Below are 70,685 nucleotides of genomic sequence, written 5' to 3'. Positions count from 1 at the left end.
AAGTCTGTCTTGTCACTGCAGCGTGCAGTGATTCAGATGGCTTTCATTAAGACTTGCAAAGAGAAAGCAGGTTTTTCAGATACAAAATATAGCCATAATTTTTGTCTTTTGTTTATAGTTCTTGGAAGACTGGCTTGCAAGTGTTGCCATCCAGCCTGCTGGTATCTTGTCAGGTCAACACTGCAAAAACAAGGTCCTTTCACAGAAGCCATATGAGTTGCCTCTCCCAGCTACAAAGAGGTCTGACTGTTGCTGTCTTTTTGCCTGTAGATCTTCTGTGTACAAATCATTTACTGAAACAATGCAGAGCAACACATGTGTGGGATAGTGGGAATATCAGAAACACGTGTGGCTTTTTCAGTTGATGGCACACCACAATACTACATGGGGTCTAAGGAAGAGTCTGATGCCCCAGTCCTTCATCTAGTAAAGGTTTGCCAAATCCAGGAGAGCAGCCTGAGATCCAGCTGAGATTGGTTGCTCTGGTGAAGATCCAACTGCAGCTGCTTCAGTATAGAAAGGAAATATTGCCTTAAATTCACTGTCCTAGTCTATTTTCAAAGCCAGCTTTTCAGCTTGGACCTGTGTAAAGAATAGAGAGAAGCTAAGAGGACGTGATCAATGTCTTGATCAAACAGGGACAGGAAAGGATGAATATGAACAGTGAGTTGCATACCCCCTTGCTAGAAGTATTAAAACCTGCCATTTTCAGTTTAATCTCCCCAGGATTAAATTGCACTTGGTGAATCATCTGGAGGATGTCCTGCAGCTTTCCCGAAGTCTGCAAGCATGGGGCTGGGTGTGCTCCTCACAGCAGCAGGGCTTGCTCCAGGCTGCAGGCATCAGTTTGCAGGCACAGGGGGAAGGGAGAGCTCACAACATCCAGTAAACTTGCCTTGTCCCGACTCCTGGCTATAACTGTGCTTCATTTCTGCTAAACAGGATTGCAATTCTGCAAACTCCAGTCTGCCTGGAGCCAGGAACAGAATATTTTGTGGATGTGTATTTTTCTCAGCTCTCTGCTTCTGACAAAAAGGCAAAATCATTCATCTTGATTGACTCAGTGAGTAGTTCTGTCACAAGTCCCTTGAGGTTGTATTTATACACAGTGATTTTTTTACAGACTTATTAGAAATATTTTAAATAATGTATAGTGTGTTTAAAAAGAAATTCAGCTTCTGTTTTTCTCCATTGGCATTGTTTGCATATTTTTATATGGAAAGGCAGAATTGGATCTGGTTAAATTTTCATGGAGCAATGCAAGTCATACTTGTTGCATATGTTGCATGTATCACTATCTGTTGCTCATTAATTATGAACACAGTCCATATATATATGCTGATAAGATTCTGTGGCTATGAATATGAATTTATACAGCTCCTCATCACTTACGTTTTGTTAAATATCTCAAATTTGTTGAGATCATGGATATTTTTAATGATTATATTGGAAAAGTAAAATTAATTGTGTACTTCCTAGAAATCAGGTCCAGATATTTCCCAAGTTTCCATCAAGTTAGGAACTGGGTGTTAGTTTTGGGTCCTTCTCTTGAGAAAAATATTTTTAGGTCTATTTCTCTAATTATTCCTGTAGAACTGGACCTAGCAAGGGCTGGCTATACTTGGATATAGAACCTTCAGTGGTATCATGGTAGTGATTTTTCTCTATCACAGTAATACAAGTAAAAATTTTGCCCAGACACTGCTTTTGGAGTCTCTAACACAGCACAGCAAGACCAGTTCTGAGCATATATCAGAGGTCTTATTATAATTTTATTTTTTTAAACACAGTCTCTCTTATTTGAACAACTCAGGGAATGTTTAGACCTTCAGAATAAATGTGAATATAGATGGCAGAATGGCACAACTGCAGATTTGGAAACCCAGGCCTCTGTAGTTGCAATGGAAAGCACATTAAGAGAATGTGGAAAATTCTGGTTTTCAATATATCTAAGCAAAAATATTTTCTTTTCTCTCTTAACGGCAAAGCTTGGACTAATTCCCAGAATCAGCTCTGTGGAGAACTTATGCAGTGAAAAGGATTTAGATGAGTACCAGAAGTATCACTGTATTGAAATTGCATCCGAAGTTGGGCCTCATGTCCTGCCCGAAGTGTGCACACGGCTCATAGTGAGCTTGTCAGCCCGAATTCACAACGGTGCCGTCGGTAAGGACCAGCTGCACAGGCAGCTCTTCTGGGCAGTTGCTGGTTTTCCCTTGAGTTTGTAGGATATGTTGACTGTAGAGCTCTGAGCCTGCAGTGATGTAGAAGTGAAGCTGGTCAGCATGTGACATCCATGGATGTGAACCTGCAAACAGGGTGCTGCAAACACCTCTTGGTGGCATGAATCTCAGAATCCATCACTCCTGATGGGCTTCATGGACCAGCATGAGAGGGACCATGGAAGATGGAAGTGATTTTGTGTCTTTTGAAAAGCATTTGAATCAGATGCTTTAACCATATGGCCAAGGCAGTAACTTTCCTTCTTTTCTGGATGCTGTTAAATGACAGAGAAGTTCCTAAGCCCTCTCTCTAGATGCTGTAGGCTAGCTGAATGCCTTGGTAAGATTCCAGACATGATGGTAGATAAGTTAGTGTACTGGAAGAGGTTCATCAAGAAAACCTTGATGATATTCTAGCAAGAAGGCAGTGGCAGATGGGGTTTGAAATTCCTAGGCAGCCTCCTCGACCCACCACTAGCTGGGCTCAGTAGCTCAGGAAATTTCCCAAGTATTTGGCCCAGAGAAATGGAACTCCTCTGCACCTCCAGCAAGAGGAGGGGCCTTTCTGGGCAACTTTGGTGGCCAGCTTCTTTCAGGGAGCCTAGCAGCAATGCCTCCAAAGTGATAGCATCTGCTTGGATTGGGCAATTTTTAGAAGGATTGATGCCTCACTCTAATATCAGGCGATGAGGTCACAGTGTGCAACCAGTGAACCCCTCATTTAGGCTTGGGCTGTCCTAACTCCCTATTGGCCTGGTTCCTAAAGTGACAAGACCCTCCCAATGAAGTGCGGCACTTTGGTTTTCTAGTGATTTCCAGAGCATCTTGGGCAAACATCCTCTGTGGGTTAGCAGAGCATCTTCACTCAAGTTAGTCCAAGGTGTCCAGAAGGAAACAAACAGTACACAGACACAGAATAAATACAGCTTGCAGGTTATGTCCAGTGCTTCAGCTAGATACAGATTTATAGTAAACCTTTCTAGACTTCAGGATGTCTCTATTTGGATCTATACTTTGCTACTCCCTTTCTGTCCTACCCCAAATGTGTGCTGAAGGCAGTGCCTTGAATGTGGCAACTGCAACACCAAAACTTGTACTGGTGCCTGATATACCATCACCGTTGATGGTACACCATCGAATGATCTAAACTATGGCCATTGTCAGGTTAGTGAACCCCTGAGAAGAATAATCAAGCTCTTTTCTACCTATTTTAAATTGTGAAACCTGCAAGCTGATGAGAGCACTAGAACTCCTTGACAACCAAACCTGTTTTAATTTCCTTTCCCCTTGCCAGCATGCAAGTGCAATCCCCAGGGGTCGCAGAATGCCAGCTGTAGTAAACTGGGGGGCCAGTGTCAGTGCAAAGCCAACGTCGTGGGACGCTGCTGTGACACCTGCTCTGCAGGCAGCTATGGCTTTGGCTTCCATGGCTGCTACGGTGAGTGCCTTGCAGCCAGCACCGCTACCAGTACCACTAGCATACCCCAATTTTTTAGGGCTTTGAATCCCAGCTTATGTGTCAAGCAATATAAAAAATGTTCCCATGAAAAACAAATCATCCTTGCTGCCTTTGAGCAGTGTCAGGGATGAGATGGGTTGGCAGGAGTTCTTTAAGGACACAGCTTTGCTTTTGGTGTTTTCCAGCGTGCGAGTGCCACCCGCAAGGCTCGCTGAGCACGCTGTGTGACCAGGTGACGGGACAGTGCTCCTGCCGCCAGGAGGTGGGTGGCCAGCGCTGCAGCCGCTGCCTGGCTGGGTACTTTGGGTTTCCCCACTGCCGTCCCTGCCCTTGTAATGGCCACGCGGAGCTGTGCGACCCTCTGACCGGAGAGTGCCTCAACTGCCGCGGGTTTACCGCTGGGAGCCGCTGTGAGAGGTCAGTTCATGGGCAGTGCTGCAACGCTTCACCAGACACTGGTGGTCTCCAGTAGCTGGGGGCCTACAAATGCGTCAATGACCTTAACAGGTCATTGTCATGTTGACATGAAACTGGGCCTGGCTGCTGAATGTCAAGTACCTATTTCATTGCTATTACCTATTGCATGTGGAAACATGCATGCAATGCCTGTGGGTGGACTGCAGGCAGGGCATGCACCCAGCATTGCAGCGGGCTTCCTGCAAGAAGGCATTTGAGACATGGACGCCATGGCACCATGTACTTGGAGACACACACAAAGCACTGTGGGTGGGATAAAATGACTCCTGCCACGTTCCAAATTGCCAGCTTTCAAATTTAAAATTCAGCACGAGGCTAGCCAAGAGGCTGAATATTGTGCTGAATACTCATTTTAATACCTGCAATTACCTTCGAGGATTTTAAGTAAATGTGCCCTCTTTGCTGGTCGTATTAGTTCCGTGTCACCAGCAAATGACTTTTCCCACACCTTCCAGCTCCATTCAGAGCACCGCTCCTTTTTTTTTTTATTTTGTACACTGGCAGCAGTATCACAGTTCAACATGGACATCAAAATTAAGTTTGTTTAGTTTGGTTTAGCTGGACTGTACCTTGTCATTAATTTTTAAGAGGTTTTCCTCATGAAACCTGTTCAGCTTTTCCTGCAGTGCTTTTTGACAAGACAGTCTTTGGCTGTTCTACTTGTAGATGGTAAACAGATTAAAAATGGGAGACTGAAGCACTTTTTGTCCTATGGCTGTGCAGGATCTCCAGACCCCAGGGGGAGGATAATCAGATAGCCAAGTCTTTTAGCCTTGCCTGAATACATACGGAGAGCTGTGCTCCCATTTGTCACAGCAAAACAGATAAAAGACTGAGGATGCTCCAGAAGCCTCTGTGTTGCTGTTGCTACCGCTGCAGGACTGTGGGAGGTTGGGATGTGGAGGCAGCAGTGGTGTGCAGGGTGAGTCAGCCCCCAGGGAGCCCTGAAAGCCCCCACCAGTTCAGGTAACAGCACAGCCACCAGCACCTTGAAAGAGCCAATACCCCAAGTTTGCAGAACATGTCAGACAGAACATGGCTCAATACCTATATTGCATCTAAAATATGCAGTATTCTCTGAGTACTCTTGAGGAATCATTGCTTTTTTTCCTGTGCCAGCACTTTTTACTGTCATGCCAACCACTCGGTGTGTGTGTCTAGATGGAAATAGATTAATATATGTGCTGATAGGTAAATATACAGAATTTTTATATGGCAGCTTTTAGCTGCCTATGCATGGCATGTGTGATATGCCATATCAAAATCATTCAGATTAAAATTGTTCCAGAGTAGGTGAAAGTCTTCACAAACATTTATTGAAAGGAAAACATATGTATTTTTCTTTTTGCTTCAGATTTTGAGAATGCAGCTGTGATTTTCCATTTTAGAATACATTTGAAGCTTGATGTATCTCTACCAATTGATGGAGATAGCATTACAATGACCTGGAATACTAATTTCAATATATACATGTAAATTGATTCACCTGCATGAAGCACTTGACAATTTGTCTGCTTTGTGTTGACTGCTTTGGCAGGTGCATGGATGGCTATTATGGAAACCCTCTGGATGGAGAACCCTGCCACCCATGCATGTGCCCAGGGGCACCTACAAGCAATAGGTATTTTGCACATTCCTGTTACCAGGACTCCCAATCTGCACAGCTTATCTGTAATTGTCTCGAGGGATATTCAGGTATGAAGCAAAATAAGGACTGGTTTTGATACTACTTAAATTAATATAAGAGAAAAAAAATTATCATGTGTTCAGAAATAACAATGAGATAATACTAATAAAACAGCTAAGAAGAGTTAGCACTCAAGTTTACTGAAATTATGTGCCTAAGTTCTGACTAGGAAGAATGGGAATTGTGCAGTTAGTGTTTTAAAAAGGGATTCACCTATGCAGATATAGTGAAGTCATTAATTATTCTGATGTCACTCTCTGGAAATCTCCTCCTTTCCAGAGGCATTACATTAATCTCATGAAGAGAGTTGGGGGGAGAACTGTATTTGCTTGTTACCTCTGAAAAAGAAGCATTGCAAGCCCAAACGGGAATGATTAGGGCATCAAAAAGAGCTGATAAGATTTCCTAATCAGAGAAAGTCTTTCTCCATATAGAGGAAACTTTTTGACATTAAGCCTTAAAGTGACTGCTTCATGGTTAAAACTTCAGAAATGGGGTTTCTACTCTCAGCTGTCTAAAATGCAGATCTTTTTGCAACAAACTGATTCTGCATTTCCTAAGATCTTGTTGACTTAGGTTGAATTCCTCAAGGGAAAGCAAAAGATATTTCCCTTCCCATGGGCATTAGAAAGAGCTCCTCTGGTGGAAGTAAAGCTTAATGGGATCACTGCTGAAAATTAAACCAATGCTGTCATCTTTACTTAGGCAAGGTTCCTTTATAAGTCAAGAGTGGTTTTGCCTGAGTAATTGCTGTAGGGTCAAAATTACTCATGTTGGTGCTCACTCAGGGGACTTCTGTCCTCACAAATCACTGCACTCTTCAGCTTTGGACTTTATTGCTCCTGCTCCTTTCCAGCAAGACTCTTGGTCACTTTTGTAGCAGTGGTCTCACTTTCTCAGAGATTGAGAAAGGCTCTGGGTCCTGAGGAGCACAGTGAAGGAAGAGAGTCCTTGGCTGAGGATGAACCAGTGGATGTGGTTCCAGAAACACCAGTCTGCCCAGAATGGTTTCTGAGATGCTGAGGTAGTACCCAAATCAGGGCAGGCATTGAGTTGAAATGCAGTACTAGTTGTAATGCCAGCAAGAAAGGACAGAGCATTAGAGTTCATCTGAACTCCTGGGTACCCCCTACCCTCCAATGCTGCTGTTGGAGTGAAGGGCCAAGGAAAATCCTGCAAATATGTCTAACCCTGACTACTGCCATTGAATGGACTTGGATGGAAAAAGGTGTTTGGAGGTGTTGTATGATAGGGCACCTAATTGGCCTTACTGAAAAGACTTCCTTGTTATAAACAGCTTGGGATGAGGAAGGTGTCTTTCCATCAGGTTTCAGTGGGGAAGATATAATTTAAACTGTTCAGAGGATTAAAGGGCAATGGTCTCAAACAGGTGGATATTTTCCATTGAAATATGCATTTGAACAGACAGTCTGAATCTTTTCATAATATTACTAGAAATTACATGTTTCACTTGAATTCCTATCAGCCAGCAATATTCTTACCTTCCTCTGACAGGCAATCAGTGTGACAAGTGTCCTAGTGGGTTCTACAAAAACCCCAGCAGCCCTGGGCTTGACTGTGCACCATGTCCCTGCAACAACAACATTGATTTGACAGACCCAGAGTCCTGTAACAGGGTCACCGGGGAATGCACCAAGTGTTTACACAACACCCATGGAGCAAACTGCCAGTTCTGCAAACCAGGTTATTTTGGCTCAGCCCTCAATCAAAGCTGTCAAAGTAAGTAACAGCACTGCAACTGTGTTTTACTACCAATAAAATGTTTTTAAAAAATAGGCTATGAAGAAAGGCTAGACATTGGAGCGAGGACAAAACTAAAGCAGATAAATAGAGCAAAATATAAGAATCACAAATATATTTCTCTATTTAATAAATATAAATATATCAATGATACAAATAAATTAACATGGAATCTATTAAATTCTTTGTGATCCAAGTCTCTCTAAATCTCATACTGAATGTCACTCCTAGGAAATACTCATTTGTGAAATAAAAGCAGTACTCTCTCTGTTAGAAAAATGTGTATTCAGCTTATTCAGGAAGGAATCAAAAGTAAAGGAATCAGTGATAATTGTTTATCCATGTTGCTGGCTGATGCCAGCTAAGCTCAGTTAGAGCTCAGTTAACCAGATGATCCCTTGCTGAACTTCCTGCCTTACCAGTTGTTTTCATTAAGTGGCTAGAGTGCGAGCGTTCAGGCAATTTAATAGATTCCATGAGGACAGTCAGTAACTCAGCACTTTGAACAGAAGAGTAAGAGTGTAAGGAAAGGCACAAGCTTCTTCCCAATTTTTCTCTAAACTCATTTTCACAGATATGCCTGATTGAGGATTTAATTTTTATGGCCAAGATAGCTATAAGTATCGTTAAGAAACTATTTTTCTGGGAATCTCTAAAATACAGTCCAAGTCCATCCCTCATTCATACTTGGAAGATGTCTGTTAGAAATTGTTAAGCAAGAACTTTTGGCTCCTCACAAGGAAGGCTTCTTATCTTACTTAGCTTACTGGGGATTCCCACGCTGGATAATGCCTACTGTAAATCAACTTATCCTTACCCAACATATTTAACATTGCATTCTAATAAGATTCAAAATTCACTGAGCCTTCATTTTCTGTGCCTGTATTAAAAGTGTTGAATATTCACAGTAAGTTTTCTCAAAGCCATATATAAGTTATTACAGAAAGACTGGCAATGTGTATGAGATGTGCATGCTCAAGGTCACTAGAAGTAAACCTACAGTGTGGGCTTTATATCCAGCTCTGATTATCCATCAGCTGTCTGTATTACTGTCTGCTGTAGTAATTGTCCTTCTTTTTCCAGGCTGCATGTGCAATATGGCAGGTGTTCACCCTGCCCTGTGCCCAGGGGGGGACGCAGCCTGCCTGTGTGACCCAGCCACAGGAGCTTGTCCTTGCCTGCCCAATGTGCTGGGTGCCACGTGTGACCAGTGTGCCTCTGGCTACTGGGACCTGGCTAGTGGAAAAGGATGTCAGACCTGTGACTGTGATCCAAAAAACTCCCAAAGCAACCAGTGCAACCAGGCAAGAAAATTATTCTGTTTTCCAGAAACCAGGGTGCTGATGTTTTGACATGGCAAAGTGGGACCCTCTTATAAATGAAGATTGCTTTTTTTGTCATATTCCCTGAAAACAAAAAAATTCATTGGAAGTTTATGGTTGGTGCAATCACACTGTGAGTCATTAAATCAATCAGAAGTATTGCTCTGATAATGTGGCTTTGCAGTTTGGTCAGCAATTTCTCTTTGCATGTTGTTTCTTTGTCAAGTGGATCTTAGAAATACATTATAAAAAGATGTCACAGGAAAAAGCTGCCTCATAAATATGCATATAGGGAAGAAGGAAATCCAAGCTTGGACCCTGATACTCTGATGAGTATTTTTTAAGTGTTTATTTTCATAAAATAGCAGCTGTGGCCATTACATTAATGAAGCCTCATCTATCTATACTACTAGAGTACCTTTTCTCATCTTTAATTCCTGTGCACATGTTAGGGCTGGAATGTAGAAAAAATTAAACAGCATTTCAGAATAGAGAGGTGAAATTGTGGTCCCATGGAGTCAACAGCAATTTTGCCATTGACTTCAGAGCACGAGGAGCTTATCCTAAAATCTTGCTGCTGTGTTTGCACATTTTTTCTTTCAATATGCTCTCTGTTTGTTCCAATTTATTCAGTAGATTTATTATTTTTATAGCAAATTTAGTTCTTGACTTCAAAGAACTACTAGCAGTTATTAAAGTTTTAATTTCCTGGAGATAAATTTAATAGCTGAATTAAAAAATATTTTTTCTAGGACAATGTGCATAATATACCCTCAAGCTTTTCAGTTACAATTGATATATTGTGTAGTTTAAGTTGAAATGTTGAGTTCTTAGATCTAGCAAAAATAAAAAATAATTCTGTTTTGCAAAGGAAAAGAATCCTCTCATATCATTGTCAGAGGATGAGTTCTCAAACAGCATCAGTAGATTGGATCATATAAAATCTCTGACATTAGTAAAGTAAAGCAGTTTCTCAGAGTGCATTTTGTTTTCAGGACCTTCAGGAGGAAGATAGGAAAGCTAGGCCAATACTGTGTAAACCATGGTATTCAAAGACTGTGGGCAAGCAGTGTTGCTGCAGCTCTTGTAGAGCTGAAATAATGTCTATCCAGCCCTATGGCTCTGCTGGGAGTTATTTAACCCCATCTGTCATTACAGCTTACAGGCCAGTGTCCATGTAAGCCAGGTTACAGTGGAAGATGCTGTAATGAATGTGAGGAAAACTACTTTGGCAATCCCCAGATGCGTTGCGTTTGTAAGTATTATTACATGGGACAACTGGATTAGGAACTGCCTCAACATAAATGGTTACCTTTTATATTCACAGGGGAGACATGGCATACATGTAGAGAAACAGCTTTTCATATGTTTGTGTTTATGAGAGGGACAAGTGTTCATATTATTTATCTTTATTGTTATTTCAATGGTTAAGATGGAAGTCAGAGATGAAGAAGAGCCACTACTGTGCAGTCCACCTTGCTCTAACTCAAACACTGGTTTGCTTTTATTATCTTGAAATGCGCCTTTTTCATGCATTAATCCCACATAAAAGGAACAACTGGATGTAACCTGCTGTTTCTTTCTTGCAGCATGTGAGTGTAACCTGGAGGGGACCCGCCAGCCCATGTGTGACAAAGCCACCGGCGCATGTAACTGCCGTGCTGGTGTCACCGGCCGGCTCTGCGACCAGTGCGGCCGCAGCTTTGAGAAGGACTTTCCCTCCTGCCCTCGGTGTCATCTTTGTTTTGATCAGTGGGACACTGAAATTGCTGCTCTTGCTCAGAGCGTGCAGGGGTTAATGAGGTTTGCAGCAAAGCTGGAAGATAAAGGAGGACGAATGCCCAGCTGTGACATGCGCTTCAAAGCCTTTGAAGATGCCATTTCTGAAACGGAACGCATTTTGAGACATCCTGTCCTTTCACTGGAGGCCCTTTCAGGCATCAGGGATTTTCAGGGCTACCTTCAGTAAGGGTTAGGTTGAACCTGGAAAAGTCCCTTAGCTGAGAAACTGTCTTCCCCCAGACTCCACCAGCCATCCCTCATATCAAAGTCCCACTTCTGATCAGCACACAGACACTGATCTACTAAGTCACTGTTTTCAATAGATCTACAAACAAAATAATCCTTAATATATGCCTAACCCATACATAAATGCTGGAATTTTCCAGTTCATACTAAGGGTTTTATAAATAAGCCATACAATTAAATGTTTTTGCTTATTTATAAATGTATCTCTTGCCCTCTAAAATATTGTGTAACTCAGTTCTAGTTTAAGAACAATCTGGTCTGACTTCTGCATAACTGTCTTATCCCCTTCAGACAAAAAGTTGCACTGATGGATCCCCTTCACAGCTTGCCCTTTGAGTTTCCTGACCTTAACAAGAGCATAGAAGATATTGTAGAAGAAGCCAACCTAGTGTTTGAACTTCTACAGCAAAAAATACATCTGCATCAAAGTTTTCAGTACTTGAACTTCAAAGGTAAGTCAGCAATGAATTAAAATGGGCTGACATTTTCCCCGTAATTTTGGAATGCTTTCTCATCATTGAACCATACAATATTTCAAGGATCCCTAGATTTTAGCTTGCTATGGTAGCACAAAAATGTTGACACTAACAACATTTTATACTGACTTTCCAAATTCCCTTTTATCTTAAAATGCTGTGATTTCTAGCATCCCAAATTTCAGATGCATGTGCCAGGGTCACATCAGTCAGAAGTCTAATAAATCCAAATGCTTACATCAGGATATAAAAGAAACCCAGTTTCACAGTACAGACTCACATGCAGTAAAACAGCAAAGGATTCCACCACCACGTTTGACTCCTCTTGCTCGTAGGAATACTTAAAGAAACTTGTACAGGAACTGTTTAATTAAAGCATACTGTCATAGTGCAGCTTCTTAGTGTTCCCATGTGAAAATAGTTGACTTTATGTGGGACAGAAGGAGCTCTCCATCATCAAAAAATGTGAAAGCAGAACTGAGTTCCTGGGCATTTTTGAAAGAATTACACCCTCTGTGCTTGAGCTAAGTATAGTTTCCATCAGCTGCTAATAGCTGTAATGATGATGTCCCACACTGGTTTCTGGAGAAAAATGGGGATGTATCAGGCAGGGATCTTGAACAGATGCTACAGCACCAACAATGGCAGGAGATGGTCAGCAGACTACTCTCCAAAGAGATGGCTGCCAAGATATGAACCCCCAGAAGATAGGGTGCTCACCACAGAAGACACAAACTACAAACAATACACTCCCACTTACAGTTCCTCTGCGTTTCATTCAGGAAAGAAAAACTTGGCCCAGGCAATTTGGGTTTTTTTTATTTTGGTTTTGGGGTGGTTTTTTTGGTTGTTGTTGTTGTTGTTGTTGTTGTTATTTTGGTGTTTCTTTTTTTAAAAAACCAAAGAAAAAAAAAGAAGGAAAAGTCAACAAAATGCAAAGTGGGACAAATGGGAGAGAGGAAAAGAAGTATTAACTAAGATTTAGGGCTCCCGTGCCCTGTTTTACTTGGCAGTCCCCTGGGGCAGCTCCTCGGCTCAGGTCCCTCTGCAAGCAGCCAGCACAGCTCCCCCAGGCTCCACTTCTCAATTCAACTGAGCCTTGCACAGACAGAAGGCAGAAAGGCAAAGAAACAATAAATCCCAGAGAGGTCAGTGGACACAAAGTTGAAGCATCCATGGTGCTCTCTGGTCACATTCCAAACCCACTTCATCTTTTGGCCTCTGGAGACAGATAAACAGCCCTATAAAAAGCACATGGGAGTGTGGGGAGGGGAAGACCTTGAATTTAAGATGAATTTCCTACCAAGGCCACAAATATTCATTGGTTCCGCTACCAAGCATATAATAGCACAAAAATAACATTTCCCTCAAGATAAACAGCTTTTCTGATACCCAGGGAGAGACTGGCTCCTCAGTCCATCTCCCTTTTGGACCAGCATATCCTATATATGGCTCTGTCTGTTTTTTCCTCTCCTTTTTGCTGGCGTATATACACCATCTGGGGCACGTCTGGCACTTGTGCCCTAGACACACACGGAGAATGAGCTCCTGCCTATATCTCTGTGCAGGGAATCAGGAGCTGGAGTCTTCCTCACAGGCATACCTTCAGCTAGATGACCTGGAAACACCAATATCTAATGATAAATTACAACCACTGGAAAAACCAAGATGCAAGTGCCCTTAAAAGAATGTTTGGAGTCTATGAGATCTCATTAAATTATGGTTTTCCAGCACTGGCCCCTGGCTTTGCAGCCACTGAGGTGCAGTAATGCAGTAAGAGAAGCTTCCTAGGCTGTAAATCAAGCCTGTGCTAAGACACTGTGTTTAATATAAAGGAACTTGGAATCTCTACAGCTGCATCAAAAACCAAACGTGGAAAATGCATTTAGGCCATTTAATGGAGAGCTGAACCACTGTGAAATATTCCTGCAATGGAATTGCTGCACAGAAAAAGTCTCTGGCTTAGATGAGGAGTTATAGCAGTCTCTTGCCAGGTATTTTGTACTAAGAGCTAACTTTAAACTGTATATTGTTTCCAAGAATTACAAGATAAATAAATAGCCCTGATTCCGCATGATAACTAAACATTGTTCAGCTTCAATCAAAGCACAGCCAAGGACTTTAGAGCCTGAATCAAAGCACACAGGACTTGAGTGTCTTGTCTTTGACTTCAACTAGTAACTGAGTCAGTTACCAGCACAAAGAGAGATGTTAATCAGACACCTCCAATGCTTTTCACCGCTAACACATCACTTCTGGCTCTGGACATATTTCTGCCTAGGAATGTGGGCACAAATCTTGGCTCTCCTGAGATCTGGGAAACCTCAACAGCAGCAGTAACAGCTTTAAATTATGTGTGTTGCAAAGAGCCTGATCCTTTTCTCAGGCTATTAATCTGCAAAAAATATAATATTCTCCAACCCTTTTGAGTCTACTTAAGGAAAAGCTTTCACTAACCAAACATGACTCTTGCTGGAAAGCATTTTTAGCCTGGCCTAATAGCTTATCACAGAAGTGCTTTTTTTTTAAATTCATCAGTCCTGAAACTCGATTTTCCAGAGACAAAAAAGCCCTCATATAGTCCCATTTGTAATATAAATTTTTGGTCTCACTCTAGCAGACTACTTAACTATTGGGTGCTATGCTGAACAGAAAGGAGAGCTGCTTTCCTGACTCACAATCAGGCAGCAGATCATTCCATGACCACTGGCAGAAACAGTTTTCCTGCTAAAACATAATAAATATCAGGAGCTTTTATCCAATCAACAATGGCAGCAATGCATGAGCTAAGGATGAATGCAGATCAGTAGCAGTTAGTGTCAATAATGAGATGTCCTTCATACTTCTGTCTGTTCTGTTGCCTTCTCAAACACCTTGACATCCATAGGATCCACCATATTTTCATCTAGTTTAGCAGGTTTTATGAACATCAATAACTATTTCTATTGGCAACTGGATAAGTAAAGGATTAAGAAGCTTGGCTGAGGAAAAGACAGAGTTCCTGCCCTTCCCTGCTTCCCAAATCAAACCCAGTGAATCACCTGTCACTCAGCAATTGTCCAGAATTCAAGTAAATGCACAAACTGAACACAACCAAATGCAGTTGGTACTAAACCCTATTTCTGTTGGTACAGAGGCCATCAGCAACATTAGGAAACACTCTGAAGTATCCTTGCTGGCAGAACAGAAGACCAGGGGGACAACCCCTGTGGTAAGACACTCAGAGTACACCAGGAACGACGCACTCGCTATGTTGGACCGTCAGGTCTTAAACGCAAGCAGTGTGCTACAACAGCTCAGAATGATCAAAAGCCCTGACATCCAAAACTTAAATGAAAAGGTAGGTGCTGTGGATTTTGAATGAAAACTAAAAAAAAACCAAAAACAAAAAACCCCTTTTTTTGATGTTGTAGTAGGTTTTATTTTAAAAGGGTGCTTACATGCATTTTTAAGCATTTTACATGCATGCATTGGAAAATGGCACTTCCTTGCCACAGCCAATCACATAAAAAACAACTACACTTCTCAGCTGTAGTTATTTCCAACCTTCTGGAAGCCATTGCTCCCAGCACAAGGAACTGTTTAAGCACTCTCTAGTCTCAAGAGGTCATCAAAGTAATTTCAGAAAGATTAAGGCAAACCTCCTCCATGAGTAAGTTAAACTAACCAGAGTGACTTTGTCCTGGAGTGGATGGGGACATACCCTTTGTGTTACTTCTGAGAAGGAAGGGGATTTCTGTTCTTCTGCAGGGCAGCAGTAAATACCTGATAGTGCCAATTCATGACAGATCTGGAAGACTATAGGTTCCATATCTGTGTCAAAATACATGGAGGACTAGACATGGCACCTTGTTCTGTTAGAGGTTACCTGGATCCTTTAGAAGAAGCCATTGACCCATGGGCTGATATAGTTAGGGAATGGTTTCAGCCCTTTTGCTAAAGAAGAGTGAAGCAAAGGTCTTAGTGCAACACATGGAGCCTAACAAATGGCTCCTGCAAGGATGCTCAGAGCCATGGGCTGCCATTGCATCCTTCAAATCAGGGGAGAGGGACCTGTAACTGGCAGTGATACCCATCTTTACAAAGACCAGATGCTGTGTCTTAGGGAATATCCTATCCTATCCTATCCATCTTCAATGTTCATATGATGTCAAACATCTTCCTTCCTTTAGGAGTGTATCTCAGGCCCTCAGAGGAGTCCTGACATAAGCATCTTCCCTATTTCAGATCTGTGGTGTTCCAGGAGACCAGCCATGTGCCACAGCAGCCTGTGGGGGAGCTTTGTGCCAGGACAGTCGTGGACTAAGGAAGTGTGGTGGCCCAGACTGCACTGGAGCTCTTCCTCTCTCCTCTGAGGCCTTCAGGAAAGCTGAGGAAACTGCTGTGGTGCTAAAGAACTTGACTACTCAGCTACAGGAACCTGGGAATCAGGTGCTGTATATCAGACCTACATTTGTTCAGTGAAATGGATGGAGGATGAGATTTGGGAGGTCACAAATCAACAAAAACTCACCTGTTCTTTGGACAAAGAGCAGTGACATAGTAATGGACTCTGTCCCAGCATCATAGACCTATCGTGATTCAGTACCAGGTGCCAGCCCCACCAAGGATTGGCTTTATCTAGATCTTCCTCACAGCTGCTAAGAATTCAAAAGTCATGGTGCCTTGTGTCTATGTTTCAGGCTAGAATTGTCTGAATTTTTACTGGGAAAGATTCAAATGGCACCATTTGTCAGTAGCCTGACAAGCTTATTGCAATGGGATTACTGCTGCGCAAGGCGTTAAGCTCTATTTATACAACTTCATACTACTCTAGTGTTTGCCAATAAATTACTTTTGAAAATAATTTCAAGATGAAGCTTTTCTGCCTCCAGTAATTTTTAGGAGGGCATAAATTAGTCGACTATACTGCACAGTAGCAGTGAAAAATAATTCAAGCAAAGTGTGGCCAATGCAACATATACCAAGGAAACAAAACAGACAAATCCCAAAGCACCAGCAAGGAGTTTGCTCTTATTAAGTCAGAGATGATGCCTGTAACAGTTATAGGCAAAGCACATTTTCCAGCAGAAATTACATTCTGCTGTGGCTTTGTCCTGTCCCTGCAGGATGCCTGGGCATCCATTTCCTCTTTTTAAAATGCGCTCGACGCTGCATCCCAGCCAGCCGGCTTGGAAATGAGCAACCGGGGCACCGCCCTGCGGCCCCAGGACACGGAGAGGCGGCGGCAGCCAAAGGCAGCCTCCGAGCCGGGGAGCGCCAGCCAGGCTGCCGGGACATAGCCTTTGGGGCGCACAAGCCTCAGGCACCTCCGTGATAATGTGAGTGACCTATTTTGAGACATTTCAGAAATAAAAACATCAGCATTTTTCTCGTTGCATGGGAAAAAACCAAATCACTTCCCTCTGCAGACCACAGTTGTACCTGGGCCATTCTTGAAGGCAAAGCCCCTACCAAAGTAAAATACTGTTGGAATTTGGAAATTAATCTAAAGTTCTCCTTTAAATTATCAAGAATACTAATTTAGTGGTGAAACGTAACTTTTAAAGACGAGCCTTGAACTCTACATTCCTTGTGTCCTCTTTAACTGGTTTTTTTAACAGCAAGTCCAATATGAAATGACAAATGAAATTACATTTTCTCTAATCTGATCAGAATCTGATAAGATCTGCTTAGACCTGAATCTGATCACTGACAAGCTACAGTACTGCAATAACTGTCAGTACTCTTTTTTAGAAACAGAATGGGGCTGTGGTTTAGCAGTCGTTGCAGAGAGAAAAAAAATGCTTGATTTAGGCGTTTTCTGAGGCCAGATGAAGACCAGGATGTAGCAGCTTCTGGAGTTCCTCAAAGAGGTCTCCTGCTGCTTTTCAAAGCCACATCAAATTATTCCAGCTGAGGCTTGGATCAAAATTACCTTTGTGTCAGAGCCCAACTTGCAAAGCAGTGACAGATAACCTCCAGAAAATAGCACTGCTGTTTCTAATAATATTTCCAGGTTAAAAGCATTAGAAAAATGGCAGAAGACAGCAAACTGAAAGGCTCACGATTTAACAGGCAACTGGAAACAGCTATGGATCAAATTGAAGTTGATGGAGAGATCACTAAAGAGTTAATACAAAAAGTGAAAGACTTCTTGTTAGGTAAATATGCAATGTTCTTTTTGACTATTTTTTCATAAATATGTTCCAATAGAATACAGCATAATGGACAGCCAGGAGATGATCTAGCTGTGTATGCATGAAATTTCTCATCTACATCCTGAGCTGTGCAAACTATTTCAATCCCTTTTTTCTAGTGCTTCTTTCTCCCAGGTGACAGTACTTTGTATCAATTTTACAATATATCTGTTACATTCTGATTATCATCTTTTATTACTGTGTTTAATTTCAAGTAACTCTGTTCCTGGTTTATCTGAGTAAAGGACTACTAAAATAATTTCATACAATATATAATGGCCAGGCATGTCCAATGCATCCTCAAATTGTTATTCCACCCCCTTCTTCCAGGCCCATAAATAGAGGCTCTCAGTAGGGAGCGTGGGAATTAGGACACATCCCACTCCATCGTCTCCATAAAGCTGTAACTCAAGGAATCAAAGGATTCTGGTAGAACTTCACAGCTCTCATGAAAGAATAACAAAACAACCATATATACCCTAAAAATTTCCACTCTTTGGATTGCAGAAAAATTCTGTAGGAAAGAGATCCGAAATTTTTTTACCAGATGCACATCAAAGGGCTCAAATGTGGCAGGATTTTCTTTAATCACTTCAATGTAGCTGATCTCATGAATTTCTATGGATTGTAGTCTTTTGGCATTCATACCTCTATGTCCAAATGGGAGCAAGAGCAGAGGATAGAGGACTTCTTCTGTTCAGAAAAATTTACATTATTTTATTGAATTGGAAGATTAGGTTCATTTAATTCCTTATGAGTCTCAGATTATTTATTGATAGCCACTGAAAATTCCATCTTTAACTCTTCTGTTTCTTAGCAGATATACAGCATTTGTTAACAATTATAAAAGATTTTTTTTTTCAAATCTTTGTTTTGTTAATTGAAGTTTAAGAACAGGAACAGCTGAGAAGCATACAGTTACATTAGATATGCTTTGATGGTTGTTTTTTAACATTGATGTGAATGGTGATTCTGGATTAATGTATTTCTACAGAAAATAGCTCTCGGAATACACTACTGTTTGCACACTTAATGTCTTCTATTTAATTCTTGCTGACTTATTCTGGAGATTAACACAAGCATTTAATATATCTCAACTGCTTTATCATACAAGGTCTTGTCTATAAATGGAAACGAGCAGAAGACAAAACTGATGATGTGACTTCTCAAGACATTGACTACTCTGTGTGTGCCTCTGCCTCTTAGCATAGAGCTAGGACAAGCTCATTTGTAATGGGAATTGTCAAAATATGTTTTTTTTCTATTGTAAATTCCCATTCTATGCAAGTCTGACCCAAGTTCCTTCTGCAGCTTAGCCTTTCTCATTAACAAGCAAAGGAACCACTTTCTCAATATTGTGGCAACTCCAGAGAAGGGATTACACCCACTGGCCAGCTTGGAAATCTCCATTCACACCCCAGCCTCACCAGCACCTCTTTGATCTGTGGGCCACGGGAGAAATGGGCTCTGACACATCTAACTGCGCTGGGCACTGATTTAAAGCCCTCCACGGGCTCTGTCCTACATCAGAATTTTAATAACTCAGTTCAAAGTGGGTTCAAATCCTCATTTCAGCCAGATCTGACAACACTAACAGCAGTATCTGGAAGCATAATATTAAATTACAAAATGTTGGAAATAATTCCCTTACCCCCTTGCTGTGCCTGTCAGCTTTATTCTCCCACATAATTCAAAGGGTAGGCAGCCATAATGACCATTTACTGGGAGGAAGGAGCTACTTCAGGATACTCTCAGCTCCATTTCTGTTGCAGATGAGAGTGCACCTCCAGAAGACATTGAGAAGGTGGCAAATTACGTTCTGCAAATAAACCTTCCCCTGACTCCACAAGAGCTCACAGGAATGCTTGGCAAACTCCAAAGCATTATGAACCACTGTGAGAAGTACAAACTGAATAATAAGAGAAACAAAAAAAGTGAGGATGCTCTGACACTGCTGGTGGAGGCACAAGAAGCTGAGTAAGTAGAGTATTCTCATACTGGTGTGCCAGCTCCAGCTGGGGTGGCACTGTGCACAGTAGGACTGCTCCATACCCCTGGCAGTATCCCTGTAACACTGGAAGGGGAGTTCAGATGGAGATTTCACCTTGCCTTTTCCACACGGCCTCTCCAGCAGGAAGAAGCCATCACCACTCAGGCTGCAGGAGCCAACATGCTGAAAGGAAGCAGCTCCTGACAGCTCTTGGCTTCTCTGCCTGCCAAGTCAGAGAGGCCAAAGCAGCTACTTAAGTCCACCTTGGACCTGGTGGAGCATTACATCTGGCTCACTAGGTGGTTTGAATAAGGGTGAGAAAGACCCACCAAGAGAAAAAACATGTTCACCCATGAGTCTTCCCTACTAGCTGTGCACCACCAGGCAGCCAGCAGCGTCCCACCTCACCCTGAGTACAGGAACTCAGGTGGTCGCCCACAAAGTCCTTTTCTGAGGTTTTACTTTACCAATTTACCACAATTTTAATGGTTGTTGTTGGACTTGAGGAAACATTCCTGTATGTCAGCATGGGTGCATTTGAAACTTGTTCTTGCTTTGCTCACCACACCACGATACTACATACACTTCCTTTTTTCCATTTTAGCCAAGCAGCTAAAGCTCTTCTGCCAGTGGATGAAATTAATAATAAACTAAAAAATATTGTGAAGTCCCAAGGACACTCCAAAAACACCATCATAAAGTTAAATGAAGAGATACGAGGCATCAGAACACAAATCTCTCAGGTATCTTGCTGCAAATATTTTAATTTATTTGCTAGATTTATTAGAAAGAGATACTTCAGAATGAAGTTTCCTTAAGATAAACTTAAATAAGCAGAACCAGAATGTGGCACAGATATGACACCAATTCCATACTGCTTAAGTGTCTCTTAATCCATGGACATTCCCCTCATTACCACGCCCCACAAGCTGGATGGACATTGCATAAGAAATCACAGCCTTCAATTGCTTTGTTTTAGGCTGAGAACCAAGTGAACAAGACAAACAATAAACTAAATGACTTGTCAGCCATACAGACTGAGATGGAAGACGAAAGTGCCACATGGCAGGCAAAAATGCTGATGAACAAGAATGAAGCTACAAAGGCAAAAGCAGAGGCAGAAGCAGCTCACAAGCAAGCCCAGAAAATTGAAACTGTAAGCCCTTCTGTCACATGTTAAGGGAAAAGAAACCTCCTCCATGTTTAATAGTATTTTTGCTTCAGAAGCATTGCCGTGCTGTCATCAAAACTTAACATTTTCCTTATGCCATGCAATGTAAAATGTCACGGTTAAGAAGAATTTGTGTTTTATTTTAAGGTTTCTGGCAAACACTTCTGTTTGCTTGAATGACAGAAAACATACACATTTCTTCGGCTACTTCATGACATTTTTTCTTGCACTGTGTATATGACTTGTAGTCACCATGGGCACCAATAAACACAACAGAACAAATCACAAAACCAGATAGTAAAATACCTGAGTGATGGGAGCACCCTGACAATTCATCCTGTGCCGTTCTCCTTCAGAGAAAATTGCTGTGGGAGTTACTTGGAGTTTTTGATTGGCTTAGTGCTTTCCAGTAGTTCAGTTTTTTGAAAATGCAGCTAGAAATTTGCTAAAATGGCAAGTACCAAGTACCCTCAGCACAAGCTTGGAACATGGCCATACTTCCAAGTTACAAGAACCGTAGGCAAAATCTAAACTGCAGCCTCAACAGCAACCTAGATCAGCAGGGAACAGATTAGCCAGTAAATATTTCTGCAATTGAAAATGTAAAAACCCCAATGCTGCTACAGATAATTCATTAAATTTGAATTAAGCCTTATGGCAAAATGAAATTTACAGAAAAGCCCTATCAACAGAAGCAAAACCAGCATAAACTTAAATACCTTAAATAATATTTTCTTTATATCCTTGCCCCTCCCTCTTTTTTAGATTACTCCACTGGCAGTTTGTTTTAATTGATTTCTATCACATTTTGCGAAGCATTTTTCAATGTCTACAAATTAAGGATATATTTTTTAATATTTAAGAGAATGAGAAATCTAAACATTGGTTCAAAGAGGATGTTAAAAAAAGTATTAAAACTTCCTTCTGTACACCAGATTAATTATGAGATGCTCAAACTAAGTAATGGCATTTTGTTACAGGAATTTACTGACATTAAAAGAAAGTACACCATTCTTCAAGAAAAGCTAAAAACCCAAGGACCTCCAAAAGTAACACTAGAAAAAGTGAAGCAGTTGAAAGTAGAAGCAGAAAAACTGGCTGAAGAGACTGAAAAGAAGATAAAAAGAATAACAGGTGATGTTCTCACTTCCACAGTGAGTGGTAAGCACTGTGTAGTCATGGCTGAAGTCCTTGCCCACAGACACTAACACACTAAGTTCACCCAAAATTAGGTTTAAAACAATTTACCTGGTGAAAATCCTTGCCTGAAGCTACTAATTTTAAAAGTAGTTGAATTGATTTGGCTTGTGTACTTTTTCTGATTTAAATACATTGCTATAAGCAAAGGTTAAGAACTGTCCACACAGGGACTTGCAGAGATTTTCTTCAGTTTAAAAACAGGGCAAGTGCAAAACCTGTATAAAAGCTGCTTGCAGATTTAGCTGGAGGCCCTGATTTATGCCTTTGCTTTGGGCACTTGGACCTTCGATCCTTCCTCTACGCTCTGCCTTTCCCCACATCACCCAGGCGAGGCCTTGTGTGACAGCTGTAGGGCAGCTGTTTTCCATCAGCCCATACTTGTTCCCCTTCAGGCTTTATCTCTGAGCAATGGCAGAACAAACCAGCTACAACTACCAGCTTGTGGAGACTGAAGCTGAGGTGCCCTGAATCTGTGGGGCCAAGCCTGTCAGGCAGAGGGGTCACGGGCACTGGAGACCGTAGCTGCTGTGGCTGTACCGGCACCGCTGCTCACACAGGCTCAGAGGGTTACCAAAAAGGAAGAGCACATCTCACGTGCCTGCACACAGGGAACCCAATTCTCCTTGTAGTCAAGGTCTGGGCATTCCCACTGGGAACCCTTAAGGCCTAGGATCCTCCCAGGCTCAATATCAGAAAATACCATGTAACATCAGCAAAACTGAAGCAGAAACTCTATCCCAGGAGAAGACTCTCCAGGACAAGATTCAAATAATTATTTTGAGCACCTGCCTTGAGAAAAGGCATTAAGATCATCCAAGTCACTCCAAATGCCTGGATGGTAAGGGCATTAGAAACAGGCAGTGAATCCTGTGGGTTTAACTCATTACCAATATGTTTACATTGGTGTAGCTTCAGAGGAACCATCAGAAAACAGTTACACAAGTGAGGGAGACCTAAGCCCATCACATCCAAATTGTCTAGGCTCTACACACATCAGTGGACACACTGCTGCTCTGAGTGTTTCCATTTAAACCCCATCCTTTAAGAGCTCCATGTCCTGTCCCATCCTACTGATGGACAAAAGCACATGCTGAGAAATTAATTTCTTCAAGGCTGTCATGCTCCTCTCGCTATCCAGAAGCCAGACTTTCCCCTCCAGTTGCACATGTAACATTCCCCATTCAAAATGGGCTTATTGTCTCTAAAGCTTATGGGAAAAAAAAATGCTGCTAATCCCTGGATTTTACTTACACAACAAATGTGAGCATCATTGCATGTCCCTGCTCTTCCAGATTTGGAGAAGAAGCTTCAGGAACTGAATCAAACCAAACAAGATAAGGCAGAGCAACTGAGACAACTAGAGGAACAAGTGATAGCCATTAAAAATGAAATTATGGAGCAGGAAAGCAAGTATGCAACATGCAAGAGTTAGAGTGTGAACAGACTATCAGGTAAAATGAAGCTGAAATCACCACGATTACCATGTCCTGAGAATCCTGGCACAGGCCACTCTGCTCTGGAAATACATCTGAAGTGGCCGAGTGAATAATGTAATTTTATCTTTTCTTCTTTTTCTTCTTTTGTCCAGTTGAGTTTATACGGAAATAGGAAATACCTTGTAATAAACCATCTGATTTAGTAATCAGGTGTAGTCTTTGAGGCAGCTCTACAATATACTCCTGCGCACAGTCTATGGCTTCTTGTGGTGGGGGGGTGGAAATGCAAAAGGCGGATTGCTCAGAGCTGCTGGTAGCTGTCTCAAAGACAGACTCCAAACACCCCGTGTCTTCTGCCAACCCCTAAAAACCGTGGTTGTGCCATGACCCTGCAAGGGGCTGCCCAGACTAGGATGGGGCGAAGCAGATGAAACCCGGCAGGCTCCTGCAGCCACCCCTGCTGGCAACCAGCAGCGTAGCCAGGCAGTGTCCCTGCTCCTACCGCAGCTCTTCACTGAGGCAGAGCAGGGTTCCCTCAGCAGGGGCCCTGACGATGTGGGGGTCCCGCCGTGCTCACTGGAAATGCGGCGGGCAGCAGCTCCACGCAGCGCCGGGCCGTCGGCGCTGGGCGACAGAGCCGATTCCGCGGTGCCCACTGGATGGCAGTGCTCAGATGCTTAACGCCGAAAGCAACTTCAACATCTTTTCTCTGGCCATGCTCCTGCAGTGCCCGTTTTTCTTATATTTATAAGGAGCTTCACACAGCTTTCATTAATGGAACCAGCAACTGGAGAATAACTCCAGCTCTTAGGTTTAAGCTGTGAGTCTAAAGGGCCAGAAATGTTGAAAACCAGTTTCTCCAGCTCTTCTTCCACAATGCAGCACTTCACAGAAGTCAGGCCTCACTCAGCAATTTCTTTTAGCCATCTGGAACACATGAATTGGCCTCAATTTTAGGCTGTAATTATTTTTTAATATATTAATACAGAAGGAAACTGTGGTTAAGCAACTGTTATAGACGTTCCAGAGTTAGACTGAAGTGAGCTATGCCTCAGTTTCAAACTCCCACCCTTGGTATACATACTCCTGCAGGTTGCAGAGCAGACTAATTATGGGTCTTCCTCAGTCAAAACCAGTTGTGTCATTCCTGGCTGGACTGTCCCACAGCGAGGGAATTCATTCAGCACCGTGCTGCTTCAGAGCTTGGATGCAGCCCAGACTACATCTGTAAAACTCAGGAATGCTCTGCGGGAACACAGGGCTCTTAACATTTATCCATGGCCGCAGCACCCGTGAAAAAATCCTTATCGATCAAACGGATATAAACATTGCATAGTTATCACCCTGTGTTTACAAGAGCTAAAGTAGCGTTGGTATGTGCTGGGGGCTTGGGTGGGAATTGCTGGCAGATGAGATTTCAGAGATACTCTAACTCAAACCAGCTGTGCTCCAGGGCAATGTGCAACATGCATTACACTGTAACACATTCTATTGTGAAAATAATGGAATCAAATTATAATTTTGATATAATCTAACAAAGCCACCTAAATGCAGGAATGCTTGGAATTTGTGGGTTAGCATTTTCTGAATTTTAGCACTTTAGAAAAATCATTTGTGAGGTGTGAGGCTTCTTTCTAAGTTACTAGGCTGTAATCAGATGATTGTATCAGATATTTGACTCTGACATAATGAAATCAAACATCTCTATTTTACTTGGAGCACACACCGAGCTGCTCACATGCAGGTCTCCAGGTAATGAAGGAATTCCTGCAGGTTTCAATGCATCTCTACTGAACTGCAGCTGGAAGAGGCAAACTGAAGCTCTTTGACAGAAATTCCCAATTGCATATAAACCAAAATTATTTCATTCATATGAAAATAGGCTTTAAAAATCTGAATTCACAAGCAAAAAGATGAAAGAGAACTCCCTCCTAAAATGCACTGTTGACTATGAGAATTGCTGTATGGCTTTCCACAAGCTGCACGGATAAGAAATCTGTAAACACAAGGCAGTCAAACAGGCTTGGAGAGAAGATGTGTCCATGGGGGGAGACAGAAATCACTGAAAGGAAAGCGGAAGCAGGAAGAAGAAATTCAGCACAAAGTCTAACCTCCCCTCCCTGCCTCCAAGCATGCTCAGACACACAAAGAAAGCAAATCAGATGGGACCAGTGGCCACAGAACTCCAAATCCATCCTGTGGCAGCTTCAGAAGTTTACAACTGTGCAGCATTTCCCATTGGAAGTGACACAAAAACTTTCAAAGTGTTTTTTCAAAGTTAATTTGTGGGGAAAATGCTGTCTCTAGATAAAACAAAACCTATTTGTAGTTCCCCCTGGACCTCCTCCTTGTGGGCAGAAATGGTTCAGAAAACTTTCTTGAAAAATAATTGAAATAAATTTCCTGCTGTAGAGCATTTTACTTCAATAGCATTAATCAAAATGTAAACAACAAAACCAAACTGACATATAATCAAAGATATATTTAATGAAAATCATATCATCAACTCTGTCTACCAGGCATTCGACTACTGCAGTGTTTTATGAACATGGGTGATCAAGTGGGTCCCACTGGGGTCAAATTCTGAAATTTTGTTTTTTGAGATTTTCAACCATGCACAAAAATGGACACTCCAGGGTGGTAAAGGTGGTTCACCAGCCACAAGGATAGGGCACAACACGAAAATGAATTTTTATCATTTGGAGAATCCAATTAAAATACTCCCCCTCACTATTTGTCACGAGCACTGCAGAGAGGGAGGGACACAAGTTCCCTGCTCCTAATTACTCACACACTGAGTGTGGTGGTTTCCATTACGTCTGAAAGAATACCACAGTTATGGGTGATGGTGGCCACCCCAGGCTGTGGCCGAAGCTCCAGCTCAATCCCCGGTGTCGCACGGCAGGGTCACCCCAGGCTGGAACAAAGCGCGTTTTCATGCTCTCTGTGTCAAGGCACAAAGGAGCCTATAGGGGAGGATAGGACTTCTACAAGACTATGAAACAGGAAAAAAAAACCAAAAGGAGAAAACTTCAAAGTTGGAAAAACCAGAAAAAAGTCCAGTGGCAATGAAACAGTTGCACATGGGGTGATGCTGCTGCCCATCTGCCATGGGCCACAGGAGGCTCTACCAGCAACAAAGTAAAATATTTTCTGTTAGTGGGGGAACAAAAATGTTTGCTGTACTGAAGCTTAAAAAATATAACAGGGTTATGAAACTAAATTTGTTTTGTGAATTTAGAAGACCACATTGCAGAAGAAGTTTAGAATATTACAATTCCTGCCCTGTCAGTTTAGAATGATTTAATTTTATGTATCTCTTTAATGAAACAGCTCCACAAGTTCTTTAATCCAGAGTCTTGGGTTATGTTTCAAACCTGGTGTTTAACCTTTAGGGCAAGTCACTTGGTATCTCTCTGTTTCTGCTTATCCATCTGTAAAATGAGAATGAACATATTTACCTACCTCGGCAGGGTTTGCTGGACCAGACAGACCATAGCGTGTTTTCACTCTGGCACTGCAAATAGTGAGGGCAAAGTGTTCTTGGGGGACACTGGTACCTGGTAAAGATTTACACAAGTACACGTGTTACACATGCACAAGCAAAACCTGGGTATGTAAACCCAGACATTTGTCCCAGCCACATCCATCCTTCATACAGACTCCTAGGCATTTATTTAACGCTAAACATTTTCCCTGGGCGCTGAGGGGACTCTACTACCAGCCAACGAAGCCTTCGTGTTCCCCAGCAGAGGCCGGGGCACTGACGTGAGAGGCTGGGGCGCAGGGGCAGCTCCAGCACAGTCATTCATTCCTTGCAGCTGCCCCAGCGCCCCTGGGAACGCAACAGCGCCGTGTGCTCCCAGCGAATGCGACACAGCCTGGCAGTGGCTGGTCCAGCCTCGCTGGGCCTCTCTGCCTGGGCCAGACCTGGCCGTGTATGGCAGCCACCATCACCAGGAATGGCACTCCTGAGCCACGTGTGCTGGCACCACAGTACCAGGCAGAGTGGGGATACCAAGCCTTGCGTGTAACAGTTACCAATCCCCTGGTTCTTTGCTGGGTTTTGGCCTTACCACACAAGTATGCACCACTGTCCGTCCGTCCGTCCACCCATCCATCCTGTCCTTGCAGGGGCCCGGCTCCATCCACTCTACCGGCAGAAGGTAGGATTAGGTCAATAACCCCATTCCTTCATTGTTTCTCCACTGACAGGGGCAGGGAGGGGGGCACCCGATTGGTGATTCCCCCCACCCATCCGCCACCCCCTTCGGATTATCGCACCCTGCCCAGAGCCCGTTCCCGACGCTGGAAAGAGCACAGCCGGCGGGCCGAGGGGTTGGAGTCCCCGGTCCCCCGCTCGGGGCTCCCTGGCTACAGCGGGACGGGACCTCCCCTTGCCTCCCACCCCGACTCTGCTGCTCTTCCTCGACGGCTGCGCTGCCTGCCCCCGCAAAGGGCCGGGCTGCCCCAGGGCGGGGGGCCGGGCGGGAGGGGCTCGGCCCAGCCCCGCGGATGCGGAGGGGCGGAGGAGGAGGAGGGGGAGGAGGAGGAGGCCGGGGGGCACCCGGCGGCGCGGGGCCGCAGTCGGGACCGGCGGCGCCTGCGTGGAGCGGCCGGAGCCGCGGCTTTCGGCGGCGCGTGGAGGGGCAGCCGCGTCCCGTCCCGTCGTGTCCTGTCCCATCCCATCCTGTCCCGTCCCGTCCTGCCGCCTGCCATGGGGCGCCTCCCGCTGTACCTCTGCTGCTGCCTCGGTAATTCCCGCTCCGCTCCGGCCGCCGTCGGGGCACGGCGGGCTGGGCGCGCCTCTGCAGAGCCCGCCGGGGCGGCTCGGGGCGCCCAGCCCGGCCGCGCTCCCGCGTCCCTCTCTCACCCTCTGTCCCCCTCTCTCCCTCCGCGGCCGCGCAGCGCTGTGGCCCGCGGCGGCACAGGAGCCCGAGTACAGCTATGGCTGCGCCGAGGGCAGCTGCTACCCCGCCACCGGCGACCTGCTCATCGGCCGCGCCGCCCGCCTCTCCGCCTCCTCCACCTGCGGCCTCCGCCAGCCCGAGCCCTACTGCATCGTCAGCCACCTCCAGGTGAGCGCCGGGCGCGGGCGGGCAGCGCTCCCGGGCACCGCGCCGGCCGCCGCGCTCGGTGCCGGCGCTGGGCGGGCATCGCCTCCTGCGCGGGGCTGCGCGGGGTGCACGCCCGCGGGCAGCGCCCGGGCCGGGGCGGCGGGACAAGCCGCCGCCCGCGGGTGGGAGGCGCGGGCAGCGGTGCCCGGTGGGGCAGCATCGTGCCCCGTGCGGGACCCCACACCCTGGGTCCAGGGAATCCCCCGCGGCTTTCGGCTCCGATCCACCTTTCACGATCGAGGCCAATAAAGAAGAAAGAATGTGCCGCAGTAAGTTCAATTAATGCTTTATTTCCCGGCTCGCTCGGAGCCGTCTAGACAGCTTCCTAAAGGAGACTGGGCTATAGGGCCCGGCAATGTTTTGTCCACAGTCCCCGTAATGTAATTACATGTGTATGGTCCCGGAGTGAAAGGAATCAAATGAGGTTGTCTCAGCACATCTGGTGAGCTGTTGTTTTTTAAAGCCAGAAGCAGCTCACCAAACTTAAAATCTCTGAGAGAGAAGGGATGGTGGAGAAGGATAAACTATCAGTTATACGTGGAGCTCTGTTGAACTGAAAGTAAAGGGATAATCTCCGGACCAATTACTGTGGAGACAATAGGGCCGGATTCTGGCACTTGGAAGGAAAACCACAGGAAGCCGGAGAGGCTGTAGCACTTGACTCATTTGTGCCCTGAAGTTACCAAGTCTCCCTTCTTCTTTTCCCCACCTTTAGTTTTACCATATAAGTTCTGTCTAATAGAGTTAATACTTTATTTGATGTGGGGTTTAGCTTCACTGAACATTTTCAGTGTATGCTGGGATTGACTTTAACAACATAAGCATCTCTGGTAGAACAAAATAACAAAGGTGCTTTGTTACATTTTCTTGTCTCAAAAAATGTTGAACTGCCATTGTAAAAAGCATCAGTTCAGAAATTGTCATGTGCCCAGATTCCTGATCTCCCAGCCCTGGTTCAGCATTTGGCATGTCCCTGGATATTGTGAACCACAGTGTGTGGTATTGAAGAAACCTTGGAATTTGCCAGTGTCCTCTTAGTAACATGGGCTGTGGCTGCACTGAGTGCTTGGCAGAATTGGGTCTTCTAGGATTCAGTTTTGGTCAGAGAAGGAGGAAGTTGCAGCATGAAGTGAGGGGGGAGAGAAGCCTGGAGCAGACAGTAGAGAACGTCTTCCCTGGGACCCCTGCCCTTGCCATTCTTTCTGCTGCAGGAGTGTTGGAGGGCTCGTGGGAGGTGAAGCCCTGAGCTTGGGAGGAGCCACTGAAGCCAGAACGGTGAAATGGAAAGCCTGTGTGGTGCAGACCTGACAGCTGTCACGTTCTTGGCTGATAAAGAATAGCATTTGTCTCCATAAACATGCTGGAGGAATGATGCCTGTGTAGCTTTCGGCAGGGATGAGTTGTGGGTGTGTTGGGGCTCCTTCACTGCCATCCAATGAGCTCCGCTCCCTCATCTGCCCTCTTCCGTTGGTCTGGGCAGGAACCCTCCCTTTTGGTTCAGTTTGCACCCTACCTTGCAATCAGAAAGTGGTGGTTTTAGGCAGAAGGACAAATGCAAAAATAGCACTGTTTGTAGTAATAGCCATGATGAGGTTTTGTCCCCTGGTGAAGAAGCTTCTGGCTTTCCCAAGCAGCACATCCCAGACTTGTTCCAAGCTGGTTTTGCTTGGGCAGACCTTGTAATGTGTGCAAATGGAGCTTACGTACACAGTTTGGAGTTGCAATACCAGCTGAAGACGCAAGGTTTGGGTAGGAGTTTGACAAGCTGAAGTCAGAGAAAAGGGCTAAATCACAGAGGGCCCCTTGATGTGCACTAAGCCTCATGGGAGGTATCACTAATGCAGGCAACTTGCATCTCCAAGCCAGCTTCCAAAAGCCAGAATTATTTCACACAAGTTGTTAAGATGCGGTTTTGCATGCGTGCATTTTTACAGAAGCAATTCAGCATTTTTCTGTAGATGCTGCCATTGGTTTTGAATTCCGCTGGAGAATACGTGCACTGGAAGAGATTTCCTGAAACTGCAATTTTCATTGAAAACATGCTTCCCCTAAAAATGAAGTTTATGGAATTCCTGGCATATTTTTCATTTGGCAATTTGCATTAATTCATAGAGGTAAAAACACTTAGCATTTCAACAAAACAAAAAAATCTTTGATGACTCCTGCAGGCAAAATGAGTGGAATGTGATATGGATGGAAAATACTCTTATCTGCAGGAAGCAACTATTGCCCCATGGATAAAATCAGTAATGCTGATTATCGTGTTGTTTCAGGAGGACAAAAAATGTTTCATATGTGATTCGGAGGATCCTTTCCACGATACTCTCAATCCCGACAGTCATCGCATTGAAAATGTCGTCACCACGTTCGCTCCAAATCGCCTGAAGCTCTGGTGGCAGTCGGAAAATGGTATGCGGTTTGTCCAGGGCAATTTCCGGGGCTGACAGCTGTTTTCCCTCCTTTTGTTTAAGGGTACCTGTGGGTTTGCTCTTATCTCTGGCCTGGTGATTACTGCCCTGTGAAGGATCATGCTGTGTGAGGAGCCATGAGTAAAACTGGCTGCTTTTGTGTGCCCTGGAGAGGTCCTTAATCTGTAACAAAACCCCTCGAGTCCTCCGGGAGTGCTGGAAACAGCCGTCCAAGCACTCCGCAAAAATCCTTTCCTAAAGAGAAGAGTTTCCCACACTGGCCTCAGATCTCCCTCATATTTGGGCAGCAAGAGCGGAGCAGCCTTCCAGGAGTAAATATCCCAGGGCTTCCCCACGCTGCGGGCTGGAGGCTGTGGAAGGAGGGGGTTTGGGCGCAGAGCTGGCTCCTGCCCTGCCTGCAGACCTCCAGTTTCCTTTTCCTACCCCAGGACAGTAAAGCCAGGGATATCTCTTACCCTACAAGCTGCCTTCTCCCTCCTGAGCTCCCTGAATTTCTGTACCATTTGCCAAACAATAAAATGAACTGCAGAAACAAGCCAGCTCGTTAAAAACAAAAATTGCGTATTAGTTTGGTAGGGTTTTTGTTTTTTCTTTTAATCCTTCCTCTGCCTGTTTTATTTTTCTGGTTATGCTTTTGGCATGCCTTCATACACAAAGGCAGCGAGGGTTTCTCAAACAGCAGTCCTGAAACCTTAAAGCCAGCTGCACAGGGTGGGATTTCTGCAAATGTATTGGCAGTAGCTGCCTTATTGTATATGAAAAAAAAAGAGGTAATATTTGTAACAGTTTTGCTGCCTGTTAAAGAAAGATTTTCATTAAGTCCTTTTTAACCATTTAGATCAACTGCTTGCCTCCAGCAGTTCTCTTCCAGCATTCCAGATAATTCATGTTTTTTGCAACGGGCTTGGCAGCATTCACACAGAAAAGTTTCTTAGCTCATAAGGTCATGAAAATGTCCTTCAACAATAAAAAACAAATGATTCTTTCTGTCCAATTCATGTTTTCAGGCATACAGTATAAGGGACTATTGCTGCATGCTTCACAGAAGGTTACAGCTGGTCAAAAATTTAAGTGCCTTATTGTTTTATTATTTTCATTTCTTACCCTTTCTCCTTTCTGTAAATCTTGATTTTATTTTTTATTTCTAACTATAGTATAATTAGTATCCAGCTGTTTCGAGAGCTCTTTTCACAAGGCAAAATAATATTTCTAGCTGTTTTTCTTCCTTTCTGTGTAGAGTCCTTGACCACAGGTTTGGATACAGCAGTTTGGAAAACCTTTTTCCTCTTACCATTTTCTTAACCCTTGGGACTGCAAAGCAGGGCTGTGATGGTTGCTTTAGGACTGTCTCAAAACCAGGTTATTAAGGAGCTGTTCTTGTGGACAGGAGAGTCCAGAGTGAGTGAAACATGGTGGGGAATGGCCTTCCCCAGACATCAGTGAGACTGGGGGTATTAGGGCTGCAGAAGCTTGTGCTGCTGCTGCTGCCAGAGAGGCTGGGGTGTGGGAGAACAGCCTGTGGCCACCACACGGATCTGGGCTCAGCATCCCCAGCTGGACTGGGGGCTTTGGTGCCAGGACCCAGCTTGTGGTGGTCCCATCCACGCCTCTGTCTCAAATAGCACTGCAGGCTCACGCTCTGGGTGTAGCGCGTTTGGCGCTGATCAGGAATCCCATGCGCGATACTCTTCAGCAGGTTCTTGGTGTCTCCCCCTCTACCTCAGGCATGCACTAAGCCATCATATTCCTTTTCCATGACAGAGCCATGTGGTAAAGAAAATAGTCTCATGCCAACAGAATGAAGAGCTTTGGCAAAATTCAGATGTGGAGACTGGCAGGTGTCCTTTTTTGCTGAACACCTTCTTTTCTCTGCCCCTGCAGGTTTGGAAAATGTGACTATCCAGCTGGACCTGGAGGCTGAGTTTCATTTCACTCATCTCATTATGACCTTCAAGGTAAAGAAGCCACCCCCGAACCCTAAAAGACAAGGAAATGAGAGGTCTCATAGTCTTTCACATCTATTTGATATTTGGGATTTTGGCTTTGTCTGAGCTGTTTGGCCTGAATTTTTTGGAGCTGCCAGCCATTAACCAGTGCTGAAGTCATGCAGAAAGGCTGAGTTCTGATTTGTCTTTGAACTCCAGTGAGGCTGCAGAAGGAGTCATGTTGAAGCTGGGTTTTGTGTTGGTGTGTCTCTGGTGGTTGTATTCTAGAAGATTGTTAGCTAAGTAGCAAGGGGTTTTTTCCTGAAAAAAGTTGGCCATGGTTACAGTTTTCCTTTGGCAAATGGAAAGGTCTTCAGGAAGAAGGAACATCTGTACACAAAGTGTCTTTGTTTTTTCACAAACAGATGTCTTGGAATGGTTGTTTATGTCCTGTACATTCTCAACGCTCTTCCCATGTGGACAAATTAATCTCTTTATTTTTATGCATCAGCTTTCTAGGACAGCTGGTTCCTCTTTCCTGTGGCATCAACTAGGGTTTCTCCCTGTGCCTTAAGGTGGTGGCTGAAGTGGAAGATGGTCATTTCTGCTGAAGCCAGCAGTGAGGGACCCCCAAAAGACCCCTGACACTGCAGCCATTGTATGCCAGTGCTGGGGCTTGGTCTGCTGTCAGGAGGAAGACTGCAGGGGAAAGATAGTTTTAATGATGCTTTGTGGCCTTTGTGTGGTAGGCAGTTGAGCGGCCTTACTTCTGGTTGCTAAATTTTTTTGTTGGGTGAGATACTAGTTTCTAAGTTGGGTGATATTTTCAGCCAGGAAGCAGAGAGAAAATTTCTTTCCAGCTGTGACTGAAATGCTTTTGTTCTTGGCTCTGGGAGGTCCTCCTCTGAATACATAAAACTGAGGAAGAGGTTGTTGGCATTTCTTGGTAGGTACAAGCTAGGGTTAAATAAATATCTGGTTTTTGAAAGGCAGCACAAAAATGAAAACATGATTTTATTTAGGTCAGAGAGATTAAAAATATTTTCAAAACTTTGAGTTTGTTGTTCTAGAGTTGAATACATGGAGGTAAGAAGGATACTGGTTTGTGTGAAGCAAATGCATCCTGCCAGAGTCTGGGCAAGGGCAGCTGGAGGGTCACAGGGGACTGGGGCAGTCAAATGCAGCATGAGTGGATGAAGCTGAACCTCTCAATCTCCATAAAGAAGGTTTTCTTAAGGCAGCGCTGAGGATAGCTGGCACTGAATGTCAGAGATGCTGCAAAAGGTCAGGTGGTCAGACAAAGAGAGGAAATGCTGGGGCTTCTCTGGGCGTCAGAGGTACCTGCTCAGCAGTAACTTCGGGGCATCAGAGCTGGATGGGAAGCACTGCAGTGGTCTCCTGCTCCCAACAGTAGGAGAGGAGGCCCATTAGGTCCTTTGTAAAAGATCAGGCAAAGAGGTGTAGCATGGAAGAAGGCTCTGCTGCTTTCCACAAGCTGTGGGAAAAAATCTTTTTGTCTTTGTAAAGCTCTACTTTAACGCCCACTTTTCAGAAAGGGTTTGGAATAAAAAAAACCTTACAAGTTTTCTTGTTTAAGTGTGTTTAAGCACTTGGCCACTGGATGCGGTCTTTTGAAGATGGGTAGTCTGTGGTTTGGTGAGTGTTATTTCATGTATCTACCTCTGAGAAGAAAGTGGAATACTATCAGAAAAGTATTTCCAATATTTTCACATATTGGAAATAGTCGGTGCAGGGAGAGAGATTAAAATCCAGACGTGTGGATTGCTCACACTAATAAGATTTAATGTAAATGCAAATAATAATTAACCAAATGAAATCTCTTGTTTTTCTTACTGTTAGACATTCCGTCCTGCTGCAATGTTGATTGAAAGATCATCTGACTTTGGGCAGACTTGGCACGTTTACAGGTATTTTGCTTATGACTGTGAGAGCTCATTTCCTGGGATTTCAACTGGACCCATGAAGAAAGTGGATGATATAATCTGTGATTCCCGATACTCTGACATTGAACCTTCAACAGAGGGAGAGGTCAGAGACAATTTTTCTAATATGTTTATTGTCTTTTCCTTACAAATTCAGATTCTCTTATTTTTGAAGGTGAATCTTTCGTTGTTTGATTTTTCCTCCAGGTAATATATCGTGTTCTAGATCCTGCTTTTCGAATTGAAGATCCATACAGTCCAAGGATTCAGAGTATGTATGCAGTTACCTTTCAGGCTGATTTGAGAGCATTTCAGCACTTACTTGCTTACAAAAACTAGTAATCCACTAGCAAAGTCATGGATTAGCCCTGATAGCAGTTTTGAAGTCATATGAATACCTTTATGTATCATGATGTGATGGGAAATAAACATCAGTGTTGTGAGTTCAAGGGATTGCCATTGCACACTTCTTTGAATTTGGTCTTTTTCTTAATTGATCAGGAATTTATTTTCATTAAAAACTCCCTTTCTCCAAAATACATGCAGTTGCCAAGAGAAACCTTGGAATGTGACCCTGTAATTGTACAGTAGTCAGAAAGCAAATGAAGAGAGCTACCAAGGTACTTACTTCATTGTGCATTTCCAGCTAAAATCAGTGGGGTTGTGTTTTATTTTTCAGAACACAGTCGTGACTTTGGAACAGTTGGCCATGGTAGCACTGCATGGCTGGACCACTCGCATGTGGTCATAAACCACAACTTGTAGTGTTCGTGCATGGTCATGGCAGTCCATGAATGCAGAGGTAGAGAGATCTCTTGCTCAGAGAGTTCTGTTCTCTGGCTTAAAGAAAAACCTTGTGGGGCTTTTGGCCTGAGGGAACTGCAGTGCTTGGCCTTAACCTGACCTCTGATTTAATATGCATTCTCAGGCTGGGTTCATGTCCCTCAGTGTAAAGCTACCTGGAGCAAAAGGAAATATGTGAACTAGAGGAGTGTCAGCTCGTTGCTATGAGTTTAATGTTTTTTTTTTTTCTTTACTCAACATTTTAAAGGAGAAACTGCTTTCATGGTCTTGAAGTGCTTTGTCAACCCTAGTTCAAGGCTCTAAGAAATTCCATAGGATTCACAATATCAAAGTAGACATGTGGATGGTATTAATTACTGCAATATTGTATTCCCATGAATTATCCCTCAAGAAGTTCTTTGTATTTGGTCAGTGATGGAGTGTTACTTCTTACCACAAGATGTGACTAATTACATTTGCTAGGAAAGTTGGGCGTGTACAAAAGAAGAATTATTTGTCTTTGTTTCCAGCTAAGACTTTTTCCAAAAGTCTCATAACTCAAATGGCTCCTGGTCCACTTGGCAGCAGTTTCTTGATATCAAGTCCTTACCCATCTTATATTTTAAAACCCCAAAGAACCAGTGTCTTTTAGATAGTGCTTTTCTCCTTGCCTTTAACGTTTGTGTATGTGTCTGTGCATGTCTACAATAAAATAGACCATTATTTAAAATTATGCTTAAACTTACTTACACAGTTATCAACCTGTAGTAAAATAATCAAATTTCTTTTTTTTAATTTGGGGAGTGATGTGTAGGTGCTGAAATTAAATTTGATCTAATCTGCCCATAGGAAGCATGCTTAGGAAGTCACTCCTGGCTTCCTCCCATTCAAAATATTATCTGGTAAATAATTCCAAAACAGGCTTGCTGGTTAGGTATTTTGTGTGTGTCCCCTGCAGACCTATTAAAGATCACAAATCTGAGAGTCAAATTCGTCAAGCTGCACACGCTGGGAGATAACCTCTTGGACTCCAGGATGGAGATCCGAGAGAAGTACTACTATGCCATCTACGACATGGTGGTTCGTGGGAACTGTTTCTGCTACGGACACGCCAGTGAGTGTGCGCCGGTGGAGGGCTTGGATGAGGAAGTGGAAGGAATGGTAAATATTCACACTTTTCTGCTTAAAACTCTTCTTGTCTGTGCTTCTTTTAAGTGATTTGAGCACAAATGTATAGATGACACTCTGTCCCTTACCTCTGCACGCTTGATTTTCAAACAACAAAGCTGTTATAATTATACCTTCTTGGCAAACACATCTGTCATTATTGGTATTAATCAAACACATATCTCAGATTAGGTGATAATTGTTTTAAAATTCCTTTTCTGATTATGTTAAAGAGCTGATGAAATTGAAAGGTAGGAATGAAGAAAGGGAGTGTAACCTTATTAGGTCAGAGACCAATGTATAAGTTAACTTGCTTGCCTTAAAATTGAAGTGGAATAGAGGCATCAAAGGTTGAAACACCTGTGAATCAAACATAACCTGTGTTTATTAGTTGTTACCAGCTGAGAAGTCGAGGCTGTAGTCCTAATAAACACAAGCCCTGAAGGAAAACCCTGATTGCCTCCATGGTATGCTGCTGCTCAAGTGCATCCCTTCTGGGGTCTGCTTTTTCCCATGGTTTTTGCATGACAAGCCATACTAGCACCCTGTTAATGGGTGAGTTATTAACCGGTTGGAGATGTGGAAGCATGTGCTACAGTTGTGTGGGGTGTCCTGGGCTGCAGGGTGCTGTCGAGCCAGGTACGCTCCATTGCCTGTGTTTGGTCAGTGTCTCCACCCAGGCTTTGCCTTTAGCATCGTGGCTACAGTGCTGGTAGTGCCAGTGGTCTGTGGCAGCAGCTGTCACACAACCACTCTTGGTCTGCTTGATGCTTGTTCTGTACGCAAGGCAAAGGCAAAGCCTGGGGCTGGTGGATAAACAAAGTCATCCATACTGGCTGTTATCTTTGCTCTGAGAACCAAGGCAGGGTTGGAAAGAGGGCACTGGACTAGTGACCTGCTGATATAAATAGATGCATGTTAATAGCTAATTAACAGCTAATAAACAGCTAACTTTTAGTTCCAAGAGGTTTCTGTGATTATTGGGGCGGAACTGTTTATTTCTGAAAGCATTTATTCAGGCAATAATTCCAGTAAAGAAAGAAGGACAAATTTGTATGAGGACACTTGGGCAGGTAAAGGACATTCCTATGGTCCTTTATGCCTTTTCTAAATGCAGTTACATGGATTAAAGTCTCCAAAAGTATATGTCCATTGTGTGCTAGCTTTATTTTGCATTCATTGTAGAATGGTTTGGGTTTGTTTTCCTTTTTCGTTTATAACCAACTCTTTTTTTCATTCTTTTTCTCCTTTTTTTTTTTGGAATTACAGGTTCATGGTCACTGCATGTGCAGACATAATACCAAAGGATTAAACTGTGAGCAGTGTTTGGATTTCTACCATGACTTACCCTGGCGCCCCGCTGAAGGTCGCAATAGTAACGCATGCAAAAGTGAGTTGGACTAAAATGCAGAACTGGGTGCCACGACTGTTACATGCTGTTACTTGGGCTTGTATGTAAAACCCTTCATGTTCTTTGGTTGACACCAGTGTGTCTTTTCTGCAGAGCTGCGCTTCCCCCAGGACTCTTACTCTGCTTTCTGTCTTTGTCACAGAGTGCAACTGCAATGGCCACTCCAGCCAGTGCCACTTTGACATGGCTGTGTACATGACGACGGGGAACACCAGTGGGGGAGTGTGCGACGACTGCCAGCACAACACTGTGGGACGCAACTGCGAGCAGTGCAAGCCCTTCTACTTCCAGCACCCGGAGAGAGACCTGCGGGACCCCGACGTCTGTGAGCGTAAGTGCAGCCCCACTCCACAGGGTTTCCTGAGGAAAGGTGGCTGTCTTGGAGGTCTTGAGTGAGCCTCAAGACTCACTTTTTGTTTTCTCTTTGAGAATCTGGGAATTTACCTGGTCCTTGTGTGTCCAACCCACGCCATGTCAAACACAGCAGCTGAGTTTCAGTAATTCAGTGTGAGACTTGGCCTTTAATTTTGTAGCAGTTAATAAAACACGTGTGATGCTTCCTTCTTAGCTTGCAACTGTGACCCAGCTGGCTCCCAGAATGGTGGGATCTGCGACCGCTACACTGATTTCTCCACCGGCCTCATTGCCGGACAGTGCCGTTGTAAATTATTTGTCGAGGGGGAGCGTTGTGACCTCTGCAAAGAAGGTTTCTATGGCCTGAGTGCCGATGACCCAGTGGGCTGTCAGTGTGAGTAAAAACATATGTTCCTTTATGTGTGATCAAAAGCTCTTTGAGGAACTGTTAGTGCCAGGAGAAGCTGGTTTGTGGGATGAATGTTTTTTCCCTTTTTTCATGTTTTGGCTAAAGGAAAAACATTACTGTGGATTTGGTGTAGCTTGGAGTCCACCAGCCCTTAAAATGCAGTTCGCCATTTGATCCTTCTAGTGTATTCAGTGGAAATAGCATAATCCTCCTTATTTCTTTTCAATTATTAGTCTCTAGGCCAGAGAAGTTTTACTGGAATGGGTGGTAGGCAAAGAATTAAATTAATTTCTGTAATGGGGAATTCAGGGGAAAATTTAATGTATATATTTAAGTTGAATGCTATCTAAAATACGACTCCAGTCCTGCTTTTGACCTGCCTATTTGTATTTCCCAATCTAGCTTGTGCGTGTAATCCTCTGGGTACCCACCCCGGGGGGAATCCTTGTGATTCGGAGACAGGAAACTGCTATTGTAAGCGTCTGGTGACAGGAAAGCAGTGCAATCAATGTCTGGCAAGTAGTTCACCATAAAATAAACTAGGAGACACTGGTGTGAGGGAGGCTGGAGTGTGGGAATCATGGATCAAGGTGCTGGCCACTGTCTCTGGCTGCCTACTAGCCCTATGCCTGACATTCAGGCTGTAAAGGGCACCTTGATATGTCAGGAGCCATGAGGTGTGCTGTATTTTGGGGAGCTGGGATGCACGTCAAGCAGACAAGAGCATCCAGTCTAATTCCTGGGACCACAAGGAGTGAGACATTAGGGTACCTGTGGTTGCTCCGGAAATAAGGGATCTAGGGCAGTTCTGCTGAAGTCCTTGCTGGGGTGAAAGACAAAATGGTCAGGGAAACAGTGTTACCAAAAAAAATTGCTCTCTAAACAGGCCATTATTTTAGGCAGGGATTATTTCACACATATACATTTCCACGTAGTGTTTATGCTTGCTGGAGTGTTATAGAAACACACTGTCAGATAACTGGATGCGTTTGTACAAACACTAAGACGCTCTTATCTAGCAGTGAACTGCATGGAAAAACCAAACAAGTCTGTCTGTCTGTCTGTCTATCCAGCAAGCAACTTACAGAGTAGCAGCCCTGCAAGTGCAGTGCCCTACACCCACTGCCCCATGTGTGGCTCTCTTGCCCTTGAAATGGTCAACAAGGTGGGAGGAGAGCAGGTAGGGAAGTGCTGTTGGTGTTTGTGGGGGTAGACCCACAACCAGGGGAGCAGGATCCATGGGTTGTGGGGCAGTTGGGACAGCTTGTGCTGACAGCTTAAAAATGTGTCTTTGGGTTAGATGGAAGTAATTCTGCACCAGGTTACAGTGCTGGTGATTTCTCCTGCAGCCCGAGCACTGGGGCCTGAGCAATGACATGGATGGATGTCGGCCGTGCGACTGCGACCAGGGAGGAGCGCTGAGCAACAAGTGAGTCTCAGCCCAGCTGCTCTCCTGTAATCGTTCACCCAGCTTCATGTTTTTGTAACCCCAGCCTGCAGGGCTCAATGTGCTCTGCGGGAGCATGTTTGATATCCATCTTTCTGCTTCAGAAGGTGGTAGATCTTGATTGCAGCAAGGGGTGACAGGGACATCCATGTCTTTTCTGTGCTGAGCAATCTCTGTTTGTGCCACTGGTGCAAGTGAACATGTAAAACTGTTTTTAGTGTAGCTCTGCCTTTGTCAGCCAGAGTAGAGCCAGATGTGGCTTAAGCTCTGCCTTGATTGTAACCCAGGGTATAGTCCATGTCAAAGCTTTGCTCTTACGAGATGAAAGCAGGAATCGGGCATGACATGGACATGGACAGTGACATGGACAGGCTGGTCTTGCTTTGCTCCCAAATCTGCCTTTGGCTAATCTGTCTGCCCACTGGTGCTAAGGGAAGCACATTAGCTGCACAGTACTGCTTTGTTGCCCCAGTGGTGCTGCATGGAGTAGGATGTGGACCTGGAAGTGCCCACTAGGGAGATGGACGTTTTTTAGAGAAAATTGTAAGTTTTGAATATGCATCCATCAGTATCAGCCTGGAAAGTCATGGCTTAGATGGCCAGTCAGTGGGGTGCTGGGTAGCCAGCCTGCTCCTCTGACCAGAGCAGTTCTCTGTGTGCTAGGTGTGTGTCCATCCCCTGGCTTGTCAACAGCAGCATGTTCTTTTGCTTTTTCTTTGCTTTTTTTTTTTCCCTTTCCCCTTCCTTCCACAAACTATTTGAAATGTCAGCTTTTGTCTAAAGCCACAGAAGTTTCCCAAGGGGGTCAGAGAACTGTTTCCCACTGAAGCCCATGGGACCACACTTGGGGGAGTGTGGGACTCATCTTAGTGTGACTCCCATGGGACACAGCCTACGGACACCCCATCTGCATCAGGGATTGCTGTGGGAATGTCCCACGGGCCGTCTCTCCTGTCTGCTCCCGAGTGAATGATTAGCCCTTGGCAGACAGCAGTGTGGCTGTAAGGGATTATTTACTCCCCCGTGCTTGCTCCCTGCGCACAGATGGGTTACACCACACAGCTCATAACAGCTCCCCCAGCACAGCTGCTTCCAGGGCTTTGGGGTAACAGCCCAGCCATGGCCCAGCCTGTTTCCCATGCACTGAGCCCGGCGATTGCAAAACCATGTGGGGAGGGGACGTGCAGCATCCTGGCACGGGCAGGAGCAGCTGTGCTTTCCTCCAGCCGCAGGAGGACCGCAAAGCCCAGCTCTGGCTCCTGACTTTGCTCTCTCACATCATCAGGAAGGGGGAGCTTTGCTCTCCTCCAGGCTCCTCTCCTCAGCTGCTGAATTGCTGCTTTCTGGCTCCTGCTCAGGATGTAGGATGCTGTGCCTCACCCAAAATTCATCCCTGTGGTGTAACCCAGGTGGTGGAGTTATTGCCTCTCCAAAGGAGAAGCTTCCCTGCTCCTATTCTGGGACAGCTAAGGCCTTTCTGGCATCTCAAAGTGAACATTTAAGGTGAATCTCTGCAACTTCAAAAGCAGTTTAAATTAGAAATTACTCTTTGTCTGGAGGCTTGAGGAGTCTGGAGAATGTTCATGGAAACCAGAGGCATTTACCTTTAGAAAATATTTCTAAGTTCCACTCAAATTTAAAGAAAGAGGTGCATTTTGGTGGACCAAAAAAATCTTCCTTTCAAGAAGTGTGATTTGGTGTGTGCAAAATTGCAATGTGCTCAAGGGTTCTTTATAATGCAGGGCAGACACACTAGGGACAATAAAACAGCTGAAGGCAGTTTGGGGATAGAGCTGTATTTAGACAATGGTTCATTATGAAAGAAGGGGAAATCTGTGTGTCATTCTGGACAGGCCTTCTGGTGATGGCCCTGACTGCCCCATGTCACTGGTTGTGTCTGTCCTACTCTAAAGCAGCCAGGGATGGTTTTCCCCCTGTGTAGCTGCTGATGGTGACCTGTCTGGATGCTTTGCAGCAAGTGAGAGCAGCTCAGCATCCTGGGGCATGTAGGGTCATGCATGTTCTTGCTCTGCCTGAGACCACACAAATAGATATGCTGCCTGTGTGGCTTGCAAGCTTGGAGCCAAAGGCTGCCCTCAGCTTCAGGGCAGATGTGCCTGTTGGCTAGGTCTGGTAGCAAGTAAAGCTCCCAGAACTCCTGTGTCCCAGGGAATCACTGCATCCATAGCATGAAATCCTCTTGCCATCCAAATAGAGGAAACTACTTGCACACTGCCTACTGGAAATGTTCCTGGTCCATGCTTGCTTCCAGCCTGAGCCTGGGTGTTGTTTTGGAGAGTGATAGTTGTGTTGAGCCAGGTCTGTACCTGCGATTTTGCTGCCATGTCAATAGTGCAGGTGGCCCAGCTGCAGAGCCCAAGAGCCTCTCCTGTCTGCTGTGTTCAGAAGTGCTTTCTCCTCCTGTGTCATTTAAAATGTCATAGCTCCATCACTGTCTCAGCATAGCCAAGATCTGTTGTAAATTCATTGCTCTTCCATTTTAGCTGCTCAAGCGAATCTGGCCAATGTGAATGCCGGCCCCACATGTTTGGACGTCAGTGCAACCAGGTGGAGCCTGGCTATTACTTCATTTCACTTGATCATTACATCTACGAGGCGGAGGAAGCCAACTTGGGTCCTGTGAGTAGCAGTTTTAGTGTCTGGAGTGTCTGGAGAGCTGTGGGAAAGTTGTTTCACCAGTTGGCTCTCAGAAGTGTCTTTTATACTCTGCGTGTTTAGCAATTAAAATGTGAAAAACTGAAATGCATCAGAAAACCATTAACCTGTAGCTTTTCAATCTTAGTATCAATAAATAATGGAGTATTTGAGGGGGGAGGAATTGCAATTTTTATTTTTAAACTTGTTTTTTTTTATCATGACTATACAGTTAGTTTTCTGTCACCATCCCTCTGTACCCCACCACATCCACTTCTCTTATCTCAAGAGAGGTGGGACACAGACACTGGCTCTTCTCTTTGGTGCCACTTCACGGGGAGTGAACAAAGCATATGTTTAAGCACATTGCCACAGTTTTTATGGTTTCTGTACATCAGTCACATATTTTATTAATGACTAAAATCATATTGGTTGTGCAAAAAACTGTTTTTGTAAGTGAGGTTGCCTCTAGCTTGTTTTGCCTGCTGGCATGGTACAACAGGGTCTCTGGCTCTTTCTGTTGCTCATCACACAGCCTTGCTTTCAATTCATTAACAGCAGCTAATGGCCTCCAGCAAGGAGACAGGGAGATGGAAATAATGATTTCTCTAAAGCTGCAGATCCTTGCCTGCCTACAATCAGGGCACTTGGTGCCCTAATTTATTTATTTTGAGCAAAATGCAGGCACATTGCAGTTTCAGCCAAGGCAGAGGATTTTTTGCTCTCATATAACTGCAGAAAGGGAAGGCAGCACAGAGCAGAAGTTGTACCACAGCAGAGAGCACATGAGCTGGCACAGGGTTTTTGGTACATTTGTGTCCACCCAACTGGAGAGGTGGTACCTGAGGCCCTTCCAAGGCTCAGGGATGGAGAAGCCCAGTACAAAAATCCACCCTACCAAACAGAGCAAGGGGATGTGCTGCTGGTTTGCCTTTTGAAACCTTGAGAACAAACAATTTTTAAAAACACCAGTATTGAAAAGCTTTCTCACAAATCTGATGATATTCTCCAAATTCCCAGATAGGGGCCCAACACAAGACAAAATGCAGTGGCACAGAGTGGTAGGGATTGACAGGCAGTGCCAAGCCCCTGTGCTCCTACAGCTGCATGCCCTTGCTCACATCCTGCCTGCCATCCTTTCCGGGGAGCTCTGATCTTTGTGCAAAGCCAAAGGCTAGTAACTTAGAGCCAGGCTCTATTCAAGGAGTGTGAGAATACATGAGGGGACATCCTGAAGTGATACGTATATATGTAGACATTTCCTTGCATTTTATCCCTTTCTACTGAAGCAGCTTCCTTGGGAATGCACAGGATGTTGTTCTATGGAGAGAACTATTTGTGGATACAGATACATATGAAACAGGAAATTTGAGCACCATGTTTCTATTTTGTTACCTTTTTCCTCTTCTTTGCTTTATATAAAAACCAGATAAAAAAACTGACACCTCAGACTGAAAAGGGTGACCCATGTGTTGATTTGGCTAGGAAATACCTATCAAAGATTAGGATCTCTGCTCTTTAGTGACACCCTGCTCATTAAAGCCATGATCTGCTTTTCCAGTGTTATTTTGAGCAGTGGTTTGGTTTGAAACAGCCTGGTGTAGTCAGGGAGCAATTAGCACGCAGGCTTGGGTGGTTAATGGAACAGTGATGTGCCACTGCAGTAAATCCTACTGCTACAAGTACAACGTGGAAATCTGTATGGTGAATGAGATGTCATAGCTGGTGAATTACTCATAGCAAGTTTTTTAATTTAATTCTGCACCATAGCAGAGAAATAAATGAAGAGTTGTGCACTCTTGTTTTGCTTTACCTCTCTTGCATTTGTAATGTTGTTAAGTGAAAGGGCAATGGTGTGCACATGTATGGATTTAAAAGAGAATTTGTGTTGTCTGGGATGCAAACAGTGGATACTGCAATCCAGAAGTCATCCATCAGCAGAGCCCTGCACTTCATGTACTCCCATGGGACTTCCAAATTTAATGGATCAGTATTGAAATACCTGTTCCCTGTTTTGTAGGGAGTGAACATAATAGAGCGCCAGTCCACGCCAGACCGCACACCGTCATGGACAGGCATAGGATTTGTGAGAGTCCCTGAGGGGGCATACCTGGAATTCCACATTGACAACATCCCCTACTCCATGGAGTATGATGTTCTGATCCGCTACGAGCCGCAGGTGGGTCTGTGAGTGTGGGCATTGCTGCCTCCCAGCAGGTGCTGGCTGTCCTGGTGCACAACTGACGTGAGCCTGGCGCTTCAAGGAGTCATCAGGGCTCAAAGACAAGGACAGAGGCTCAGTTAAATGTCTGAAATGTGTGAAAATCCAAAATGATGTTGGCTAATCCTAGTACTATTTGCTTTAGAGTTTGTTTCACTATTGCATTTTTTCAGCACCTGTTGAATGAGCAAATTAAACAAGTTCCATAAGGGCAGATTAGACTATAAATTTGTTATTAGCCAGATCAGATGGGCATTGTGTGCCATAGGAAGCAAATTGCCCATCTTGGATGTTGAATGCCTGCAGACAAGAGTTTGCAACAGTTGGCTTTGATAATTCTCAGAATGATAGGAAAAAGAAAAATCTCTCCATCTCCTAGCCTGTTGGCAGCAACTAACTGCAGTGAATACTCAGATACAGGACCCAGAAGTGAGGGGAGAGGAGGTCACCAAACCCCCTGGTGATGCCATGACGCAGATGGGGCTGCTGGCCACCTGCTCCTTGTAGTCAGCCCACACCTGCAGCTGGTAGATGCCCCATTGGTGCTGCAGCTGTATCCCCATCCTCCCTGAAGCACCGTGACCATCCTGTCTGTGCTCATGCTTTTCCTGGACTGAGCTCTGGATGCTTCCAGGAGTTTATGATAATTACTTGATACTGATGAGCCTTTTTTTTTCCCTAGTTGCCTGATCAGTGGGAAAAAGCTGTGATCAGTGTCTCACGGCCAGGCAAGATTCCTACAGGTAGCAGGTGTGGCAACACAGTTCCTGATGATGATAATCAAGTGGTCTCACTGTCACCTGGATCCAGGTTGGTATAACTGGATGGGCAAAAGGAGAGAAAAAATAAAACATTTAAAAATTGAAGTGCAATAATGTCACGTTTTCAGTTTGCTGTAACCTCTATGAAAATAGGTGAAAATTAATTTCCAGTGGGTTATTACAACCACATTTAGTAGTGTGTCTGTAGACTCAAAGCTTTTAAGTTTATTCTCATATTCTGATACGGTTTGTTCACTGAGTAGAGGGAAGGGGAGGTGTTTGCACAGCCTATGAGTGAACACTGGTTTGACTCTTTACCTTGCTGATAACCTTTTCCGGTTCTGACTTTCACAAGCCTACAAACTGTCTCTTTCACATCGCAGCTTTTGTTCTGTCGGGTCTTGGCTGCTTTCTGTTATCTTGATTGCTCTCTAGGGGCACCTGAAATGCTTTATGGTGCCATACGTTTGAAGTAAGGACTGTTTCCTGTTCCTGATTCAGATACGTTGTTCTCCCGCGGCCCGTGTGCTTCGAGAAGGGGCTGAATTACACCATCCGCCTGGAGCTGCCCCAGTACTCCTCGGTGGATACGGAGACTGAGAACCCATACACACTCATTGACTCTGTGAGCAGAATTTATTTCAGGGATGCTCTTAAAAGCCTGGAAGTTTGCATCTCCCCTGGCATGTGTCTGTGTAAATTCAAAGTAGTATTTTGCAGCGTTGTGCCTTACAGCTGAAGTCAGATTTCTACTGAGCAGTGTAATGCAGCATAGGTTTCTTCAAAAGTTCCTCAAAGTATGTGAGTTTTTTTCCTGCTAAGAGGCTTTTTTGAGGTATTTTGCAGTACTGCAGCAAGTTCACAGACCTATAGTTTCTTTGGGGAGGCTAATGTGTGTCACCTAGGTCATGAAAATCAATGTCAGTGTTAATCTTCTTTAGAATGGATAGAATTTGGTAGATTTGGTAAGAATTTGTCAGATACCAGAAGTATTCCACCAAAACTAGAGAAATACTATCATTCCAAATTCTGTCTGTCTGTTTTCTTTTTTGCCAAAAAAAGGTTAGAAACTGGGATAATACTAAATTTTCACAATTTTGATGGAGGCTATTTATAAGTAAAATTCTTTTGTAGCTTGTTCTCATGCCATACTGCAAATCGCTGGACATATTCACAGTGGGAGGCTCGGGCGAAGACGTGGTCACGAACAGTGCTTGGGAAACTTTCCAAAGATACCGGTGTTTGGAAAACAGCAGGAGTGTTGTGAAAACTCCCATGACAGATGTGTGCAAGAACATAATATTCAGCATTTCTGCACTGTTGCACGAGACTGCATTATGTACGTAACCATCTACTTGTGGGGCAAACTGTGCCTGGGAGCTGGATGGCACTTGCAGGCAGAGCAGTTTGCATGGGGAAGGCGTGTACATGGGATGAGGCAGGGAATTCATGTCCTGTGCCACAGTGCTCACTTTCTCCAATGTTTTTCTCTGCTCAGCATGCCAGTGTGACCCGCAGGGCTCCCTGAGTTCAGTGTGTGACCCCAATGGAGGACAGTGCCAGTGTCGTCCCAACGTTGTTGGAAGACAGTGCGACAGATGTGCCCCTGGCACCTTTGGGTTTGGGCCAAGTGGATGCCGACGTATGTTAAACTTTTGGCTCTGGGCTGTGCTGTGGCTGGGGCCCTGAGCTTATGGCTTGTCATGGAAACTCAGCCCCTCTCCTGCTCTCCCTGCAGCGTGCGAGTGCCACGTCCGAGGCTCTTACAACGCCTTCTGCGACGTGGAGACGGGCCAGTGCCACTGCTTCCCTGGGGTGTACGGGCGGCAGTGCGACCGCTGCCTGCCCAGCTTCTGGGGCTTCCCCAGCTGCCAGCCCTGCCACTGCAATGGCCACGCTGACGACTGCAACCCCTACACTGGGGAGTGCCTGAGCTGCCGGGACCACACAGCCGGACACAACTGTGAGAGGTATGGCACGTGTGCCATTTCCCTGGCCCCTCTCCTTCCCCACAGCAGGGTGGGTGCAGCAGCTGTTCCTCTCTGGTGCTGGTGCTCCAGCAGGTGTTAAGCCACAGGAAAAGTCCCTGGGCCCAGGGAGTCAGAGAAGCACTTGTGGTCCTGGAGACTGATGGGAGTGGGGATCCCCACTTTCCTGCCCACAGCCTTGCACATCACAGCAGTGTCTGTATAAGTAACCAAGAGCACGCTGCGGGACCCTAGGCCTTTGGCGAGCCATTGCAAGCCTTCTGAGAGGACTTGCAGTGGCAGAGCTGATGTCCAACCTTGGGTCTCCTGCTCCTGTGCTGCTGTAAACCAGGTAGATTTGTGTCTGTGGATACAGCTGCTAGGAGTGCGAGTGGTAAGAGAGAGTCATAAGGATCTTTCTGCCCTTTGCTTCTTCACAGTGGTAGAAAATCTGAGATTATTTACAGCAAGGCTGCAGTGTGTTTGCCTGTAGTCCCTGCATGCTGTGTACTCTGTTGTGCAGGTGCCAGGCTGGCTACTATGGAGACCCCATCCTGGGATCAGGTGACCACTGCCGCCCCTGCCCTTGCCCTGACGGCCCCGAGAGCGGACGCCAGTTTGCCAGTGGCTGTTACCAGGATCCAGTCACACTGCAAGTCGTCTGTGTCTGTAGCGTGGGATACATAGGTACTTGGTGGGACTACGGAGGGCTGGCTGGTTGGGTTGAACCTCCCAGGGAGAGGATATGTTCCTATGGGTTAGATGTGACCACAGCACCAGCATCAGTGAGTTGTTGCAGGGGGTTGCCTCACTTGGAAGGTGCCAGGGCAGAGTGGTTTGTGTGGGTGGTGCCAGCATGACCATGAACCTCATCTGCCGCAGTGAGGGATGACTGGTGCTGAACAAAGGGTTGACAGGACAGCATGGAACCGAAGGGATGAGCAGCATGCCTTGGTGCCCTGGGTGGTGCTATCCATGCTCTGCACCAAGTTGCCATGGTCTCACCACGTGCTGTCTCTGCTTCTTTAAACATGATCCAGTTAATGCCCCCCCAGTAATGGTCTTGCCTTGCCGATTACGGGGCTGCGCGCTCGGGAGCTGTGATGGCCATTCCCACTGTGCCTGTTTGTTCAAACAGGCAGTCGATGTGATGAATGTGCGTCTGGCTTCTTTGGGAGCCCCGATGAGGTTGGCGGCGCCTGCCAGCCGTGCCAGTGCAACAACAACATCGACACCACTGACCCAGAGGCCTGCGACAAGAGGACCGGAGCGTGCGTGAAGTGCCTGTATCACACCGAGGGTGAAAACTGCCACCTCTGCAGAGAGGGCTACTACGGGAGTGCCCTGCAGCAGGACTGCAGAAGTGAGTGGGAGACACGGCTGCAGCCCCAGCACCAGCCTTGTCAGGGGCAGCAGTGAGCAGTGAGCACCTGTGTGCTTTTTACCTGGGAGCATTTGGGGTGAAGGAAAAACCATATTACTTTCAGCTGGAGTTTCCTGCGGCTGCCCTGCAGTTGGGTGGGGCTCCTGGCCCCCATTTGAGAGGGAGGACAGAGGCAGCACTTACACTTGCTGAAAGGAGGGAGGATTTTGCAGGAGGAGGGCTTCTTACCCATCTTGATACTGGTCTCTGTTTATATCTTCTCCAGAGATAAGGTGATGGGAGAGGGTTTGGCTTTTGTTTGCACCAGGTCCCTGCCGGTGTGGTTGGGCAGTGGGAATGAAGGCCGTGATAGGAAGCTCACTGTTGGCCAGTTCACCACTTCAAGCAGATCTGCCACCATAGCTGACTAAGGAGAGCTGGGCAGACTGGGCTTCGGTTGTACAGAGGGGAGGAATGGAGAAGAGCAGGGAGGATTGGGCTGGTTGAATGAGGGACTCCTGTGGCCTTCTGTGTGCTGGGGCAGAAGCTGTAGAGGTGGCCAGCCGTGGGACATGAGGAGGGCTCTTGAGCAGTGCTGGGTGTCATTCAGTGTTGGTTCAGCCAGGCCTGGCCACTGGCACTGGGACATGCCAGCATCTGCCCACACCTCTGCGGACTCAGGATAAACTAGATGTGAAGTCAGGGCAGTCTGGTGGCGGGGGGCAGGTTGACGTGGAGGTGCCATGCTCTTTCCCTCACAGAGTGCGTCTGCAACTACCTGGGCACTGTCCGGGAGGACTGCGAGGGCTCGGAGAGCTGCCGCTGCGAGGCGGCCACGGGGCAGTGCCGGTGCCTCCCGAACGTGGTGGGGCAGACCTGTGACCGCTGTGCCCCCCACACGTGGCGGCTGGCCAGCGGCACCGGCTGCGAGCGGTGCGACTGCGACCCCGCGCGCTCCCTCGGCCCTGCCTGCAACGAGGTGAGGGAGCGCGGGCGTGTGCCCGAGGCTCGGCCCCTGCTCTGGTGCAGGGTTGAGCTGCTGAGGGGCTCACACCTCCTGATGGGTTTGCTTTTTGGCTTTGACAGTTCACAGGCCAGTGCCACTGCATGCCAGGTTTCGGAGGCCGGACCTGCCGGGAGTGCCAGGAGCTCTTCTGGGGTGACCCAGGCGTGGAGTGCTTAGGTGAGTCCAACCCTGGTACCTGCTCCTTTTGGAAATGTCTGTGTGGCTGGACACACCATCACATTCTGGTTCACTGGGACACCCCTGCCAGGAGCAGCCCACTCCCTTGGAACAGAGGGAAAAAAACATGGTGGGGTCTGCCCTGGGGTTTTGGTGCCTTGCAGGATGGGACAGGGGGCAGGAGCCTGTGCTTGTCTGTGTTTTTCTTGTCTGACCTTTATTTAGAAACAAAACTGTTTAGAAGCAACTCTTCCTTAAGGATAAGGTTGCAATGCTGTCAGGTAAGCCAGCATGATAAGAAAACATATTACAAGCATTTGAGTTTGAGAATTTTTCTGGAAACAAATTTCCTTTGCCTTTCAATTGTATGTAGCTGAAGACCACTGTCTCTTGTGTCTTACAGACTGGAGGTTTTTTATTTACTAGGAGACTTTCCTTATATTTCAGATAAAAATAAGGAGAAAGCAGAGACCATGCATAGCTACATGCTGCAAAACAGAGCACCATGAAGTAGGTTGTTTAGAAAACTGGATGGCCTCTGTCTTTTCATTATAAACAAGTCTGTTCGTTAGCTGGAAAAGAAACTTCAAACATTGTCCAGACCAGAACAAACTTGTATCCCTGATCTGTTCAAATAGGAGCCTTTGCCAGGAGGGTTTGCAATAGATTAAGGTATTTTTTTCCTGCAGGGAGGAATGTGCTTGCTGTGGTCTTTAATAAATCCCTTACAATAGAGATACCTTAGAGCCCATTGTCTTGGTAGATAGGCAGGTCACAGCTACTTGGTTACTGCGGCAGATGAAAGGACTGGGGAGTTGTCCCAGTTCCTGAGTACATATTGGGTTTCTTGGAGGAAAGGCTGCCTTTGGAGAGGCTGTGTGTGTTCTGACATGGTAAGGGGTGTGCTGACCCTGCTGGCTCCAGGGCAGGGACTGTCTTTTGCTATCAGTTGTCTCCATCGGGGTTTATTGATGGAGTCCATCTGCATACCATAGCGGCAGGATTTTGCAGCCAGCATAATTTCTGATCTCTCCTGGAGTTTCTGCTGTCTCTTGAACCTGTGAAAACCTGTTTTGATTTTTCTGAAGTAAAGATATAATACATTCAGAGGCTGTTTTTACCGTGTGAGATCTCCACTCCCCTTCCAGTCCACCATCCCTTCTGTGCCCTAGTGACAGAGGAGACTGCCTTGGGTGGAAAGGCAGATTTTCCTTCATGATTACATCCAACAGGAGGTCTCTGTGGCAGGTGGGGAGAGCTGCTGCCCAGGGCTGAGCAGTGGCAGCCTGCAGCATGATGCTCTGGACAGACTCCAAGCGTGTGCTGGCTCGTGGAACACATCCAGCCGGGTGGTGCTGCAGGCTCTCCCCGGTGTGCTGGGGTCAGTGCCTCCTGCCTGTCTCCTATCTTTCCTTGGCAAGAAGACAGTTGATTTCTCAGCGCTCATTTAGTCCCAGGGAGTGAGTGGTGATGTTCAGGCTGGCAGACCTGCAGCTGCTGCGTGGGCAGGTAGCAGTTCTCAGGGATAAGTGTGTTGCAAGTGAACTGGAAAACCGTGCTGTTTATGGAGCTGCTGAGCAGTGTCCCTGGAAAACAGTGGAGATCTGGCCTGCAGCCAGTGAAGCTGGAACTGCGACTAGGCTTTGTCACAAAGATGTCTGCTCCAGTTGCAGGGAAAATGTGGACTCCTGCCATGGCATTTGCCACCTGGCATGTTCTTGCTGGCACAGGCAGCCAGTATGGCCACATTTTGTGCTGCATTCAGGAGCAAAATAGAAACCAGTCTGGATGGGGAAGAGCAAAAACTCTGAACCATGTGAGTGTGGACACAGTCTTCACCAAGCTGATTCTGAGGTGTGGACATTGCTCCCAAGACTCCAGTGTGGGATCCTCCGCTCTCTAGGGCAAGTGGGTTCTGCTCAAGGTTGGAAACCACAGGGTCAATCATTTCCTCCAAGGACAGTGATGTGTGATCTCTTCACGAAAGGTCTTCAGGTTGTTGGCATCAAGAAACACAAGCTCCTGATGAGAATAGAGGACCATACTGCTCACGTTGCTTTGACAAGATTTACAATACTAAAAAATCCCAAGTGTCTGCAAATAAGCTCTGGACATAGCTGTGTGGAGATGTGCAAAATGGCCCACTTAGGACAGGCTGGGGCTGCAGCTCTCCATGGGTTCTCAGGCACTTGCAGCAGCAGTGAGTTGTGGATGTGGCCCAGGGTCCACTCCGTGCAATACCAGGCTCTAGGGCACTCTTCCCTGCCATCCCCATTGCCAGCTGCTGCTTGTGATGTCTCTTTTAGAAACCTTGGTAAAATCAGACATGGTGAAGCAGAAGCCGGGGAAGGCAAGTTTTTGTACCTGGTCTGGGTACTACAGTCTGTGTCCCCTGCTGTGGAGAGAAAGTGTCATCTGATGTCTCCTCTCTGCATGTCCACAGAGGTCACACTGGCACCACACCGCTGGGGCCAGCTGAGGTGGGTGCCTGTATTTGGACAGCATCGTGAACCCACAGCACTGGCTGCGCTTCAGCACCCACAAATGTCCACTGGGGATTACACACCACAGAGAGCCTGTGGCTGGGTCTTCAGAGACTTCTTACTCCCTGTGCTTTGAAAAAGCACAACATTCTCTCACTGAATTCAACATAATGAAACAAGCACAGCAGAGGCAGAGAGGATGGGGAAGAGCCCAGCATTTCTCTCTTGGCCTCGTGCAGGTCCCTGGGAGGATTACAGTGGGCAGGAGCTGTGCTGTGAGCATTGCTGCTCTGGAGGCAGTGCCAGCCCCTTGGCAGGACTCTTCTGTTCTGCCATTGCTCCAGCCTCGAGCTGGCTGCAGCTCCACATGAGCCTGCGTGTGAACGTGTGCGTGTGCAGAAAAATCCTGCCTGAGGTAGTAAATAACAGCACTACAGAGTTCATCAGATTCAGGTCTCCCAGGCATTCTGCTGGAGCATTTCCAAAGCCTGGCAACTAAAGTGCAGGACTTAGCATGCCGAGTTCTGCACCAGCTTCAGCCCACAAAGCACATCTGCAGCAGAAGGCTCTGGGCTCCTGGGAAGCCTGAGATGTGGAGTGGCTGCAGATGCAGCTCAAACAATGCCTTTGCACACTAGATACTTAGAGTTTATATTTCATCTAATATGAAGGAGATGACAATTTTACTGTCATTGCTGCTGTAATAAGTTGAGCAAGCAGACGAGTGCAGTTAGTAGGAGGTGCTGTGTGAGATTGGAAGTTAGGTGGTGTTGCTATAGCCCCTTCACAAGAAGCATGTCCTATGTGGGACATGAGTATCAAGGCTTACTGTAAAATCACAGAATTTAATTGAACTACAATAAAAAAAAGTCATGTTTTTTGTCAAATACACACTGCATACATTGACAATAACGTTGGGGTGTTTTTTTTCAGTTTTTAGTCTTTGTTATGTGGCTGGTGCAGGAACAGCTGTTCACTAAAAACTACCCTATTGCCATTTAAGAAAAAGTTTTATAGTCTTAAAATTTAACACCTGGTTCTTAAACTAGTCATATAGGCTGCTTTTATAGGAGATGTTTGTGATGTTCAGAGATGTCTTATTTCCTTCTGTGAGAAGTGCCTAAAGGAAGTCTGACAAATTCTATTCTAAAGAAAATATAATTTTCACTTCAACTTTCATAATTTTAATTGACCTAGGGTCATAAAATATTGCAGTGTGTATTGATTGTTTCCACAAAACTATCCTTTTGGCATGGTCTGCTAGCATGTTAAGATGTAGCACAACTCCAGTAATTTTAGGCTGGGATCTTATCTTAACATCCCTACTGAAAATCATAATGCTGAGGAGTTAGCACTATGCTTGCAGGGTAACTTGAATCAATAGCTGATTATTCAGAAGAAATGTGCTAGCTCTGCAAAACTTTCAACCTTACAAATTGTTGAGTGGTTTTCTTATCAAAGTGCCTCACTACCACTGGGAAATTATGCCAGGAAAACATGTTTGAACAAAACCTTTGTGTTTTTTCTGTGGAGGAGTTAAACATCTGATGGTCACCGCCCTCAGTCTCAAGCAGTAAAAAAAATATTTCTGGAAAAATTATTTCTATTCACCGTAGGATGATGTACAACACTTGTTTGTTCCTGGCATCCCTCAGTAAAGAATTGAATACTGATACTGGTCTTCATACAGCCCATTCAGTATCCATTCTATCACCTCTGCTGTAGTATCAAGTGTTTGACACACCTGAGTTTAAATTAGGTAATGTGCAAATGTACTGTATATTGAATTACAGTAGTTTAAATAGAAGTGAGTTCTAAATATTTAAAATCAGAGGAAAAGATAGAGCTGTAAGAGTAGGTAAAAGATAAAGCAATTCACAGATCCTTTTGAGCTTAACGCAAACCTTTCAAGGAAGTTACTTGCTTCTTTTGGATTTCTCCTCTTATATTTTTACATGACTGCATTTGGTATACATGTTTGAGTGTTATTTCTATCTTTAGGGTCAGGAAAAAGGAGGAGGAGAAATGCACTGATGAAGGTGATACAAAAATTACCCATGGATATTCAGTGTGTGCATGCACATACATGCACGTGCATTTGTAAACAGATACAGCTACAATCCTTGATACTCATAATCTGCTAATCAGCAGATCCTGACTGAAGAATTTGGCTAAAACTTTCCCAAAAATATGTTTTCCCTGAAGTTGAAGTATGCCACAGAAGAATCGCTGATTGAGTTAACACACTCAATTAAAGAAAACAATGTGCCCAGTTCCAAAATGACATTTCAAAACAGAAACCTATTGTTTAATTTAGTTAATGCTCCATTGAAAACTCTTAAATCTTGGGCTAAGATTTCAAAAGACTTCTTTTCCTCCACTGTGTTTTCAATGGGAGGTACTACTATGTCCTGCTCTGCTTACAGATTTGAGGCCTGTCTAACACTGATCTTCAATGCAAGCAGCTGTGTCTGCATTAACTTTCAGCCCTTCAACTTGGCTTTGGGCCATCTGTGTGCTTGAAGGGAGAGTAATCAACCATTTGTCTTGAAGACATTTCCAGCTTGAAATGGTGAAGGCATCCGAGTATCTTGAAGTAAACTCAACATCTGTTTGATTTTGCAGTGCAAAATGAACTACTTTTCCAGTTTCTTGTCATATAAGCATAGGGAAGCCACACAAAAGGAGTTTACAGGACTTTGTCTTTCTCTATACCACATATAAGTAGAGTATAAAGCTGTTGGTAGCTACTAAGCCACATCTGAAACATCTGCAGGCACATCTGCATCCCTAGATGTGCCTGTGTGTTTCTTGTCCTTGAAAAAGTTCAGATTAACCAGATATACGCTAACACTGGATGTGTTGTATTACTCAGGACTTACATCAGATTTAGGAATGTGCTGGTTGGAGCCAAAATCTCCTAGCAAAGCAATATTTTGAAGGTCGTGTTTGAGTTAGCCCGTTGGGTACAGGACTGCTTCTGACTTGCACAATGGCCATAGGAGTAGTTGGGCATAACAAAAGAGGTGTTGGAGGAACAAGAACTGTGCTGTGGCTAGACGTGGTGGTGGGTACTTTGGTCAAACACTGGGCATGATGTGCTGGATCATTCTGACATGGTGTTTGCTCTGTTTCCAGTGGGTGATAGGAATCAAGCTATGTCTGGTATTCACATCCCAGTTCATTGGCAGTGATAATTGAATGCCACAGGAATTTTTCGGTGCGCCCACAATCTTGAATGATAGATGTGTAACTCAGTTGTTCTTCCATGAGCTATTTGCCAATCCTGTGCCAGCTCAGAGGGCCTCCTTTCCTTTCACAAACATCCTGCCACTGCCACTATGCTTTTGTTCCTTTAGGATGAAATCATGCCCTTCAGTCAAAGAGACTGAAGCCCTAGGCTTCTTGGTAGGCAGGCATTGCCTGAGGCAGAGGTGAAAGCTGGCACTGAGCTATTTGCCTGGTGGACTGCAGTGTTCAAGGTGCTCCTCACTACCATTAAGGCTTTACATGATCTTGGTTTGGGTTGCTTTCCTTCTCTTGAGAACTGGCCACAATGAAGTGAGTAGAGAGTTTTATCCCCACCATGGCATAAAGGGAAGGTGTTTTTCTTCAGTGGCCTTGAATGTGATCCTTGCTGGGTGTAAAATGCCTGGTGGTGGTGTCCAGGGCACAAGCTACAGGACTCATGCACTGAAGGTGTTAGAGATGGTTAGGGGTGAAATCTGGCATAGTCCTGTATATGGTTAATATCTTGGGAAGATACTGGAGAAGAGGAAGAGCAATGCGAAGCAAGCACTTTTGAAAGCCATTCTATATACATTTCATTCAGGGGACCGAAGTAATTCAGAGCCAGGATTGCCTGCTTGTGGGCTTGATAAAAAAAAAATCTTAAAATGCAGAAATAAGACGCGATAATGTTTCTAGCTGCCTTGTACAATTTTCTCATGGTCTTGCAAAGCTCGATTTGGGAGTTTTGTAGGACTGGATTCTTCCAACTGTTGTTCTGCATTTAGAATAAATTAAATGCTTCTTTGCTCTTATCATCTTCCAACAGACAACTGTGGAGTTTGGGTTTTTGCTTAGCAAACAGTATGTTAGTACCTAAATTATTTTCTCTTCTTCCCTAGTATTTTCTGGTTCCAGAGATTTTGGAATCCACCCTACCATGTAAATGCTACTAAAGCCATGTCATCTGCATTTCCTGAACATGCAGGTATTCAGGAGTAGAATTACCAATATGGGGTTACGGGTTTTTTTTCACATTAAGCCTTTTAAATCTGCAAGTAAATATAGTGATCTGATTTGCCAGCAGCAAGTATTCATGTAACTTGATCAGACCTCAGGATCTTTGAGAAAAACCACATGCCATTTAGCCTCTTTCTATACAGAGGAATTTGGACAATTCATCATTATACCAAGGGCCTTATTAGTTGACAGAAGGGTTAACTGACCTCCAAACAGGAACTCAACAGTTTGCCTGCAGGGAACATATTCCATGTTGAGTTGACTACTTAAGCACTTTCGATGTAAAGTAAAAACAATCTCTTGTGTCAGGGTATAGTTCAAAGAACAAAGGACCGTTTTGCTCAATTGTGCAGGCAGCAGAAGTTATTTTTGTCTCTTGCCTATCATATTCACATTGTACAAGAAAGTCGTTTTGTTGAGGAGTGATTTGTTCTGCTGGGGCTCTTTGTGTAATTTTTGAATTGAAGACCACCACTGTGTTCTGGCATTGAAGCAAACAATGTACAGTCTTGAAAACAGCTTTGTGTTTTGCCCTATTTTCAAGGGGGCATTTGCTTTGAGTGTGTGAATTGATTTATGGGATTTTTTGAGCCATTTAACCTCTTTGAGAATGCCTGGTAAATGGATGTGTAAGTGAGGGGTTTTATCAGGTATGCCAGTCCTTTTCCTGTTTAAGGAACATGTGCTTGACCTGTTTTGAGTGCACTCTGCCATGATGATAGGAGAATGATGTGCATATTTTCAAAGCCTCTCTTTTTGTTCCTTGCTGCCGTGTCTTTATTAAAAGCTTTTCATGTTGGTGATGTTCTCTGCTGCTGCCACCTCCTGTGTGGTTAAGGAGGTCAAGTGGCAGCCTTGCTGCATGGAAATGCTTCTTCTGATAGCATTATTATGTACAGCTTCTCCTGACAGCATCATTGTGTACAGAGCGTGTCTGTGCTTTCAGCAGTGACAGTGCTTCACTAAGTTAAGTGAGTCACTTCTCTCTGCAATGCATTAGTGCCAAAGAAATGCATTTCATGAAGGTGGAATACTAACAGAAGTCTGTGCTCAGTGTGAAATAATTTTTTAAAAATTTATAAATCTGTTAAGTGTCCTCATTTCCACTGAGGGTGACAAACAGCATGTAGGCTCTTGGTCCTTAACACCTCAAACACTACAGGGCTGCCCATCACCACATTCTTTGTTCTATTCTACTTTTCACTGCCAGATTTTTTTCTGATTTTCTGTACACCCAAAATGTCAGCCCAGTGCCAGGCTCCTCAGAGTGCGTGGTGAATGTTTTCCCACTATCCATGGCAGGAGCATGATTTGAGCCAGTCCCTGTACCTCTCTGCCTGGAAGATCTCACAAGGGCTTTTGCTCCATAGATTTATCCTGTTCTTGGAAGCCAATTCCACTTTTAGCACCCACAGTGCCTTATGGAAGAGAGCTCCTCACTTAACCATGTGCTGTGTAATCAGTTATCTCCTTTTAGTGTGCTGTTTGTGGGAGGTGCAGGGGAAGGTGGTTGGGTTTTGATCTGCAGGATTCCTTGCCTGAGTGTTACTCCTCTGCTGGAGGAGACAGTAAATGGCTGTTCCTAGTTCAATTTTCCTTTTTCTCTCATGGTTTGCTCTTAAACCCTCTGCTATGCGCCTGCCTGCCACTTCTTTTCCTGTCCCAAGAGCCTTGCTCTACTCACTCTTCATTGCGGGAGAGAAACTGGGATCTTTGTTTTCAGTTGCTATCTAGCTGACATCTGAACATTGCAACAAGCGGTGTCCATCCTTGCTCCATTATTGTTCCTATTGTTTCCAAGATGAGCAAATCCTGATCTCCCCTTGAGTTATTTCTCCATCTCTCTCCTCACTCACACTTGCTCCATACATAAGTGATACATCCATAATTAGCTTTTTATAATTGAGACACTGCCCACATCTGTATTCATTTCACCACTTTATTATAACTAATTTTTTTTCCCACCCTGCCAACATCACAGTCATTTCCCTCTCCATGGCCTTCACATGTGCCTTTTTCTCCTCCCAGCATGTGACTGCAACCCTCGTGGCATCCAGACCCCACAGTGTGACCGTGCCACTGGGCAGTGCATCTGCAATGAAGGGGTGGAAGGGCTGCACTGTGACAAGTGCTCCCGGGGCTACTCAGGCTTCTTCCCCGACTGCGTGCCGTGCCACCAGTGCTTTGCCCTCTGGGATGTGATCATCAGCGAGCTGGCTAATAGGACCCAGCAGTTCTTGGACAGGGCTAACACCCTCAAAATCACTGGAGTCACTGGTCCATACCAGCAGACGCTCAACACGCTGGAAGAGAAGCTCACTGAAATTAAAACCATCATCGCTCAAAATCCAGCAGCCGAGCCCCTGAAGAACATTGGGAATCTCTTCGAGGAAGCAGAGTGAGTACAGTTACTGTTACATGGATAAGTCTGTCGTGGGAAGAAGTGGCAGTTCCAGTGAGCTGGGATTTACTTGAGTGACTGATGTCCCCATGCTAGGCTGAGGGCACTCTGGCTCCTCTGGCTGGGTGAGGGTGCTGTGGTTCCTGGGCTGCTGGAGCACCTTGCCATGCTCAGCACTGGCAGTGAGTGCCCATCCCACTGGGCAGAAACCAGGGAGCAGAAGCTTGGTGGGACAGGCAGGAGCAGTGCAGCTGCCAGTGCTGGGCTGGGTTGCCCTGCTCCCACTGCTCTCTAGGCAGCTAATTACCACGGAGTCACTCATGCTTGCCTTGTGCTGCCCCAGGGCAAAGGACAAACACTGCTATTATGTGAGAGAATGAAGAGGGGGAGAGATTAAATTCCTGGATTTCCCTTGTAGCTGATGAGTTGGAAACTTGGGCTTCTTTCTGCACTCTGAGGACGTGCTGGGGGAAGCACCAGGTTTATAACAAGGATTGTTTCCATTTTTCTCAGAGTAGAAGCCTTGTATTTTCTTTTTAGCGCTAAGCATACAAAAGATGGTAGTCTGGAGATGGGGCAGTCTAACGCTAAGTAGGATTACAGAGCCTTTCTAGCCCTGTCTGCAACTGCTCCAACTTGCCTGTGCATTGTGAAGGGAACTGCACAAAGCGAAGGGGCGAGGATTAAAGCACAAATGTCTCAATTAGGAATAGTTTGTGTCTTACAGCTCCCCTCCCTCCTGCTGGAGAGCTGGGGATTGCTGCTGCTTCTGGACTCTGTGTGTATTGAGGGAGATCAGAGCAGCTGAGGAGCTGCTTTTCCCTGACATACCTTATGTGTATCTGTTCTTGCTCCTCTCTGGCTGTATAGAAAGTACTGGGCTTTGGAGGAGTCCTGGAAAGCAGCAGGCTGTTGGGCTATTGAGAGAGCTGTAAATTGATCTTAGATCTTAAATACTGCCTTGATTCTTTCATAATGAGGAAATGCTTGGCTTGTTGGGATCACCATGGATGGGAATAGCTTCCTATGCCCACTTCTGTTCCACAGCAGCCTTGACATGTAATACTCACTTGCTTTTCCTTTTAGGGTTATCCTACTAGCTAAAGCCAGCTCCATGGCTCACTGAGTGAATGCTTAGAGCAGGAGGTTTTCCTTCAAAACTCTGGTGAGGAGGGATCTCTACAGAAGAGTTTAAAGAATCCATTGTGTTAAAACTAAGGCTCCCCCCTCCTTGCTTCCTGAAGTTCAATTCTGCCTGATGTGCTCGTAGTAATCAAAACTACATTTGAGCTGTGTGGGATGGGAAGCAAATTATGTATGGATCATAGTAGTCAACTCTGACCTATGCAGTTGCCATGATACAAGAGCATTACTTCAGTCCTCTGGAATCTCCCTCCAGTCAATCTTACACAGCGCAGCTGTTTCTGAGCAATTTGGTGCTTTGGGTTTATGTATGTGCTGTAGATTAAAAGGTAGGTTTGTATAATAAAGGAAACAAAACAGTATTCTAGGTAAGCATGTTGTTACAGATCACTTGGAGCTGCACTAAGGGAGCCCAGGTCCTGCCATGGGAGAAGCTGGGTACATCTCTAGCCAGCACGCTCCAGTGGAGTATGAGGCGTATGACCCTTCTTCCTCCCCATGTTGAGTCCTGTGCCTGTTTTACAGAAAGCTGACAGCAGATGTTACAGTTAAGATAGCTGACATAGAAGAAAACCTTTCAGCCTTATCAGCAAAGAGCAATAGCACAGACACAGACCTGAGTGCACTGGAGACAGATGCCAAAAGTCTCGACCACGTTGTGAAAGAACTCGCAGAGCAGCTAGAGTTCATCAAGATCTCTGATGTTCGGGGTAAGTGTCACAGGGAGGGGGAGAAAGCAGCAGGGTGGCCAAAGATTTAATTAGTGCATGGGTTTAAGTACCAGATTAATCTTCTAATTTGTAATAAAACACAGTTCCTCCGGGACAGGTTCTTTCTGTGCATTAGCAGAGTTGCTGATGCAGCAGGAATTTTTGCCCCCTCATCCTGTCTCTCTTCCTCTGCACATTGTAAAGCTGGCTCAAATTCTTGGGGCACAGAATTGTCCTAAGGTATGCTGAACACATTGTAGATGAGACACAACAGAAGAAAGTGCACCACAGATTTCAAGATATGCCTGGACATTCCCCTTGCTCCCTTCAGTCTGTTAAATTGCTATTTCTGGGTGAAAAAAAGAGCTCATGGTAAAGGGTCAAACTGAGCCACCCAAGCCTTGCATGTCGATTGGCACACTGAAATGGGCCAAGAATCAAAATTTGCTGGAGGAAGAGGAATGTCACCAAATTATTTGGAAATTTGAAAAGCTGACTTCAAAGAAAGTATTTATATTTTTTCTTATATATTTCCTGGTTTGCAGGAAGTCTGAGATTGTTTCCAGTGAACATGGGAAATTTCAGACTGAGGCGAGTAGCATGTGGAACAGGGGACTCCCTGACTTTTGGAATTCTGCAAAGGAAACCTTCCCCAAGGTGCAGAGTATAGCCACCCCCATAGGGTCCCTCACAGCCACACAAGGCCTCTCCAGGAATTGTCCAAAATCAACAGTTCCATAAATCAGCATCTTTCATCAAGCAGTTGTTTCTTAGGAAAGCTCTGTCTAGTTTCCAAGCAGTGACTCCATAAGCCAGACATCCCAGGGCAAGCAATAAGAACTAATGGCTTAAGGGAATCCTTAGAAAACAGACTGTTCCCCTAAAAACCTTCAAAGGCCATATCGCCTTTTGCCCTTAGGACAAGCAGAATCCAGTCACTAGGGACAGAGAAAGACTTAACTTCAAAGACCAGCTTGAAACTCTCCACCAAGCAAAGAAGCAAACTTTTTTTTCTACAAGAGGCCAAATTCTGTCAACCTTGCAATGGCACAGCTGCCAAGGCCAGCGTTGCATTTAATGTGATATATCACTAACCCTCATGTGTCATCTGCTAACATCTGTAATATACATTAGTTTGGGTTACTTAACAGAGTTCTCATCAGCTCCCTCTGATTTCTGCAGGAGCCTTGGATAGTATCACCAAGTATTTCCAGATGTCCCTGGAGGCAGAGGAGAGGGTCAACGCCTCCACTGTTCATCCCGATAGCGCCGTGGAGCTGTCAGCGCAAACGCGGCAGGAAGTGGAAGACTTAATCAATGAGAAGGAGGCCCAGTTCAAGGCTAAACAAGAGGAGCAGTCGCGCCTTCTGGATGAACTTGCTGGAAAGCTGCAGAGCCTGGATCTCTCTGAGGTGGCTGAGAAGGTACACAGCTGAGAATTGCTGGGACAAAACCCATAGCAGAAATAGAGTCAGGTTTGTGATGAAGCAACGGGCAGGGAGGAGCTGTAGGGCGTGACAGTGTGAGATGTGCAGTTGCTTCATGAAAAATGCACCTCGCTTGGTTGAGCAGCCCCTCGGTTTTGTGGGCTGGAACTGGGTTGTTAACTGGTGGGCTCTGACACTACTGGCTTTCAAAGACCAGCCTTTCATGTTGGTCTTCCTCCCACTCTTCCCAGCCCCAACAGAGCACCTGTTTTTGCATCACCCCTCTAATCCAGTGTTCTTTGCTAGGGACAGAGTTCCCATGTGCAGAAAAGTGTGGCAAATCTGCTGGGCTGAGAGCCATCCTCTTCAGCCTATCCCAAGTTCAGTGCTTGCTTTCCCTAGGCTCCCCTCTTCCCTTCTGCAGCTCCATCGGGTACACTCTGTGCCTGTACAGTGCCCAGCCAGGCTATGCTTCTGCTCACACCCACGGGCCTCAGCATCCCCCCAGGCTCATCCTCCTGCTCGAGACAAAGCAGAATTTACAGGGAGCTGGAGTCAAAAGGGCATATTCTCTGTTGAAGGTGCCTGCTCATCTGTAAATATGATTAAGGATAGGTTCTTCTTGGGAGAGGCTGCATGTTCCTTCAGTTTCTCTTTGAAGTTGGCCAGCTGCATTCTGTGAACAATCCCTGAACAACCCCGGGTGAAGGCAGGCTGCAGGGCACCCCAGGCAGGCCAGGCCTGTGGCAGAGAGTGAGTTCTTCACACACTGATTGTCCCTTGTCCTTTACAACCAGTCATCCCTCCCACCCTCTCAGCCCTCCTTTTTTCTTTGAAGGGAAGAAAGAAACATCTTTCTGTTTAGCTTCCCTTCCCCTACATTCCTGCCCTGACTGTTCCTTCCCCTACATTCCTGCCCAAGAACTGAAATCTTGGGTCCATGTTTATTGAGGCAGTAAATACCGAGTTGCTTGGAGGTGTAATCATGAGACACACACACACACCTCCACACCCACACACCTTTCTGCTTTCTAGCTACTGCTGGGTTACGTGCCAAACAGGTAAGAGGGACTCATTTACACTTCACAGGAGACAGCTGCAGCTAACTTGGCTCAGCCCCTAGGTTTTTCCAGGGAGGTTTTTTGGCTGCAAAACCTGAGTTAGTGACTATCATTTGGCAAAAAGAGAACGGGGGGAAGGGACGGGCATGAAAAGGTAAAAGAGCCTCACAAGAACAGGGAATTTTCTAATTTTCTCTCTGGTTAAACCAACTCCTGTATTATTTCATTACCAAACAATTGACCAAGGAGTGGATAATTCTCAGTGCAATGCTGCTGATGGAAATAGTTTAGCTTTTTGGAAAAAAAAGCTTACTCTGAAGTTTTGTGGTAGAATAGTGTCCTACTCCAGCCCCCACGCAATGGAATGGAAATCAGGCTGTGACTGCTTCCCTTGTGTCCCTGCAGACGTGTGGCACTGCTCCGGGAGCCTCCTGTGCCGAGTCCGAGTGTGGGGGGCTGAGCTGTCGGACAGACGAGGGGAAGAAGAAGTGTGGAGGCCCCGGCTGCGACGGGCTGGTGACTGTAGCTCACAATGCCTGGCAGAAGGCTATGGATTTTGACAGAGACATCCTCAGTGCATTAGCAGAAGTTGAGCAACTCTCCAGAATGGTAAATATGCCAAATCAATTGTTAAGATAGTAAAAAAGAAAAAGGAAAATCTGTCTGTTGTAGCACAGATACTAATTGACAAAGTATGTGCTGGTTTTCTGCAGAAAATACTTATTTTGGGTTGTGTAACTTCATCATGCTTGTAAATATCTTCAGAAAGGGAGCTTGCTAGAGTGAAGCTTCATGGATAACTAAACATCAGCCTGAGTTGTTTAAACTAGCACTGGTGGTATGGATCAGGGCCAGCTTCCAAGTGTTCTGTGAGTTTTATGAGAAAAAGCATTCCTTGTTACTATTACATCTGACTCCAGATGAATTGTTTTAAAACAAGCCCTAAAGCATAAGAAGATAAGCAAGCAAACCTTCCATTTTCATTTCTTTAGGTTTCTGAGGCAAAACAGAGAGCAGATGAAGCAAAACAAAATGCACAAGCAGTTTTGCTGAAAACCAATGCTACAAAAGAACAAGTGGACAGAAGCAATGAAGATCTGAGAAATCTTATTAAACAGATTAGAGACTTCCTAATGCGTAAGAATGTTACATTTTAATAATATTTTCATTCTGGGTTTGTGAAAACGAGCTTTACATCTGCATTATCTTCCAAGAGTTAGTGCAACAGTTGTCATCATTCCCCCCACCTCCCCTAGACAGACAGTGTGTATGATGAAATCTGGAAACTGAGAAAAAGTAAGAGAAAACCAAGATAATAAGAAAGTGAGAGCTAACTGTGACATGTTCTTGTGTGCATTTCAGCTGAAGCTGTTGTACTGCTGTACTTTGCCAAGTATGTCTGTAAGTTCTGGCTAGAAAGACAAAGTAGTATTAAAGGGGAAGCAAGTCAGAAACTGCATTTCTCCCTCTGTAAGAAAGCAAGTGAAGGTTAAATGAGAGCCTTGTTTGCCAGCAGCCCATTCCTTGCCTGTTTGCTCAGGGCTAACTATGCTGGAAGCACAAATACATCTACATGCAGCTGTGGGCTCGGGTTCTCCACAGAGTGGTGCAGCTGAGCACCAAGATCTTCAAATGGCTGCCAAGAGAGCTGTGCCAGCAGGGCCTATACACCTGCTGAGCCTCTCCTGAGAGAGAAGTTTAGCCTAGGGAAGGTATTTTAACACCTTGATTTTCCTTAAATCTGGGGGAGGAAGTTTTCCCATGATTTTCCTTCTTAAGGAAGCAGCTGAACAAGAATTTGAGTGCTGAGACGTGACAGAGAGAAGCTTTCACTCACATCTTTGTCATTTGTGTCCATCTGCTAGAAGACAGCGCTGACCTGGATAGCATTGAGGCAGTGGCTAATGAAGTGCTGAACATGGAGATGCCAAGCACTCCCCAGCAGCTGCAGGCTCTGACGGAAGATATTCGTGAGCGTGTAGAAAGCCTTTCTGACGTTGAGGTCATTCTACAGCAGAGTGCTGGAGACATTGCCAGAGCAGAAATGCTACTGGAGGAAGCTAAAAGAGCGAGGTATGCAGCCCTGTTTCATCTCATTGCATCAGAAAATGTAGTTTAACTTTCCCTGATGTAAATTCTCATTCCTTCAGTAAGGGGCAAAACCAGCCTCTTGCAGCATATGTTCTTTTTCCAGTTCCAAAGTAAGAGCATCTTTAGCATTAACAATCTCGCTCCACAGCAAAGGTGCAACAGATGTTAAAGTCACTGCAGACATGGTGAAAGCAGCACTGGAAGAAGCTGAAAAAGCTCAAAATGCAGCTGAAAAAGCCATCAAACAGGCTGATGAAGATATTAAAGGAACTCAAGACCTGCTGACTTCGGTGAGTTCTTTATGAGTATTTCTTAAGATAATAGAAACAGCACCAAGTCTGATGCTTAGAAACTGATGTAAGCCTGTGTAGGGAAAGGTCTTGGGTACTGCAAAGCAAAGGCTGAAGTTAAAATGCACCTAAACTGCATCATTCCTGCCTTCACATCAAATTTTGAGTGAGTGGGACAGATGCCAGGGGACTATTTTCTCATAAACAAACCAAACCAGACAACAACAACAACAAAAAAACCACCAAAAGGCTTTTCTCACCCTGTATACTGCACCAGCCAAGTTAAATAAGCAGGACTGTAGCCCTCTAAACCAGCAGGTCTGACAAGACCCCTGGCAAGCCACACCTGCCAGCCACTCTGGTTGTGTATTGGTGTGCTTAGTGTCATCCAGTACTGCAGCACCAGATTAAAATAAACAAATGCTGGATTCAAGTGCCAAGTGCTGCAATCTTGTCAGATATAGTATTTGCAGACTTCATCTCAAAGCCCTCATGAGACCACTGTGCTATCTATACTTATGAAGCTTGGCCAGTTTAGAAGCTTCACAAGCCCATTATCACATGATGGAGTCAAATGTCTGAAGTTTTTTCAACGGATTAGTCAACTCCTGCATGTATAATGCAATCAAATACTTTTTGACCTTGTTCCTTAATGCTCGTGCAGCCCCATATGTACCATTCTCAAGCACTGAGCTTTTTCACCCTGACTGCAATGGGCCATTTTTAGTAAAACTAAAACACTGTTTTTAACTCAGGTATGTGGACACAAGTTAGTTGAGCAGGGTTTATGAAGAAAGTTTAGTATTATATCCATTGTCTTTTGAAAATCTAACTCTCATTCTTCTTTATGTTAGATTGAATCTGAAAATGCAGCATCTGCAGAAACGCTGAACAATGCCACCTTACGTCTGTTTGAGCTAGAGAAGAGTGTTGAAGACCTTAGGCAAAAGGCTACTACAAATTCAGGGAATGTGGGAAATATAGAAGACAAAATTATTAGTGCAAAACAAAATGCTGAAGAAGTTAAAAAGGTGAGAAGCTCAGAAACAATCTTAAAGTGAAGCTAGCAAAACTCCTCCAGGTTTGGCTAAAGGGAGATGAATGAATACATGTGATCCATCACATTTATTGTTCATATTCTAGGGGTAGAAAATACTCCAACATTTAGGCTCTTACCAAAGATAGCAACTTTTTACTTTGGTATCAGATCCTGAGAGAGATGTATTGGGAAGTTTTTGGGTTCTGAAATAGCTGCAGGAAACCTGTCAGCCTTTTACAGATGGGTTTCTGTTCCTCAGCTTTACTATATGTCATAGGAGAACTGGAATTTTTTTTTCCACTTGTATAGAGAGTATTTATGGTTCTATGACAATGATAGGTTCAGGACAAACAAACCAGAATTTGGCATATATAGACTCAAGCAGCAGGAAAAATAATTATCTTAACAAAACTGAAGTAATTGCTAAGTATCAGAGATGCAAGATCTTTCTCTGTGAACATATAGCATTACTCCCAATGTTTGCTACATACTTTTGTAATAGCAAAAGAACGTTCATTAACAAAACAGTCGACCAGTCTGCCAAAGGAAGTTTCATTGCTCCCATCTCTTGTCTGTAGTTAGCCTACCAGTCTCCAGAGAGCCATTTTGTGACAGGAGAGCTGCATTATCCATCAAATCAACAATATCCAAGCACTAAGTAGTATTTCAGGTGCTGTCAAGTAAACACAAGAGAATTCCAGTGCTGCTATGGTTTGTTATCTTGCTCAATGGTTGAATTTAGCTGGGCCATAGGACTTCTTAATCTTAACCCCGCAAGAGAAAGCACAGCTGAGAAACCAATCTCACTACTTTTCCAGCACCTTCACTAACACCAGCTGGGCAGCCAGTTCAGTTCTTGTTGCTGTAAGGGTAGCAAGGTTACTTCTCCCCCAGATGCAACCACTCAGCCAGGAGCAGTGCCAGATGTATTCCAGCAGTTCTAGGGGCCATGGCTTCCATTAGTTACAGAACCCTGCAACTGAATCCCACAAATCTCTGCCAAGTGCCAGTATTGACGCTGTAAAACAGCCACAGATCTGCAGAGGAACAACTGATGAGTCTTCACCACAGCTCTTAGTCTTGGACAGAAAGTAGGAAATAGCCTGACACCGTTTCTGCTTTTGTTAAGTGAGCTTCCAGCGCGGTCTCTCCTTGCAGCAGGGTTAGTAAAGGACAGGGAGGACATGCCACCTCCACTGTATTGGCTTCGCGTGAGCTCCATCTTGTGCTTTAATTCGGAACAGGTCCTCAACAACGAGCTGAGCGGCAAGTACAGAACCGTGGAAGAGCTCATTGCCAAGAAGACAGAGGAGTCGGCCGAGGCCAGGAGGAAAGCTGGCGTGTTGCAAGACGAAGCTAAAGCCTTGTTGGCTCAAGCAAACAGCAAACTCCAGCTGCTCAAAGGTAAGGCTGTTCTGAGGAGGTAATTTGGCACCTTAGAACATGAAGCGATTTCATGCTGTTAAACCAGCTATTCATCAGCAGAAGGGGAAAAGAAAAGGTACTCTTTTGTTATTTTTTGATCTGCTTTCCTTATTCTTATGGACATAATACAGTCTTTTGAAGCAAAGATTTCTGTAGAATAAGCTGAAACTTACAGGTGAGACACAAACTTCTGGTGTGGCAACTCTCACTGTCCGCAGAACCGCCCCAGGGAAGGAACAAAACTACTTTGCTCAGGACAAGGACACGTGTTCCAGCAAGACCCCCATCTCCAAACAGTACTCCCCTCACCCCACCCTGGAAAGCTCTTAAAACAAAAGCTATTCAGGACACAGGAGTTCCAGTTCACAGATTAATTTAACATTTACTGTTGACAAAGTTGATTGAGCCAGAACAAGGCAATCTGCCCCTTGCTACCAGAGACAGAATTAAATTTTCCTTCTGGTTTTGCCAGGCCAGGAATTCATTCTTCCCCTCTTTGCTACTCCTGCACAGTTACTGTGAGTTGCTAAGTAGTCTTAATCATCACAAGCCAAAGCGTTTCACTGTTCTGTAAAAGCCACCATAGAGCAAAGAATGGCAATTATTTTAAAATACACTTTTACATTTTAAAATTTTAAAATACGCTTTTGGATTTTTACCTTTGGAAAAAACCTTTTGTTCCTTTACATCCCTATGTTAAGGAAATAAAAAGATGCCATTACAGCCTTTGTTGATTTTTGGGGGGTTTTGTTTTTTGTTTTTTCACCAATCAGAATATCTTCCACAATAAAAATAAATTTGAATAGTAGTTTATCCATAACTGTAATGATTTACATGCATTAAAACACCACCAATTAAGTTGTGTTTTTTGCCTTCCTTTCCCTACAGATTTGGAAAATACATATGAAAACAATCAGAAAGTTCTGGAAGACAAAGCCAAGCAGTTGGTGGAGCTGGAAGAGACAGTTCGCTCCCTCTTACAGACAATCAGCCAGAAGGTTGCTGTTTATAGCACTTGCTTATAAACAGGAGCGGGAAGTGCTTGTGTTCAGGGTGGGTTTTACAAGTATTATACTAGTTCTTTTTGACATTACACTAAGACCTGATAAGGTGAACAGGTTTTATATTGACTTTAAAGCCACAGAACCAAAGAAAAGTAACTTTTTGATGTTGAAAATAAACAGTACTTTTGTATCACTCTATGTACCTAGTATGACTCATTAAGTTCCTGCCTATTTTCAGTAGCTGCAATGGTACATCAATTAATCCTTTAGCAAGTCTTGTTCTTACACTGGTTAGAGATCTAATAAAATCTTGGCTTGAACTGTGTAATTCTAAAGAAGGGTTACTATTGCTATAAAACATAATATGGTGACTCAGACCAAATTACCAGTGAATGAAGAAATACCATCCATGTTTAGTCAGTTATGCCACAGCATTCGAAAAGGATTGTGTACCCCCTGCATGACACCCATTTAGGCCTAAGACTACTTTCATGTCACTGATTATGAAACGCTTGATATGTAGAGTGAAAACAGAGAGGTCAGCTCTGAAAGTATGAATGCACCAAATTTATATCATAATCCAAGCTTGGACTCACAAAATAAGCAGAGTTGGAAGGGCCCCACAAGGGCCATCAAGTTCAACTCCTGCCCCTGCACAGGATACCCCAAGAGTCATACCACGTTCCCGAGAGCACTGTCCAAAGACTCCTTGAACTCTGTCCAGTTTGGTGCTGTGACCACTTCCCTGGGGAGCCTGCTCCAGTGCCTGACCACCCTCTAGGTGAAGAACCTTTTTCTAATACCCAACATCAGCCTCCCC

At 44.9% G+C, this 70,685-nt stretch overlaps 2 protein-coding genes across 2 annotated transcripts in view; both read left to right on the top strand.

Moving 5' to 3' along the window:
* LAMB4 (laminin subunit beta 4) overlaps window positions 1-23,614 on the top strand; it is a 41,468-nt gene extending 17,854 nt beyond the window's left edge. Inside the window, exons 17-35 of the mRNA XM_068189710.1 lie at window positions 119-240; window positions 943-1,063; window positions 1,989-2,166; window positions 3,517-3,660; window positions 3,867-4,098; window positions 5,696-5,853; window positions 7,361-7,585; window positions 8,690-8,910; window positions 10,087-10,183; window positions 10,518-10,893; window positions 11,248-11,408; window positions 14,567-14,772; window positions 15,660-15,863; window positions 17,431-17,575; window positions 19,384-19,588; window positions 20,206-20,344; window positions 20,581-20,757; window positions 21,753-21,906; window positions 23,265-23,614. Of these exons, the coding sequence (XP_068045811.1) occupies window positions 119-240; window positions 943-1,063; window positions 1,989-2,166; window positions 3,517-3,660; window positions 3,867-4,098; window positions 5,696-5,853; window positions 7,361-7,585; window positions 8,690-8,910; window positions 10,087-10,183; window positions 10,518-10,893; window positions 11,248-11,408; window positions 14,567-14,772; window positions 15,660-15,863; window positions 17,431-17,575; window positions 19,384-19,588; window positions 20,206-20,344; window positions 20,581-20,757; window positions 21,753-21,906; window positions 23,265-23,404 (3,405 nt within the window). The 3' untranslated portion in view covers window positions 23,405-23,614. The remainder of the gene's footprint in view (window positions 1-118; window positions 241-942; window positions 1,064-1,988; window positions 2,167-3,516; window positions 3,661-3,866; window positions 4,099-5,695; window positions 5,854-7,360; window positions 7,586-8,689; window positions 8,911-10,086; window positions 10,184-10,517; window positions 10,894-11,247; window positions 11,409-14,566; window positions 14,773-15,659; window positions 15,864-17,430; window positions 17,576-19,383; window positions 19,589-20,205; window positions 20,345-20,580; window positions 20,758-21,752; window positions 21,907-23,264) is intronic.
* Window positions 23,615-27,658: 4,044 nt separating this feature from the next.
* Window positions 27,659-70,063, top strand: LAMB1 (laminin subunit beta 1; the record flags this gene model as incomplete). Its single annotated transcript, XM_068190057.1, has 32 exons — window positions 27,659-28,486; window positions 30,799-30,934; window positions 32,836-32,909; window positions 34,740-34,928; window positions 35,030-35,093; window positions 36,564-36,766; window positions 38,042-38,162; window positions 38,326-38,514; window positions 38,752-38,931; window positions 39,349-39,461; window positions 40,296-40,375; window positions 42,898-43,033; window positions 45,069-45,227; window positions 45,952-46,079; window positions 46,532-46,655; window positions 47,165-47,369; window positions 47,529-47,672; window positions 47,769-48,000; window positions 48,521-48,684; window positions 49,136-49,360; window positions 50,122-50,339; window positions 50,447-50,543; window positions 59,303-59,672; window positions 61,344-61,528; window positions 62,711-62,952; window positions 64,422-64,625; window positions 65,009-65,153; window positions 65,882-66,089; window positions 66,256-66,397; window positions 67,252-67,428; window positions 68,681-68,840; window positions 69,750-70,063. Coding segments are annotated over 32 exons (5,979 nt in total), but the record flags the coding sequence as incomplete, so codon positions are not given.
* Between the last annotated feature and the right edge of the window lie 622 nt (window positions 70,064-70,685).

The sequence above is a fragment of the Anomalospiza imberbis genome, chromosome 5 (assembly GCF_031753505.1).
Source record: "Anomalospiza imberbis isolate Cuckoo-Finch-1a 21T00152 chromosome 5, ASM3175350v1, whole genome shotgun sequence".
NCBI classification, from domain to species: Eukaryota; Metazoa; Chordata; class Aves; order Passeriformes; family Viduidae; genus Anomalospiza; species Anomalospiza imberbis.
Note: the sequence above shows the minus strand (reverse complement) of the source record. Positions and strands in the feature narration are given on the sequence as shown.